Source organism: Notolabrus celidotus, chromosome 6 (genome assembly GCF_009762535.1).
Source record: "Notolabrus celidotus isolate fNotCel1 chromosome 6, fNotCel1.pri, whole genome shotgun sequence".
Classification (NCBI taxonomy): domain Eukaryota; kingdom Metazoa; phylum Chordata; class Actinopteri; order Labriformes; family Labridae; genus Notolabrus; species Notolabrus celidotus.
Genome location: NC_048277.1, coordinates 12,092,916 through 12,165,004, shown reverse-complemented (window position 1 = coordinate 12,165,004; position 72,089 = coordinate 12,092,916). Strand labels below are relative to the sequence as shown.

General features: G+C 38.9%; 1 protein-coding gene across 1 annotated transcript; it reads left to right on the top strand.

The window, feature by feature from the left end:
- The first annotated feature begins 29,856 nt into the window (after positions 1-29,856).
- Positions 29,857-69,390, top strand: il34 (interleukin 34). The gene is made up of 8 exons (XM_034685019.1): positions 29,857-30,055; positions 40,572-40,864; positions 59,351-59,454; positions 59,876-59,953; positions 60,427-60,504; positions 63,398-63,505; positions 64,246-64,429; positions 67,825-69,390. Exons 2-8 carry the CDS (start codon positions 40,819-40,821, stop codon positions 67,881-67,883), a joined length of 657 nt encoding a protein of 218 aa, XP_034540910.1. The 5' UTR covers positions 29,857-30,055; positions 40,572-40,818; the 3' UTR covers positions 67,884-69,390.
- Positions 69,391-72,089: the final 2,699 nt, after the last annotated feature.

Genomic DNA, 72,089 nt, shown 5'->3' with positions numbered 1-72,089 from the left:
TGTCTTTACCAGGGAACGTCTTGCTTATTTTAGCAAGTTAATCTTTCATTTTGTAAATTTTTCTTCAGTTGCACTCAGTTTGTGTCTTTACCTTCCCCTGGTCTTTCTCTGCTTTCTTCTTCTCTTTCTAGTTTTTTAACACCATAACCAAACTGAAATCGAATTGACGTTTTTCTGTGCAATGATAAAATTGAAGTTGGTCTGCCAAAGTTAATATGAGAACGTCATGAGAAAGAGAATTGGCGTGTTCACTCACAACCACTCAAAAATACTGTCAGTGCTGACCCAAAGTAGACGATGTAATTGAAAAATGTCAGCATTTGGGATAAACTTTTACCAAAAACTTTTAATGTCAATTTTGACAGCATAAAGAAAAAGAAACGAACAAGCTTCAGCCCTCGGCTTTAATCAGTGTCCCACCAACTAGGTGGGTGAGTCCAATTTATCAGCGATTGTCGCCAGGTGACATAAAAACATTTTTCATTGAGCGCCTGATTCACACACCTGCTCCTCATTTACACTCGTCAGTAGCTGCTCTGAAACCCGTGTTTCCTTCACATGCTGCCAGAATGTCTCCACTCTTCATGTGGTATTGTTTGCTACTCTAGTGTTTTTTGCTGTATGACCTTTTTCCAGTGCAGTTTTTGTGGCATTTTTAAAATTTGCTTGAGTCTTCTCTTCCCTTTAATGCCTTCCATCTCTGAGCCCCAGTGTCCCAGCCTCATTCCTCAGACTCTACCTCAGCTTCAAGCCACACCACTCAGCCTTCCCTTCTTCCTCTTCGATGTCACCAGCCACAGCCATCTCACAGTCAGTCTGTGCACATCAGTCATTTTTTGTAAATAAATCACCTTTCCCCTGATCCCTATCTGCTGGTGTTGCTTTTGTGACTAAAAGGACTGGTTGGAAACTGTAACACCTGGTTCTTCATAGTATAAGTCTTCTTTCCAGAAATTGCTAACCATAGCTATAATAACCATTGCCACGTAAGGACCAATCAGGATAAAGAACTTCACCCAGCTGTGTAATAGAGCATACTATCATGCCAAAAAAATTGATCCAAGTTAGAACTTCACCTGTCAAATGGCTCGTGTGTACAGCAGCTTTGGTCTGGTTAAGAGAGAAAAGTTTTTATTCTCACATAGAATAACTGGTTGCTGTGTTGGCAAGAAAAAGTCATGGTTTGGGAAAACATTGGCAATGGCTACCATAACACTGACTATTAATTGCAAGTCTAATTGTAGTCTGGAAACTTCATGGCCTGGGGCATTTTGAGGAGGCAATGCACCGATCATCTGGGTTTGAGGTCAGGGACTTTTTTTGGGTTGGTCCCTGCTGTTCTGCTTAAATCGCTACTGACTTGATATATTTTAACTTGACTGCAGTATGTGAAAGCAACAAACAATACAGTTTGTGTAAACTTGATGGAAATACCTTAGCAGGCACTTACTTTATTGCACATTAGTCAAGCTGTTAGTTTCAACTTGTACTTCAGCCAGGAAAAAGGGATAACAGGGGATTGTCTCAGTACTAGTCACTGCTTCATTGGTTCACCTCTATCAAGGGAAATTTCTGAAAGGTGCTAACAGACTGTTGAGTAAATATACCACCTCTTGCCTTTTCCTGGCCCTCTATATTCAATATCAATTCAAAATGTAAAGGCTGTGACGTCATGCCTTCTTTTCTGTTGTAATGATTATTCTTAGGTTCACAAAAATACAATTTCCCTGCTTCCACAGAAAATGTTACTGCCCCTTCTTCTCTATCATGTAGAATCTCAACTTTTTCGCTACGGATGTCAGATCCTACCTCTGCAGACTTTCATTGTGAAGCACCTCAACCGTCAGGACCAAAAATATGCGCAAAAACCCTCAAAATAAAATTGGTTTCCACTTCCAAATTAGTTTATTAATTTACAATAGTCTGATGCTCTAGTCCAGAGAATGCAGCAGAATATTCAAAAACAAAATCGGGAAGTCACTTTCAGATTAGGTGTTTTGGTCATATATCTAGATTGTACTGAATACTCAATGTCATATCTTATTTTCACCCACTGTTGGCCATGTTCTTCTTATAAAAAATGGAATTCTGAGTTCTGGGGAGGTAGAAACTGGAGTCATGGAGCAGGGGTGCAGTGGTTGAGCTCTGCTGGACCGAAGAAGAGGAGCATGAGGTAGATAAGTCCAATGGGACAAGGGTAGATGGTGGCAGACCAGGGTCTGAGGTAGTCTCAACAGCTGAGGTAAAATGGGCTATGTTTCACCATGGCAAGCCACCATGTGTCCTTCCATGTCACTTTTCCTGATGACTGTTTAAGGGCAGAAAGGGCAGTGAAAATGCCCTACAGCCCTACACTCCAGATTGCATATCTTTATATCTAAGAACAACTAAAGCAAAAAAAAAAAGAGATTCCTGACTTCTAATAATAAATATGACATATTGGCCCTCATTTAACAAACCTGTGTACGATTGAAAACACTGTCGATCATTTCCACACAAAGGTTGGCAATAATTAATCTAGACGTGAGCGGAGGATATGCTGAAATCCCGCGCCAGGTCTCAGCTCGTGGACTCAAGTTCTCAAGTCAGTGTGGAGCGTGGTGCAGCAAAGTAAATATGTCTGTGTCAGAGAAGTATTGAAGTGACTAACATTCGGCGTGGTTCATACACTATGTGAAAATGGTTATTTCCTCTTGGATTACCTGGTCAACCCACTGGTGAACCCTCTAGCGGAGCAGGAGTGCCGATACACTGGAGCGCACATACTGAGTCAGGCTGCTTAAGGGGAGGTGGCTCTGCCTCCCATCAGTGGGAGGAACTCTGCTCTACACACCTGTAAAAGTGTGCAACATTATTTTGGCCTGTGGGGTGATACATTACGGCTGGGCGGCTGTGGCTCAGTGGGTAGAGTAGGTTGTCTATCAATCGGAAAGTTGGTGGTTCGATCCCAGCTCTGGCAGTCACATGCCGAAGTGTCCTTGAGCAAGACACTGAACCCCGAATTGCTCCCTCTGTTGTTCAGAGGTGTGTGAATGTGAACGAATGAGATTAGTTAACACTGATGGTCCCTCACTACATAGCAGCCTCTACCATCAGTGAGTGAATGGGTGTGAATGGGTGAATGTGACGAGTAGTGTAAAAGCGCTTTGAGTGGTCAGACAGACTAGAAAAGCGCTATATAAGTATAAGTCCATTTTACCATTTTTTTTTTTTTACCATTACTTTACCCAGGCTAATGGTGTTCAATGCTCCACAGCCGGATGACCCCATGCTGGGTGAGCCATAGCCAGCACAGCCCCACGTGGAGGCTATAAGATGGACTCTCATCCAGCATTTCTAACATGTGAGTATTTTATTCTAATTTTTTGCAAGCAAGATATTCAAATGACGAGAAAAAACTTTACACAACATTTTCGGTCAACCTCCCTGGTTATGGCCTCGATCTCCAGCATAGAAAAGTTTCATTTTTTCATTGTAGAGCGTCCCTCCATGTCATAAATTCTGTAGGCGAGGCCATTTGAGCAGTGAATATAAAGGGGGGTGATATTTAAATGACGATTGTTTTCAGCTACTGCATTTATCAACACTTGATCAGGCATATGCCGTGATTGACAGATACGCTCGTTTCATAAATCACACGGGAACCTTGTCGTATGCCGATATCTGCACCTAAATATGCACTGGTTTTTACACCGGATTGATAAATGAGGGCAATTGTGTGTAAGTGTACACACACCTATTGGCTTAATTAAATCTATTCACATACATACTCACCTTTAAACAAAATTGCATTTCTGGTGGGGATTTCCAGGTGACAGCATCTTATGCAGAATTTGACTACAAGCTTTGTGCCGCATGAAATGACAGAATGATGCATCTATGTATGAAAGAAACACTGTAACAACAATGTCCAATAGGCAGATAAACTTCAGATTAAGCAGGATTCAATACTGTAGCTCTAAAAATCTCTATTCTGTTTTACTGTGAAAACAGCTCTTTTCGGTGAACATTTTAGCCTAACGCCCTCAACGACAAACTATTTCACTAGTTTATAAACTTCTAACCTTTCTGGATCATGGATAGACAACCTGACCCACAAAAACCAATTCACGTCTAATAAAGCCTACTAAAAAAGTAAGCCTACAAAAAACGCTCGTCTTCCGTGAAACATAAACAGCAAACGCTGCTAATGCTAATGCTAGCCGTTATTCTCGTCACTCCCTACAAAACTTCAAATATGTCATGCAAGTGTAGTCACCGACTGTTTGCTCCATGCGCAACAAGAAATTCCACCACCTCTGGTTCAAGTCACAATAAATTCAACAGTTCTGGTCCTGACAGTAGAGGTGCCTCACAGTGGAGGTCTGTCATTTCTCTCATGCCCGAGAACATGATGGTGACGTCAGCACTGTGCTGTCTCAGGTGTTAATACCAAGAGGTTGAGTTACCACCAAGCGGCAACCTCCGGTCTCAAACGATGAAGTCCATGTGGAAGTGCAATAAACTGCAATACATCGAGAATCCGCTTGAGGCTGGCTGCAGAAACACCGGAAACACATAGACATGAATGGGAAAAAGACGATCTTTGCAGCATAAATAAACATGTTTACGGCCTGGTTTTTTCTAACGTGACAGTTCAGAAGATATTAAGATTTCGAGTTTTTGCCCGAATAAGGACATGACTGATGTGCCCCCCCGGTCGGGAACACATAGCTGTTGGCTAAGAGGCTCACACTATGTCACACTCTGCCTGGTTGAGTTCCGCATTTCCAATATGGCTGCTGCCGTCGATTGGCTTCAAAACAGCTCTCAAGAACAGATGGGTGGTGTCACGGATACTACGTCCATATTTTATACAGTCTATGGTTACCACGTGACATGGCACTGGATAGTCATGTGACTTAGCAAACATATTATGCTCTCTCTCTCTCTCTCTCTCTCTCTCTCTCTCTCTCTCTCTCTCTCTCTCTCTCTCACTGTCTTACTCTCTCACTCACTCACTCACTCACAGCACTGAAGTTGGTGCTTGGTGTTAATCCAGCTGGGTCCACTTTGATCCTTTTGAAGGGACCGTCAGCTTTGTATTTTAAGACTTAATAGTAACCATAGCCAAGGAGGTGATGACATACCACAATTCCTCAGTTGTCAAAAATGCTCTGAAAGCAATCCTGGTGAGAATGAACAAGAGGCAGCAGGGTAGTTTTTCCCAAACCACAGAACGATAAAGCCCATGGAGAGGAGAAGCTGTTGCGAGGCTGGTTCATTATGGGTTATGGGCGGAGGAGGGAGAACACTTCAGCAGAATAGTTGGCATGTATTGACGTTGAGAACCCTGGACCAAATGGAGGTGACCAAGTGTCCAGGAACAGAATGTGCAAAACCTGTAATGGCAGACAGAGCCAGACTCTCGTGCATCAAGTTCCTCATCCAAGCAGTATTTGACCCCCCACAACATGCATATTTGGCAAAGAAAGGCAATCACACGTCACCTGTGCCAGAAGAGGAGCACCCTTGAGCTGGCTGAGAGCATTGATGAAAATGAATCACCTTAGCATCATCCCCAAGTCCTATGTCCTTTGGTAGACCCAGTACTGACAGCAAGAACTGGCCTCCCCTGAGGCACAGCACCAGCCTAGTAACTCTGGTGGGCTTCTATTGGTTTAAAGGTTTCTGGAGACATGTGGCTACTCTGCATTGCCCAAGCGTGACGTAAAGATCAGTGTGTTCAAAGCAGGAGTTATTGCTGGAAATTGCTGTTTGCAGGGAAGACAGAATGAAAGGAGCCAACAAAAGGAAAAGGACTTAATAAGCAGAGCCCTCGTCTAAGTGCCAGAGCAACAGCAGGAGGGCTGCTCTGAGCCAGTCAAAGTATAATGCTTGGGATTTGCTGGCAGCTAAATAGACTGAACACTTGAACTACTTGGAATATGTCTACAATGCAGAGAAGCCAGTCAAAACATGCTGGGGAAAGCCTGCTTGTGGCTTTGGATCCGAGGGGGGACTGAGGAGGCGCACCACTTAAATGCAAGTCAGGAGATGATTGAGTAAGGCCCAAGTAAGGGTGACTGATGATTCTGGCCAGGTTCATCACTGAAGACATGATAAATCAGTCCATGAAATTGGTGTTCATGTGAAAAGGTTTCTAAATGTATCTATTATCTTGTAATGTCACGCATTGACTACTGCAACTCTCTACTGGCAGGCCTCCCTGCATTCACAGTTAAACCTCTGCAAATGATCCAGAACGCAGCAGCACGTCTGGTCTTCAACCAGCCTAAGACAGCTCATGTCACTCCCCTGCTCATTTCGCTACACTGGCTTCCAGTTGCAGCTCGCATCAGATACAAAACTCTAATCATGACTTACAAAGCAGTAACCAAAACCGCTCCAGTTTACCTGGAACCCCTCATCCAGGTCTACTGCACTTCTCGCCCGCTACGCTCAGCCTCTGAAAAGCGTCTAGTGCTTCCAGCACACAAAGTCAAAATCACTAGCTCGAGTCTTCTCTTCTGTTGCCCCTAAATGGTGGAATGAATTGTCCAACTCCATTCGATCTGCAGAGTCCCTCTCTACTTTCAAAAGACAGCTAAAGACCCAGCCCTTTAGGAAGCACTATGCACTTAGCTAGACTGTTCTCCACTGTTGTCCCCAGTGGCAGATCATGTCTTCCAGCTACAATTGACTCACACTGTCCTGCTCTACTCTGGGAATCTGTGTTCAGCTCTTGAGGGACCCAGCACTTGGTACTTTGGTCATTATTGTGGTGATGTTAATTGTTGATGATGATAATGGAAGGTCTTAAATTGTTTGGTTGCTTCATTGTAGATGTTCCTTACTTTGACAAAAAAAAAAAAAAATCCTTACTTACTTTTGTGCATTGCCTTTACACTGCTTGGCAGTACCTGCACCCAAATTGACTTGAAGCACATTGTTACTCTTACTGATCTTGTTTCCTCTTGTCTAGATCTTTGCTTTTGTTGTTCTTGTTCTCATATGTACGTCGCTTTGGATAAAAGCGTCTGCTAAATGACATTGTAACATTGTAACATTGTAACATATTACGTCACATCTTTAATGCTTTGTGTCTGATGCATCTGTTCAGGATGCTGTCAGTAGTTTGGGTTTTTGGGTCCAACTACAGCTCTGCCTTTCTTTTCCCATTTGGACTTAAGACGCTACGATGGATTAAGTTAAGATTATATATAATGATTGGGGAAAATGTTATAAATATAAATGATATAAATAAAGTAGTAAAACAGTGAAACTGTGCCAAGATTCAGGGCTTAACACTGAATGTTTTCCTGTTTTCAAAATGACACACGCAAGAAGTTTCCATCATGATGCATCCCTGCTAGGCAGAAATGTTAATCAATTAAACCATGTGTTTTGGAAAGAGAGCATGACCATCTGAAAGAGGTGAATTGAGTCTATTAAACAAACAAACACTGTATTGCTGTCTGAAAATTACAGCAAAATAAAGCCATCAATTATTTTAAATTGTCCAGCAGGGAAAAATTGGTATGATTCTATAAAAAGGTCATCTGCAATCAAAGGAAGAGAAAATAGAGAGGCAAGAAAGAAATAGAAGAAGGAGGAGAAGAGTAAAAGAGTGAAGGGAAGAGGGATGAAAAAGACAGGATATAACAGAAAACGCCTGCTAGAAGGGAAACCTTCTTGTGTTTCACATTAAACTGTATGATGCATGAGGTTTTAAACTTTTCTGACTTTATGAACAGCAGCTGCTGTGGAGCTGTGAGACCTCTGCACAGGATGTCTTTTTTATATTCATGAACAGTGAGAGAGCTCTGTAAAGCACAGAAGGCCACAGAAAGCATCTGTACAGTAGAATCTGCTGTCAGCTCCATACCAGCTCCGCCTCTCTCTGCTGGGCTCTGCTCAGCTCCATACGAGATCCAAGGATCACAGTCATGAACCACTCTGTGCAGTGTGAGAACACATGGCATGAAATGAATGATTCAAACTCATGTCACTCTATGGTTGTGGTTAACTCTTACCTTTTTTACCTCCTGTTTATCGAGCTGTTGCACTCTGTTCTTGTAGGCCTACTGTGTTTTCTCTGCTGTCTTTGGTAAACAGCTGTGCAGTGGACTCGTCCTAACTCATAAGATTACAGCTTGCTGAATCTGGAAATGATACAATTGAAAGGGTTGAGTGTGAACCAAACAATAGAGTTGCAGGCCATCAAACCACAACAGTGAGTTACAAGATGACAAACAAAGGATGAAAATTTTGCAGACAGTCACAATGGTCGGGCTTATTTCACCCGGGAATGCTTAAAGCCTCTTGAAACGGAAATCCACTGTACCCTGAGACAGACTAGTGTTGTGTCATTTAACCCTCCGGGTTGCGGGTCAAATTGGCTGTGATTGTGGTTAAACTTCTGTACCTGATTTTAGGAAATGAATTTGTAATTTGGGATTCACTCTGATCAGTCAAAGGAAAAGTAATTTTTTCCAGAAGAATTTTCATTGTCCACAGCCCAAGCATTGACAGGTGTGTTTGAATATGGAAAGACGATGTCAAATACAGCCTACGATTTTTGACTGGAGGGGTCTGTAGAGCAGGTCAGTGTTCAGACGTTTTGTGTGAGACACAAAACACAAATGAGCATTATTTGAATACTGTTTTATTCATATGATTATAGTAGGGTTGGGGTCAGTTGAAGGAATCATTTCCTGCAGCTTCTATGCCTCTTCAAAATATACGGTCCTGAATATTACAAGAAGTTAAACATTGTGATGTTCTGTACCTTTGTTTGAGAAAATGTCATCTTACTTTGATATTATTATATATTTTTTTGAGTAATGTTTTTTCTCTTTTATTGTGAGGGACAATCTTGCTACTTTTTGAGTTTGGTGGGGGAATCATCATCATCCCAGAGCAGGTGTGTGTGTGGCTGATTGGTTCTGACTGAGACCAGGTGTGGATTGTTATATACCAGTGAGTGTCAATGCTCTGTGCTGACTCACTGTCTCACCTTCAGAAATAGTGAGAGGTTTCCACTGTGTGTTTGAGCAATCCAAGTGTGTCCATCGCACAGTAGTTGGTTTTCGCTGGGCCTATAAAAATTATAAATAAATATCTTAGTGTTTACTGAGGAGTTTTTCCAGGGTCTCTTGAGAGTTTGCTTTCTGGTCAGCTTGGCAGCTGTGTTTTAGTTTGCCTTGCCCCAGTTCTGTTTTGGTTGTTTCTTGCTCATTATTATTGTCTTTTCCCCCTTTCCCTCTTATTGCTTGCGATATTAGTGGTTATTCCTTTGGGATACATTTCAGAACCCCCCTTCCCTCCCAGTCCGGAATTGTGTCCCATTCCCTGCATCCTGACAGTTTATACCTTTTATTTGGAGAGGACAGGACAGTTGACAGAGGAGGAAACTGAGAGAGAGCGGGGGAATGACATGCGAGAAAGCAGGCCGAGGGCTGGATTAGAACCCCTGCTGCAAGCTATATGGACGTGCGACTTACCCATTAGGCCATCCTGAGCCCATTGCTTTGTTATTTTAATTATTAATCTTAAAGAACCGTCCCTTAATGTGGATACATTTAATTTATAGTTTCTACATTGATTTCAAATACCCAGTAGGGTACAAAGTAGCTGAATCTGAGCATCACATTCTCTCTGTCAATCAATGTGCCTTATATTAATTGTTGGTCTGTCGAGCTCTTACACTAAGAATACAGAGAGCAGTGTGGCTTTAACCCAGCTACAGATTGACATCACACACACATTCTTCAGTATCTTACCTTCCGTCCCAGAAATTATTCAGCTGTTTTAGACATCTTAAATAATATTTGTTATCTTAAAAGCCTGATGTTTAACTTAAAGAAAAGTGCAAGAGCCCTATATGTATTTTTACTATTTCGAGCCAAATTTTCAAGAGCCTTCACTCCAAAATGCTAGGTAAAGTTCTACAAAACAAAGGAAGTGTTGGCTTACTCTATGGGATATATGTTGGTCTTAAAATTACTTTTCCAAGAAAGAAATTGTGATTCTTGAAAAAGAACTCAATGTATTAGTTAAATCCTGTGCTGTGTTCATGTTTTCTGGTTGGTTTTTTTTTCATTTTTATGTAGTGCCACCTATTTTTTGTTCTCTCTGGTGATCCCAGTGTTTTTGGGCACTTTCTCCTGGTTATTGTCTCTGGACTTGTGATTATCTGTCAGCCCCATGGCTTTGTTTGCCTGCGTTTTCATTGAGTCCTTTGACTTTCAAATGTCGGCCTTTTGTTTTTGAATTTGGTAACTAAACCAATAGTACAGCCACTCTGTTTTCAATTGCTTTTGGGTCAAATGCCTGGTGTTTGTTTCCCTATTGGCACTGTTTAATCTGGTATTAGCCTTGGGAAAAATTGTTTGTAAAAGAGCAGAATAGTGTAGGGCATGAATCAATTCTGGTGTGGCAAACACAAAATAAAAACAAGACAAAAGAAAACACAAAGCTAACTCAGCTGAGCCTGGGAGACTAACCTGCCAGGACATGAGTTATCGTTCTAGGACAGGGAACACACTTAGAGATGGAGGCCTCAAACAGAATCACATACATCCAGAATTTTTCCTGCACAAAGGGGTGAGGTGTGATTTTGGTTCTGCCTTCAGCCTCAGTCAGCAGTGACAGGTGTTTGCACGAGGAACGCCATTTTCCAAGGACAGCACTTACTCAGTTTGTCAGTTTTAACTGCGATTTCAGCATTACTCTGATGTAGTAGAGGAGAAGAGAAGTGAAAATTATGTCTGATGTTTTTTCACTGTCTGTAATTGTGTCTTAAAATCAAAATGTAATATGCACGTCTTCGCTACTGGTCATATTCACTTCTATTCGTTTGACTCACTCACTCACTCATATTCAGTATTTCTCGATCTGTTTTTTTTAAAAATATTTTTCTCCCAGACTCAGAAATGTAGTCTGTTCTTGAAAAACAAAAAATGTACTTACCATTCTCTCTCTCATCTTGCTCACAAGATGTGTGGCTAAAAAGCTCTGATATGCACAAGCATTGTAGAGGAATACCCATTGATAATAAAAAAATAACAACAAGGTCAAATGTGTAATTGCCATAAATCTTCATTGAGGCAGAGAGACAGACAGAGGTATGAGTTCATAATACTACAACAGTCTGGTCATGTAAACAGCTTGACTTTTCAAAAACAGCTGTTCAGTCAATCATAGGACAGGGCCACCAACAGTGCCCCTACAGGAGTGGGACTTCATCACAACAGAATTGTCTGAATCAATATTAAATTGGGAAAAAATACACTGTAATTCACTGATGAATATATATATCCATATATTTTTTTCAGATCCTGATAAGAACGCAAATGAACTGCTGACAGCACACAAAAAGCAAACCGATGTAAAAGCCACTCTGAATTAGCTAATATCTTGTTTCATCTGGCTCAGGGTCAGTGTGTCTGCGGGGGAAGCTGAAGCTGTTCCGTGGCCGGGACAGCAGGAGCTATGAGCAGGAGTTATCTTTTTGTCATGTTGTCACAGATGGTGAGGCCAGTCAACCTGCAGAGAAGTTTGTTTTTAATTCACTAAAATAACATTGACATTAAGAGCAGAGAAAAAACATGGAGATGTACCCTCAAATAGGCTAAAATAGCAGTGATATGAGAACAAGGGAAATCACATGTGTAGCTCATGCAATCACTTGTCTGTGTTGAGTTATACTACAATGTAAACTGCAATAAACTAAAACACATTTCAAAGTAGTAGCTTCAGAACCACAGCTGACAAGTGTATCCCTTTACTAAGTTATTACTGAACACATGAATTAAGCATTATACTTTTAACCTCCCAACTGATAAGTATTTAATAACTAATTAGTCACTGCTGCAATATGAAGTACACAAAGGCAAAATAAACACATTAACCTTACATTACAAGTAAATAAATGCAACCACTAGCTTCAGCAGTCATGATCAAATGCTAAATCACTGAAGACAGCAGTGTGGCCCAACTGCTTACAAAACCCTTTCAAATATTGGAGAATACTCCTGCCAGGATTAAGAACCCTGAAAAGAAGGATACAGTGTGTTAAATTTGAGCCAGGTGTGATGGCGGAGATCTTTGATTTCCTAAAATTGAAGGTAGATGGTTTGGCAGAGCATGAAAGGGAGTGTGTGCTTACCTTTCATAAATTGATAATCACACCAACTGTGGAGCTGCATTATGCTGATACGCAAACTGTACCATGATGTGACTTTTCAGGTCACACACATGTAGCAACACATGATTGTGTGTTGGTGTTGGTGGGAAATGCAACACAGCTGAGCTGCAACAACATATAGAGTGGTAATAGTTGACAGGATCACAAAGTTAAAACACTCTGCCCATATGTAGCATTTTTGTGTGGTGTTCTCATATGCACACTAAATCGCTATCAAGAGTGATGTACAGTATGTCCTTACTGATGTGTAAGGTTTGATATACTAGCTTGTAATGCAAAATGGTTATCCCTATTTCACCAACTCCCCTTACCCCTGACAAAATATCTTTGAGAGCTCTTACTCCAAACCGTGAAGGATTAGCATTAAAGATCTAATTTTGCAAATCGATACTCATTAACTATTATCCTAGCAATATCTGCTATCTATTAATGTCCCCTATGTACTGCTTTAGGGGATAATCCATTAACATGCTTTAATCATAGACTGTACAAAATAGGGACGTAAAGAGGCAGGCTTTGAGCCTCCTAGCCAACAGCTACAGTGTTCCCGCCTGCCAATCAAGTCAGCTGTGCCTCTCATGATGGAAAACTCATACTCTCAATATCTTTGAAATTGCCACGTGAGAAAAAATGTCACCCCCCCTACAGTGTGTGCCGATCGAGAAATGAGCTATCCAGGCTACACTCGTCTTTTGTACCAGGCTGTAAACAAGTTTATTTCTGCTGTAAAGATCAGCTTTTCTGATTTGGTGTGTATGTGGTTTCTTCTGGAGCCAGCCTCAAGCGGATCCTCGATGAACTGCAGTTTTTAGCACTTCCACATTGGACTTGTGTTTTTAGACTGGAGGTTGCCGCTTGGCTTTAATGAACCTGTTAATTTGATTCAGATGTGCTGATAATATACGGACAGATTTTTAATCTTGCCTTTGTAGAAGAGCATCTTTCATGCTTCATTCCAATGCAACTCTATTGTGCTATTACAGCTTCATGCTAACTTCTGGGAGCTATTGAGGGGCTCCATGATCTACCATTGCATTAAAAAAAATGGTCATTTCACTGATTTCCCTTACCTCTAAAATTACAATAGCACACAACAACTTTTCTTAACAGCAGGTATATTTCTTGAAAGAAACTCAGTGTTCCACAGAGAACATTTTATAAACAGAATCTACCAACTTGCATCTACTCGTAGTTGTTAAAGCAACATCACACTTGGTTATGCCTCAGCACTTCATCATGTGATCATAGTGGAGAAAAGACTTAGTTGATACACAGGTTACAAGTCATTTGAAACATGAAACACATTAGCTACAATTGCCTTTTTTTTAATGCATCAAGCCAAAACTAAAAACCTCTCCTTTAACATTGTGATTAATTTTATTTGATCTAACCACATATTGAACTCAGCACAATAATGCCTTCCCCAGAAATCTTGAAATCAATGCTATGTATCATCGCCACCTCTCCATGTCTGCACGCAGAACATTTTTAATATGTATTTACCAGATTACCTTAATCATACACTTAGATCTGTATGTCAGATTTTCCATGTAACAAAAATAATAATTGTGCCATCCAGCTTTTGTTGGAGGTTTGCAGTCTATCCATTTCCGCATTATATTTTCTCCTGCACAGAAATATTGGACGCATAAAGGTCTTTTGGCGACCCAAACAGTAGACATAAGGGATCCTTGTTCATCCTCTTGTCAAGAATAATTTGTATTCTATCCACCATTAGCTTTGACATTACCATCCTTCATCAGCAGCCATTCATTTAGTTTCACACCTCTTAAGGTCTAATCTGGTTATGTCACTTTTTCCAGCTTGTTGTGTGGCTGCATAACAACTTGTTCTTTCTGACAGCATGAGCAGATAATCAGGAGGAGGTTTTCACAGACACAGAGCTGCAGGCAGGGGCACCGTGTGGGAGAGAAAAGTTAAGATGATTTTAAGGGCCATGGCTGACAGGGGCCCTAAAAGAATAAGAACAATTGTGGAAGAGGTGGGGCCAAATCATTTTTTTTACTTCATGGAGCTCAAAATTCCAGATGCCACCCTTGGCTGTAGGTCAGGAATTCTATAAACCTCAAATTGATTGGGTAGACAAATTAAATCCTTTGACATGCTCAAGGTTTAATTGAAGTCCATAACGCCCACAACAACAGGAGTTGTGAGGGAGGCTAGCATTGTTGAAATGATACCCTTAAATTTAGACTTAGTTTATGGAAAGTTTTGTATTCCAAAAATAACAAAAGGTTTCTTTGAGGCTCTGTATCTCAACTTGTATTGACAGAGCATGTCTTGTAAACAGGATGCAGGGAGGACAGTTGAAGACATGAAGAACTCTGTCTCAGAGAACATTTCTGCTATTTTTAGACCCCTCATTGGATTTTCCTCTTAGCTTTCAAGGGTCTCTGCTGCAGTTATTGGATCAGTCCCTTTCATGCCGGTCTATACATAAGCCCACTGTCTGACTTCATTATAGATTCCAGCCATGTGTGGTAGAACCCACAAAACTAGTGCATGTGAAGTCAATAACATGCTTGTACATTTGACTTTAGGTTGACAAAGACAGGGACACAAATCATCATTATCCTGACTGTTTTTATTATTTAATGTTTAAACTGAAGGAGAGGTGTTATTATTTTGCCATTCAACTTTTTTATGGATGTATTTGATCTGTTTTACATTAAAAAAAACACAGCTCTCGAAGAGTTGGAGCAGCTCACAAGAAAAATGTTAGTCAAGGTAAGACAAGTTTATTTATGAAGCACATTTCGACAACAAGGCAATTCAAAAGACACAACATTAAAAAAAAAACATTACCATGGTCAACAATCATTTACAGTATCATTAAAAAAAATTAAAAAAGCCAATTAAAAAGCAAAGTCAAAATAAAAACAGCAAAAACAGATGGTTAAAATAAAAAAGATAGATTTAAAACATAATCATAAAAGCTACAGTGCAAAGTTTTTGCATAAAAATAGTCATTATAATACATTTATTGAATAATTTAATTAGAGGCAGCTATAAACATGTGAGCTTTCAACCTGGATTTAAAAGAACAGACTCTCAGCACAGTTTGTTCCAGATATTTGGAGCATATAAACTGAACACTGCTGCTCCATGATTGGCTCCGACTCTGAGCACTGAAAGCAGACTTGTACCAGACAAGCAGAGCGGTCTTGATGGTTCAAAGATTACTAATGTATTTAGGCCCTAAACCATTCAAGCTTTATAAACCAGCAGCAGTATCTTAAAATCTGTTCTCCAACAGACAGGGAGCCAGTGTAATGACCTCAGAACTTCCCTTATGTGATGCACTTTCTTGGAGTTGACTCAAGGACTCGAGCAGCAGTGTTCGGAATCAGCTGCAGCTGTCTGATTGATTTTAAGAGAGATCTGTTAAGACGCTCGTACAGTCATCAAGCTGATTGAAGATAAATTAATGGACCAGTTTTTCCAGGTCCTGCTGGGACATGGGCTCTTAAATCCTTGATATATTCTTCAGGTGAATGTAACTTTGCAATGCCGGACTTCCATTCAGATCTGTGTCTGGTCCATCTCCGCTGCAGTTCGGCCCCGTTTTCTCTTGTAGCTGGAGTCACGAGACAGAGATTTTCACCACAGGAATGACTGAATCAATGATTTTCTGCCTCCATGTGATCATCTTCTCATCCATTGACTAGAATTGAAACCAATCAGCTCAGGAGTCGTGATGGCCTGTGATGGACTGCACACAGATCTGGTGGAATCAGGCTGTAATTGCCTTAATGTTGTTTTTAAAATGTAGGTCTAAGTCCATGACCACACCCAGATTTCAGGCTTGGTACGTCGTTTTCAACTGTGATGTCTAAAGCTGCTCATTGAATTTGAATCCATCCTCTTTGGCTCGAAAAACGACTACCTCAGTATCTTTGTTTAACTGGAGAAAATTATCATTGACTCTGATGTGAAGTTACCTATAGACATAAAGTAGTTTTGGTCCTTTAGGTAAGATTTAAACCAGCTGAGTACTGTGCCAGAAAGTCCCATCCATTTTTTCTTCAGTTAAGTATTATATTATGGTCCACTATATCCAAAGCAGCACTGAGGATCCAGTAGTACTAAGACTGAAACTCTACCACTGTCAGTGTTTCAGCAGATGTCATTAAACACCTGAACTAGAGTAGTGTCAATGCTGTGATAAGGTGGAAAACCTAACTGGAAGTTATCAAAACAGCTGTTCATTGTCAGGAAGTTGGAAAACTGCTTTTTCATTAAAATTAATTAAAAGTGGTAAATCCGATATAGGCTTATCATTTTCAAATGTATCTTGTCTAGATTTTTCTGACTTGATGATGGCAGTTTTGTGGGCCTGTGGGAGTACCAGAGTGAAGAAACAAGTTAACAATCTGTATCAGATCTGATGACATGACTTGTGAGTATCTTTTTTAAAAACCCATTAGCACAACATCTAGGCAGCAGGAGGAGGAATTAAAGTGATGTAAATTATTATCCTCCAGGTTTTTATGGTATATTGGATAGAATTGGGTTTGAATTGTGGTGTTTAAATTGGTTTTAAGTGGACACATCACATACCTTGAGCCTGATATTGAACCTGACTGCTTGTATAATTTTCAGATGTTCTTCTGTAAAGAATGAGGCACTCATCGCAGGCCTCTGTAGAATTAAGTTCTGACAAAGGAGAGTTTGTTCACCTGTGGACAGTTGCAAAGCTGTATAATTATTGTTCATGGTGAATTTTTCAGAGAAAAAAAGATTCCCTTGCATCCCTTAGTTATAAACCATAAATGTGAAGTATGTATCTTTGTAGAGGTCATAATGAATCTGGAGATTTTCTTTGTTCGCCATCTGCGTTTAGCTTTTCAATGCTCTCTCTTTTTCCTTTCCAACAAGTGTAGCATTTCTCCATAAATACATTTTTCTGACAGAGATAACCCTTCCTTTAGTGGGAATAATGGAATCCATAACACTTGAGATTTTAGAAATCATTGACTGAGCCACAGGACAGGGCAGTTGAGGAAGAGAAACCTGGTTAAAGATTTCCCATTGAGTTTTAACTAATACGCCTTTTTAATTTTATTTCTGTCTGAATATTTGTGTGCACTAGGATAGTTCTCTCAAAGAAAACTCAGAAATGATCAGAAAGGGCAACATCAGTCACAACAACCATGGACCAGACCCCTGGAGGTAGTAAGTCCAGGGTGTGGCCCTTAGTGTGTGTGGTTGTCAACATGGATGTTAAAATCCCAACAATAATTACATCATCATTATCATTACAGATCAGAAACAGCAGTTCATCAAAAAAGTTCACACAGTACTTACATGGCCAGGAAAAAATGCAAGAACATGGCTCGAGAGGAGGACTTCAGCTGAAGAGCCACATAATAAAAAGAACCAAAATTTCCAGAAGTTATTTGTATGGATTTGAGAGACTCATTCAACCAAACTGCAACTCCACCTCCTCTCCTTCAAGCTGGGAGGGGTTGACTCACTAAGGACAGCTGCACTGGTATTTTCATCCAACAAAGTTTCAGCTATGAACATGAAATCAAGTTTTTTTGCTTAATAATAAAACTATTGATCAGAAATGTTTAGCCTGATGAAGCTCTGATGTTCAATAGAGCCTTTAACAGCGTCTTTGAAACCAATAACATTTTTTGGGGGGACAGGCTGTGACACTTGACACATTAGCAGAACTGCTTAAGTTCTTCCTGTTTCTTAGCACCTGACAAACAGGGCCCTGACTTATCCAAACAGTCATGATAGCCGTTATCCTGGCATCCTGGATCCGCCACCTATCAGTTTGAGCTTGGGACAATCTGAACGTTCTGGTGAGGTCATTAAAAATTAAAAACCCTAATTTTGATTTTTTTATTTACCTTTTACATTATACACATATACACCATAACAAACAAACAAACAAACAAACAAATGAAACAAAAACAGACAAATAAGTAAACATTTAAACAAAAGAAAACAGAACAAACAACACAAAAAACAAACCCTCTTTAATTAAAAGTAAGCTGATAAAAAATAAGAGTAACATTTATTCTTTGTTCACAACTCAAATGATGCATCACTGCAAAAATCATTTCATCAACCAATATGTGTATTTTAATATTTGATGATGTCTTAGTAATTTTTCAGGAAGAACTGCATCAAAACTTATAATTTAGGCCCCTTTAATACAGATATTCATTTTTTTACCTTCCTTAATTTTTCTTAAGTGAGGCAGCCCATGCATAGACCCTATATGTCCACAGACAAATGCATATCTATATACCATATCCATGTCCACCATTATATGTTTCCTCTACCACTATATATTCTGACAGTCACAGTCTGCATTGTATAGATTTATAGGTAACACTACAATAACGGTACACTTTTTTTAGCGAATTGATGCATACTATATTTTGAGGTACTGCATGCCTCATGATTAATTTTTCTTCAAATTCATTAGTTCTTATAACTCATCATGAACTAATAATCAAGTTACTATGACTTCAGGTAATGACTACATGTGTAAGATAGTGACTAAGATTAAATGTGTAGTCATTACCTGAAGTCATAGTAACTTGATCATTAGTTCATGATGTGCAACAGTTAATGGTGCATCCTATATGAATTTAAGCAGAAATGCATCATGAGTCATGCATTACTTCAACATGAAGTAAGCATTAATTCACAAAAAATGTGTACCATTACTGTAAAGTGTTACCAATATATGCAAAACAGAGGAGAAACCAATATTTATATATTTTAAGACTGATCTACAAGCTACCAAGGACAGTGCAAACTGTGTGTGTTATAAAAATCCCAACTTGTGTCAGATCAGACTTAACCAATAATGTTAACAAATAGAAGTTTGTCTATTTTATAGGGTGTTTTTGAGCTCATAAAACATGTTCAGGAGTCTGGACTTAATAATTGTGGGGATAACCTTGTAAAACTCTGCCCTGGAAAATAACCTTTTTTTTTATTTCTAAACAGATTTTCTAATTTTCTGATTTGACTTCAAAATTGCAACTAAACAGCTTAAGATGAGAGCAACGTTAAATTTATCAAAAAGTGTAAACGGTGATTAACTTTAGGTCATCTTTATCATCTTTCACACTTGTGTTCCTCAAAGTTTCTTGTAAATTCCAGATTTATGTTAGATTTTTTTATATATTTCAAGTTCACTGGCAAATGCGCTCGCCTACAGGTACATTCACATGCCGTGTAGATCAGCTTCAGATACTGCTAGAATGAAGAGACGCTACAAATTGTGCATTTTGCATTGAACGATTTCACAGTAATTGCAAGCAAGGGTAGAACAATATGTTGGCTATGAAAAACTTTAACAAACATCTTCCAGAAAAGTAAGTGAGATGCTAAAGTTACTTGGCACTGTTGATTATTAGCATGCTAACACAGGTCAAAAATTTTTGGTTGGGTAAAACTCTGATTAAAAGCGTGTGGGCTGCAGGTACTTTTGAGTTTATTGGACACCTGCAATGATTCCACTGCAGCAGAATTGATGAGTGCGTCCCCTAATTAACAGAAGTGCAGGGCACATTTATGCGTCGTACAACTTCATTGATTTTTTAAGTCTCCAGACACACCGACAGGATTTGGTTAGAATCTTATGTTAATACAATAAATGTGTTTTCCACACACCTAAAAGGTCTTGCACAATCAGCTCAGAATCAGACAGTTTGGAGTGAAACAGCCGTCTCCCTTGTATAAATAATGATATCGATAATGAGGAGTCGGCTGGAACTCGGACTCAGGTGATGGAGACATGGCACAGAATTGACCGGGATTCTTCTCTGGTGACTCGGACTCGACTCAGACTTTAACACTGAGGACTCAAGACTCGAAGGTGTAGTGACTCAATGACAACACTGCAGAGGAGGGCCATGGTCTGTATATAACATGTAAGAGCAATGACGTCACCCTTTGATTTCTGAAATGGAGTTTTGTAGCTCAACAATGACGGTCACCATATTAGAAATGACTCAACCTCACTTTCCATCAACCTCACAAGAGGCAAAGAGGCAGACCATTAGACATTAGGCCAACAGCTACAATGTCAGCTCTCAGTCTAGTCAACTAATATGCTGCATAAAACTTGTATCTTTAATATCTTCGAAACCAATAAGTTACAAAATAATAATAATAATAATAATAATAATAATAATAATAATAATAATAATAATAATAATAATAATGATGACAACCCCCCCTCCACTACCGAGTGCTTGAATATAGAAATGGGCAACTCAGACCATAACCAATTTTTTGTACCAGGTTGTAAACATGTTTATTTCTGCTTTTAAGGCATTTTAACATGGATGCTTAAGAGGATTTCTTGGCTTTTGGAGCCAGCCTCAAGAAGAATCTAAAGACACTGCCGTTTTAGCACTTGTGCACTGGCACACAGTGACAGCCACAGTGTAATGTTTACAACAGCAACAAAAAATAAATACGTTTGTTTGTGTTTACACATGTAGCCCATCTTGAAAAGTTTGGGGTTTTGTGTATATCTGAATACAGCTAAAGCAATGGCTTTGCAGTCCAGTGGACTTTCACTTTCAATAGTAAGTCGCAGTGATTTGCTCTCAGAAAAAAAATACATGCAAATATAATAAACATTTTACGTGGTTTTGTATATTTCCTGCAACCTAAAAATACATTTAGACAACTCTCAAGTTTTGAAAATTTTGAAAAGGGAAAATAATAACTTTTTGAATCAATAAAAGTAATAACTTTTGTAGTCCATATTGTATTATTGAGCCTCTAAAATATTTGACCAATTAATATTGATAGTTTAACCCTTCTGTTATGTTCGTTTCTCTGGAACAGCAATAATGTTTCTTGGTCAATTTGACCCGGTGCATATTCAATTATCCAAAATTGTTAGAACCCCAAAAAATCCCACTCAGATTTTTTAAAATCTAATTTTTAACTCCATTACTAACTATTTAAATCAAGATTTAGTCCATTGGTGTTCTTTAATTCTCATAGATCATGGTTCAATGAGGATAACTCATTCGTTTTTAATTAAAATTAATGCTAAAACTTTTTTTAATGTACATTGGGAAGCCCCAAATATAAATTCAATAATTTTACATGACATAGATTTTTGTTCATTTTATTTTACTTTTTTTTTTTTTATTTCATGAAGTGATGTTGATAAATTAACAGGACACCTCTTCTGTCACATGCTGCCCAGCTTTTTATGCTGCATTTAGCTGGTTTGGAAGGCATATATTGCCTAAAATAGACTTTTAAAAGGGTCAATTTGACCCGCAACATAACAGCAGGGTTAATATCATACTTTGACAGTTTGTTGATTTAGACATCATTAATTGTGGCAGATGCTTTTCAGGACCTGAAAGTGAGAGTTATTTTCTCTCAGTTGTAAAAGATTCCCTGCATTAGGACATAAAGTGGTAGGGCTTCTTTGTATGAAGTTTCGGTTTTCCAACATGTTACAATTTAAGAATCTTAAAGCAGAACAATACCATCTGGAGGCCACAGTGTTGCTGAGCAGATGGTTTCCTCAAGCCTCCTCGTCCAGGACTCCAGGAGTATTTGATCTTTTAGGTCTATAAACACTAAAAGGCCTTTTGTGGACTCTCTCTCAACCTTTTCCATTGTTCCAAGAGAAGATCCACCACCAGGAGTTCCTCTTTTCAGAATTCAACTGATGTGGACCTTCCAGTCCCATTTTACAAGAAAAGTATCGACACCTGTCGGCCTTAAGAAATCAGCACCTCCAGCTTCTCACTCAGCCCCTGCTCCTTACCTCTATTATTAACCCAGTTTAAAGTACCCGAGACCTCTGACTCACTCTCGGCAGAGGGCACAGAGCACAAGCCCAGAACTCTTTTAGACTTCATTCACCTGTCAAAGGATCGTACTCCCACTATCTTATTCATCTGATTCTTCAAAGTCTTTGGAGGCCAGGTTAACATCTTTATTTGGGGTTCTTCCTGAATTCCCACTAGTAAGATTTTGAATGCCGCAGTTCTTCAGCACAGGTCTATGTCATCAGTTTTTGGTTTTCCCAGGCATCAGGCTGTCTGCTACGAACATCTGACTTTACAATGGAGGAAAATGTATTGAATTATAAGGTTTTAAAATGGATTAAATTCAGACGCTGGGCATGCATGTGTCCAAATGAGGAATAGATGGGATGAGGGATCTGTAGCTGGTATGTTTCTAAAATAAGCGTTCCTTTGAATCACATGAGTCTGTCTATTATAATACATTGGACAGCTAACTTAATCCATACGATTAGGAATAATTCAAATCTTTAGATCACTCATAAAGACAAGATAGTTGTTTTCCCTTCAGCTTTACTTTGATGAGTGAGCAGCTTCGTTTTTGGATGCCTCACACATGGTCTTTTTGTATAGCCCCTTTAATTCAAACTATTTAACCATTTTATGTAATTGACAGTGTTTTCTTTCAGCACATTTTTGGTCCTGTGACTGAAGTAATAAAATGTGTGTTGTGGGTACCGTGTAAAATTGACAGCACAATGACTGAGTGTGTGTGCAATATGGCCTTTTTCATTAAAAAACACAAGAAGGACATAAAGTTTTCAAATAAAATAAAACAGAATACACTGTCTGTCATGTTGGATCCAATAATTTAACACATGACCTTTTTTTCCAAGGCAGCAAATCTCCAGAGAGAACAAGCAGGGAATTCAGACCTGGCATTTCCCTGCTCGTCTCATGTCAACCAGCAATATGTTACATCTTTATCTGTACAGTTTTATGACCCAGGTAATTGAATTGTCTAATACTGTGCAGACAATAATTTAATAATTGTTTGTTTTTAGTTATTTACTGAAGTAGATTAGGGACTTACACTACTATTTAATATTCTAGCCATAAATCACATGCTTTTGCCCCAAGATATGCCAAACCCCTATTACATTTTCTGAAGAAGGCCCTTTTGTCTTATTGATAAAAAAAAGAGTCAAGAATAAACACATCAAACTGTGTCTATGCCCTGTGGGCTACAAAACTCATAACAAGCGGGTTTGAGCATCAGAGCATTTGGCCCTTGTTTTCAATCCTTTTGCTTAGGAAAATTATTCAAAATGATTATATTGATAAAATCTGAAATCATATCAGAAGACACACATCACAGCCTTCATGGTTGTTTGCTCAAAAGATGTGAAGGCACACGGATGGGTAGATTTCAATGAAATCTGCCACAGATTTTACATTTTTAAAGGTCTGCTTGATGTCCTCAGTTACCCAGGTGCTACCATGTGGAAGGGAGGACAGAAAAGCAAGGCAAAGTGCAACTTGAACTAAATCTAAAACAGACAGCAAAACTCACTGGTAGTCAATCTGTCCCAGTCACACATATCTTAAGAAAATGGTCATTAAAGTGACACTGATCGAACAAATTTACAACATTGGAATGTGTTAAGAGCACGCAGACGGATTAGATCTGATAAGAAAGGTGCTTTCAGACACACTTGTTTAGTTATGTTGGTGCTAAAGATTCCTCTGGGCCTCTTTAAAAATGTGGAATAAAGATTCAGAGATTACCGACTGTTCTCAACACTCTGCTCGACAGCAAGATATTGAACACAATAACTATATGTAACCATGCTAGGGCTGGAAAGGGATTTCTGGGTTTAGAAGATAAAATACCAACAACGCCACCTTAGGACTTTCACCCAAAGAGTTTTAACAATATACTTATTTTTTAGTTACTGCCCCTTTAACAGAGGGTTTCCCCTTTAACAATACACAGGTTAGTCCACAAATGAATACAAAGGCATGGTTTAGAAAAATATATACACAATCTTTATTTAATTGGCAGACAAATAGTTTTAAAACACAATAATTATTATTATTTCAACCATGAACAGACATACTAGAAATCAGTGTTAGGACACCACCAACTGCAGCCAGGTTATCTGAATCAGGCCTATAAACACGGCACACTCACTACAATAACACACATCTAGTTAATAAATTAGACGATGCAAAGAACATGAAAAAGCCTGACACAATAAACTGTAGCTACAGCCACGGCTGCTTACACAGCCTGGACGGGGATACTTTAACACTGTTACTGAGTCTTTAAATCACACTGTTACTGAGCAGAGTCTTTAAATCACACTGTTACTGAGCAGAGTCTTTAAATCACACTGTTACTGAGCAGAGTCTTTAAATCACACTGTTACTGAGCAGTCTTTAAATCACACTGTTACTGAGCAGTCTTTAAATCACACTGTTACTGAGCAGAGTCTTTAAATCACACTGTTACTGAGCAGAGTCTTTAAATCACACTGTTGCTGAGCAGAGTCTTTAAATCACACTGTTACTGAGCAGAGTCTTTAAATCACCCTGTTACTGAGCAGAGTCTTTAAATCACCCTGTTACTGAGCAGAGTCTTTAAATCACACTGTTACTGAGCAGTCTTTCAATCACACGGTTACTGAGCAGAGTCTTTAAATCACACGGTTACTGAGTAGAGTCTTTAAATCACCCTGTTGCTGAGCAGAGTCTGTAACTCAAGACAAAAAGACACCAAAAAGGCAAGACAAAAGTGTCAATCTCGGCCGTCCGCAACCCTATCACGTCACTACCCTACGCTCGTACCGCGTACTATATGCGTTGCCGGCAAACAACGATCCGCCAACCCGAAAGGAACACCGTCCTGCTCTCAAACCGGAGCTCTGCAGAGACTGAAGGGAGCTCCGTCACTCAATTTTATCCCCGCAAACAACCAGGTAACCGCAGGTGATTGGTTCCCACCCAGCTGTGGGGCATGAGCGCTAATCAGCCGGTTACATATACAAGCACAATACAAGCACTTGGAGGGTGGTTTTGTCTGTGCAATAGTACATTTTTTTTTATAAAAAAATCAATACTTTATCACTGACTTTATTTGCTGTCTGCTTGTACATTTATTTTGAACAAGAGATTAAGGTGTCACACCATCTGTTTAGTGATCTCAGATGAGTAATGCAGGGTTTTTTCCTTTCCACAAGGATCTAATAATTGTTTTAGGTGCTTGTTTACAGGTTGTGCACATTCAGAATATGCACAAATAATCCTGATAACACTCATCTTTAGGCTTTACCTGTTAATGATCTTTTTTTTTTTTTTTTTTACAGAGACTGAACATGAATCCATCATCGAGACAGCTGTAGGGTTAGGGTAAATACATCAGCCACAAAAATCCACAGGAGCCTGCGAAACAAAGGAGCATGAAAATCCCCAGGAGATATAAACTTGTGTGCAGGAATAGGACATGAATATATAGAGATAAAGAAGGAGAGAAGAGAAGGGCTTCATGGGTCCTTCAAGTCCCTCTGCAGTTCAGGCCTACAGCAGCACAACTAGGGACGAGACAAGCCTTAAACAGTCATCACCCCAGCTTTGTCAAAAAGAAAAGTTTTAGGTCTGATCTTTAAGGAAGGTGGCTTGTACCTCCCAAATCCTGACTGGTAGATGATTCCAAAGGAGAAGGGCTTGATAACTGAAGCCTCTACTTTTGGAGAGTTTTGGTACAATAAGCAGCCCTGCATTCAGCTTGGTGAAATTCCAGAGGGGTAACAGGTCGCAGTGAGATTTTTAAAACATGAGGTTCTGCATGGTCTCCTGAACGTATGTGCCTGATTTTAGCTGTAGTATCTGAATGAAAAAAGTTGATTCATGTTTGACGAAGAAGTTCAAGGACGTATCCTAATCAGGGATGACTTTCAGATTGACCATGCTGGTCCTGGTAGACAAGATGATGCCATAAATTAAAGTGTCTCTCAGGTGCTGAGGTCAAACACAATAACTTCAGTTTCGAGAGTCAAGTGGCAGAAAGTTGCTGATGATTTAGGTCTTAATGCCCTAAAGGCATCCTTCCAGGTTGATGAACTCATTGGTGTCATTTGGAGACATTGATATGAATAATAAGGTATCCTCTGCACAACAAGGAAAATGTATTGCATGCTTTCTGATATTATTAAGAGGAATTGTTTGAAGCAAAAGGGGACTCCATAGAGCTTTTACTGTAGTGGTAAAGTAAAGAGGGTAATATTTGGGTTTTAATAAGTGAGGGGTGTAGATGTTGGATTATCAAAACCTGTATTAAGCAATCTTTTTAGCTTATCAGTGCAGCTACTCTGTGCTGCTTTGATCATCTTTGTCAGTGTTACCAGTCTGTTTGTAAATTTATCTCCTGGCATCCCCCCGGGATGGACAAAGCTGGCTGAATTTAGCTGAAAGATAATTTTGTTTTGTTTTGTGATTCATACAAAGCATTTGTTCGGCCCACACGTCTTCACCAGAGCTGATATTGAGGTCAGAGTGTCTGTGGGTTCATGTAGGTCAGTTACTGTAGCTTCCTTAAAAACACTCCTTTCAGTGCAGTCAAAGCTGGCTTCTATTTCTAGCGTTTCCTCATTGAACCATCTCCTCCCAGTTTTGACCACTTGCTTAGCATTCTGCATCTGAGTCAAAGAAGATGCACGGTACAGTGAGTCCAAAAGCTGCACTGGGGACAGATTGATGGGCATCCTTTAATGTGGTGTAGAACTGTCCAGTGTGTTTTTATCCTTGGTAAGAATCTAAATGTGCTTCTTGTATTTTGTCACATCATGACTGAGGTTTGTTCATGGCCTGAGGTTGGGTGTAAACACCAACCAGTATAGTGGAGGAAAACTCCCGCAGTGAGTAATATCTTGTAACTTTTCAGGTTGAGGTCATATCCTTGTTTTGTTTTTTAAGGAATTTGTTTTTTTTTATGATGAAATGGGAGTTACATTTGAGAAAGATATTTCTGAACTTAGGGATATATATTTTTATTTAGTTAATGTATTTAAAAAACTTAAGGATATTGGGAATAAAATAATATTTTCACTGTTTACAATGTTAAGTGCTTTAATGCAGCATTTTGACATCAAACATATAGACAGCACAGCACAGTTCTAAAACAAATAATAAATACACGAAACTATAACATAAGAAAAACCAGAATTATAGTTTAGAACTTGTGCAGGTGTCATATTTGGAGAGACAGTGGGACTGCATATCATAGGCCCTGAAGGAGGAAAGTGCACTTTGAAAGGCAATACTTAAAAACACAATGTTTCTTTTATGTGCAATGATCCACTTCAGAACAATTTTCAGTGTTAAAAAATGAATCAAAAAAGAATACTCATACTGTGTAGCAGCCTGTGGTTGCTACATGTCTGTTCTCTTCAATTTGATCAATCTCTTGATCAATTTCTTCAATCAGCTCCTTGTGTGTTCTGACAACCTTCACCAATTTCTGCACTGTTTTACCATTCTTTTTTCTTTTCTCTGCTGGCGAATGGTCAACCATTAACCACTAGTTGTAAGTTCTCCTGTCTAAATAAAGTAAGAATAGAATGAAACCATTAACTCCAAGTTGTCTACCCATGCTATCTGAAAGTAGCATTTTGTCAGATTGTCAACAGGAAGAAGTGAAATCATGAACAGTTCACTAGATGTGCCGTAAATCCTTTCCACAGATTGATTTGTGTGACGTGTGGGACCAGGTTGTCTCTAGCATTGTCTTTACTGTTCAAAATTTAAAACCATTATTGATATTGACCAATGAGAATCAAGAAGTTAAAACAGCTGGATGATTAGTAGGAATGCCGGATTATAAGTGAGCGATACTGTATAATGAGTGGGTCATAATGCAAAACAGAATCTCAAGAAACTTTCTGGGGATAAAAATAAACTTTTTTAAGATCTCACAAACATTTTTCAGTCAGCTATATTTCTACTTTAGGTCACAAGTACTGGAAATATTCACAGAATCAGCATTCCCTGGTTAATAAATCACCAGGCTGCATGCATGTAAACATGAAGTAATTCAAAGAGATTCCCTGTGCAGTCGCAGCCGTCTGTGCTGAGCAGCCACTTTAAGCAGCTCAGGTCAGAGAACTGCTTGTATACTGATGAAAAATAAGGTTGTACTTTGCTGTATACCTCACTAAGGTGTCACATTTGAAAAGCCTGTTAAACTAAGGATGCTGAATCTGTAAATGTACTTTTGATAATTTGACCTAAATTAGGAATTCACCTTAGAATAGCTTCTCAGAACCTCACAGAGTTTCTTGGGATCAAATAAAGCATTATCCTTTATGTTCCAAGGGGGGCTCCAATTGAGAAAATTTCAGATTTGATAAATAAATAAATAAATAAAAATTATATATTAATAGATGACACAAGTGTATTAAGCTAAAAACAAATATTTTAACCATTAGAAATACCTTTTATTAGGGCGTATACACTAAAGTGTCCAGATGGTTGGGTGGCACTGACCACTGCGTTAACTATAGCCACTATAGGCTTTTAGGAACTAGGTCAAATATTTATTCTTAGAGCAACTCCTTCTTCTAAATAAATAGGCTAAATAAATAAAAGCAATAAAAATATATCAAACTATTTCAGCTTTAAAGGGGACATCATGACTAAATGGAAACAGTCGTGAAAATCCCTGCCGAGCTCAGCGTGTGTCCCTCCCGCCGCTCTCCCGTGGGCTTTCCCCCTCTGAGCTCAGCAATCAGTCTGGAGCGACACATGCGGTTGTGGTGGAGGTTTGGCTCTGGGTGATTTGGTGTGTGATCATCTGGCCCTGGTCTGTAATGATGCGCAATGGTTGTGAACGGATGCGCGCTAAAGAAGCACGACAGGCTGCAGAGAGTGAATGAAAAAAAAAGCTGTCCTCTCAGCGGCGTATGATCCACAGGGGTCCGACCATCACGTGTTCTCTGTTAACATCGTTTCGCTTTCCAGCCAGACTACAGACTGTAGACAGTTCCGGTTAAAACTCCACTTTCAAAGTAAAATTCTAACTGACATGTCGGTTTTCAATGGCTAAAAAAAGCCAATACTTTAACGGAAATATGAAAAGACAGAAGCGTGTTAAATAAAGGCACATAAAGAGTTAATTTGCAAAAACAGATAACTCATTTTTAAATTTTTAAAAAATGTTTTCAAAAAATCATTTTTTCTATTACTAGCTTTAGGTATTATCAATCAATTGAAGTTGGGTGGCTTTTACTAAGTCACAATGACATTACTAATAAGCAATATCTTAAAAATGTAACTTAAAAGGAAATGTGTTTTTTGAAAATGTATAAAAACGGAGATATCTGTTTTTGCAAATGAACTCTTCACATAGTCTGCCATGTAGATCTTCAGTTAGGAACCGTGTGAAACCTGGCGATGGACAGCCTCACAAAAGACAGGTTACCCTGTTCACTGCCAAGTTTAATCCTCCTGCTCTAATGACAAAACAGGATTGTCAGGGTAAGAAGTTTATGGCTAAGGTTGGTTGAATAAACACTGACTGCAGCTTTAGGGTTGTTGCAAAACATGCCGACAAGTGACCTGCTATGACTTAGAGCATCATTGATATCAAAGGGTTATGGTAAAAAATTAGGTTTTCCAAATGCAGACAGATCACTTGCTTTGAGATGTCCTACATAAACTGTTAAACTGTGTCTATTCGTGTAGTTCAAGTTGTCTTGTCAGGAGGTGGACACGCAGACAGGCTCTATGGTGCGCGCACTTTTATTTTGAAAGCAGGCTGTACTTGCGGCGTGTCTGCGGTGTGGAGTGAAGTGGGGGAGCTGCAGGTCAGCCTGTTGCGCACTTGGGGGCACGCACAGCGGACAGAGCGCAACAACACGGCGTGAATGGACAGTGCTAGACATGGACTTTTGCAAATTACTTTTATGATTGGACCCACATCACGCGGACCACTCTTTTAATTTAAAGAGGACTCATTGCAACTTGCCACCTTTTGAACGGATACAGCCTTTGCGCATACCAGAACAGGTCAAAGGGGACCATCGAGGTGCGTATGTCTTCGTTTGTCTAAGATGTTGATTTTCACTTTCCAACTTTTCCTTTCGGAAACACAGGTGATCTGATATGAGTGCTTGTGTGTTCCAACTTTTACCTGTGCGAGAAGTAGGTGGCCTATACATGTCCAGCAATACTTTCACTTTCGCCAGGTGCACCTATTTATGCCCCGATTGACACCTCATCTCTGGCAGATAACAGTGAAAACATGCGTCAAATCAGGTTTTCAAGGCAAATGCACTTTCCAGCAGAACTTATGTGGAGTTACGCAACAGGTCGCTGAAATTGTTCTAATCAGCAAGGTGAGATCTTATTGAGCCCGAGGGTGAACTTGGACTCACAGCAAGGCAATTTAAACAAACGCATCGGATTACTTCAACACCATGGGGACTGAACTAAAGAGAGAGGGATGGATGAAGGGTTGACGAAAATGCAGTCAGTCTGGTTGAACCCCACTGAGACAAGACTTCGAAGCGCAGCATGAAAAAATGAAAAACAGGCACGGATGGTTTATCTGATGCGGTTTTCCCATCTAATTCAATTTGGTGGAAAATGAAAATAAAGAGAGGAAAAGTGGCTATAACCGAGGTTTAATCAAATCTCTCATTAACTGTCATTCGTGACAGTATGGTGAGGAGATTTCATGCAGTTCATGATGCTCCTTTGAGCTCGAATTCCCTTTTTGGATGCATTTGAATGAACATTTTTGTTACATTTATAATTCTGTAATGCATCAGGTATTTCTACGTTATTTGATCTTGGTGTAATATAAAGTTGACTGTGAAATTCATTCATTCGGGTTGTACGGTCTCTGCTGTAGATTCTGCAGGGAAAGCATACGTTGCTGCGAAATTGAATAAATCCAGTAAGTGTCGGCCCCTCTAAAGGCAACAGTTAATTAATGATTTTTTCCTGCACTGGTGAAGTGGTGGATGATTTCACGGGAAATCCAAAGATTGAGCCAAAAGGGATCATAGAGCTGCTGTGTGTCAGCGCAGCGGGAGTATATTTGAGTGTGCGCTCGTGTTGTTCGCGCTTTCCTCCACTTCTATCCTTGTGAGGTCCAGTCTGAGGTTAGAACCTCCAGTGATGACTCTTTGGGGATATTTTGGCCAAGTCTCGCGTCATCCCGGGCTGTGTGAGGTCTGTTTGGTTTCAGCATTTGGTTGAACAATTAAGAGGAAGATTTGTCATGCTGTGCTGCTGGATCAGGTCAAGGAGAGTGAGAAACGGAATGAATTGAGATTGTTGAGGCACAGGAATATAATCAACAAAAATAGCCGGTCCTTAAGCGTGTGCCTAAATATAGGCCTGTATAATCTTAAATTTGTGCATATACTTTTTAGAATACACATTTTCTGTAGAGGGGAATACATCACAGACCCTATAATTTTCTCAGTGCTCTCTCAGAGAAATTAATGTATGCAGCCTTTATGCATCCTTTTCTGTGTGGGTGCAAAAAGTTTGTCCAAGAGTAAACATGTTGTAACTTACTGGTTTTGTCACGCATGCATAGCAGGTCCTATTGTTCTAGTTTTGTTGCTGTGCTCGGCATACTGTGGAGCATTTGACTGAAACCTTTTTGCTCTGTTTCATGTTACATGTTCACAGCTGAGATGAGGTCAACATTTTTAAGGGTGGAACAGGCTTATATAATAAAAACCAATGTGCTACCTGCATCAGCTTCAGGGGTGAGATATGAGCAGTGAGCAGAGCTGTTCACTCAGCGTGTGAACAGCTGGGGTGGGGCAAGACAACATCCTAATGAAGTGGATTTAATTGGTTTTAACAAAAAAATATTATCTGTATCTAAAATCTAAAAACAGTTGTTTCAACCCAGCATCAGAAATATTAAATTAAGTTTGCTAAATCCTCAGAATACACTCCTCTGAATAACCCCAAATGATCCCAAGTTTCTCCTTTTCCTTGAATTTGTTCATTTCTTTCCCACACTTAGTTTATGTGTCCATGGTTACTCCTAAGAAGTCCTTTTTCCTTGCATCCCTTCCGACTTAAAAGGGCAGATCTGTTCTTTGAAGTGGGCATTTATGAGGTAATTGTCAATAGTAAGAGTATTACCCACAGAGAATCCTGGTCAGCTCAGCCCTTTTGTCAAAGCTAAGCTATTTGAGTTAAGACTTTCTTAACAAAATTACATGGTAAGATTGACCCCGTTTGCAGATTTATTGTTCTCCAGCTGCTTTCTCAACATGGGGTTGAACTGAAAGACATCCCGTGTGGGTGATACACTTACTATTGATAAGTTACTCATACAACCACAATTCAAGAAACCAAACCAAAATAAAACAAATATCAACAATCCCTTTTATTAAAAGTCTATTTTACATTCTGTTCAGACTTTTTAGACTGCTTCAGGTTGATTACCTCCCTGCAAGCCCTCCCGCTGTCCCAGAGTGTAGAGTGGTAACTTTTTATATTCCAATAAAATGGCTTTATTTCTTTTCATAAAAAACAAAGTCATGAGAGAGCAGTGAGGAGATCTTTTATATTTTCTTTGAACACAAATTAAATGTAAAGAAAATGTAATCACTCATGTATTTGCTGCAGTTAAGAGTAGTCTGACTGAAATGATATACAACTCTTAAACTAGCTAGTTTTAAGAACACCCTAAACAATGTGCTGCAATTACAACCTATAGAGCTATGCTTTTTAACTTTACTTTGCACTGATGTAAGTTGAATGAATGTATGTCAGGGTCAGTATCAGTGTAAGTTCCCAGGTTATGGTGCTGGCGCCAAGGGCACATTTAAGTGGAAATCATTCTTGTAAGTAAGTTTAGGTCCTGATGGACCGGCCAACTGTTTCAAAAAGTTTGTCATTCCTGCTACATCAGGGTCCTAAGAGTGAACAAGTCCAGGATGGGTGTCTGATGGCAGCCAATCACCTCTCAGCCGAGTGAAGCACACACTGCACACTGCTCTTGTTCTTGGCAATGGCTCCAGTGTTGATGGAGGAGGTTAGGATTGAGTCAGTGATGGCAATGTAAGAGAAAACCACAAAGGTTGAGCTTTAATCTCTTGTACTGCAGCACGAAGCATATTCTCTGCTGGGCTTTCTTGATGAGCTGATGTTCAGCATCCACTTTTGGCCCTGGTGATGATAGTGCCCAGGGAGCTTTTCAACTCTACCCAATGTGCAATGATGAATCACACTGGGTGAGGCGGTGCTTGGCACTTTCTGCAGATTTCACCATCTCCAAAGTCTTCAAAACACTCAGCTCTAAACTGTCTTGACAAAAAAAACATCCAATGATCCATTTTCTAACTGTGTAGGCAGACTTTGTCTAATCAGAGATGAGCCAATTGTGGGTGGTATCATTAGCGACCTTCAGGAGGTAATCTGACTGACAACTGGAGAAAGGACTGTTGGGATCAAAAAGTGTATGATCCACCTGCAAGTTCAGTTAAGCACACTCTGCTGGTAAAGTGTGCCCTGCATCAGAGCTTATATACTGAAACTGAGCCTGTTTGACTGGACATGGGGGATGCTCCTTTTTGTCATTCAGTTTGTTTGCAAAGTGCAAATATTTTAAAAAATTGTGGTTTTGTTTCGAAAACACTGAGACTGTAGATTGCCTTTCTTTTAGTGAAGAGTCAAAGCTACACAGTCATGGTTTATAACAGCAGAGTTAGCCCTCTAAGTCCAAAGCTCAATTCAGTACTCAATCTGACATAATTTGTAAATTTAGTATGTTATTACATTCAAGAAGATCACATTGCCAAAGAAAAAATGACAACAGTGCCCTGTGTCCTGACAAGCAAATCTTAACCAGAGCTATCTGTTTTACACTAATACTGTCCAGCTGTTGAATTGCTCTGTAGATCTGTCCCTGTTCCCTCTCCGAATACCCCTTTCATGGCAACCTTAACCATCTGTGGTTTTTATTATAACCAGCCTGGTACATGATGGCACAAAACACTGTGATCGCATCAAGACTGTTGGTAGCAGTCCTCAAAATATCCCAGAGAGTATTGATATTATAGTATTGATCCATGCATGCTTCATGATTCTAAATAGCTCCATTTTTGCAACTCTTTGAAGATTTAATTTATGACCATGTGTGTGAGGAAGGTCAGTATATGGTCAGTGAGGCCCAGTGGACATCAGGTGACATTATAAGGGAAATGTTTAATTTTTGATAGTGATCAAAAACTTTCACCTTTTCTGTTATGAATGTTTCATTTTTTTCTGACAGGGAATAAGGGCGATTTACTCTTAAAATTTGTTGCCTGCCAGCTGCAGATAAGAAACCAGCGTCCATCCTATAACTTGTGTAGCTGAGATTCATCCAGTTTAAGCCTTCATAAGCATCCCAGACTGGACTTAATGGCACCATGAACATATTACATTAACCTTTAATCAAAAATGTTCTCACGCCTTTCCTTTTGTTTCTGAGTTGAATTTAAAAAAAATGTTGCATAATTTTTCAGCAGGTGTGAGATTCCCCTCATGTTCGATTTAGAGGTCATTATTCTGTTTTGCTTACAGATAATGGTACATGAGATACTATTGCGCATTGACTATTGCAGTGTGGAAGATAAGTTGGGATCTGTTTGATGCCATCTCCTGCAGTTTGAGGTCTTTTTGAATCTCTTTCTTACCATGGAATTTCTAAACATTATGTGAGGACAACAGAGTAACAAAAGGACACTGAGTCAGCTTTGTGTATTTTTATATTACAAAAGTGTTTGAAGTTCAAGATCATAAGTACATGTGCAAGCAATGGAGCCTGAAAGTCAATATTTGGTGCAGGGTGATAGATGAAAAAAGCAATTTTTTTTAACAAAAACTTGCATCAATCACAATATATTGTCTATTCATATGGCAAGAACCAAGCAGCAACCTCCGGTCTTGAAATATGATGCCCCTGCGGAAATGCTAAAAAAATTGCAGTTCATCAAGTGTCCGCTTGAGGCTGGCTGCAGAAACATTGGATAACACATACACAACAATTCAAAAAGAATGATCTTTGCAGCAGAAATAAACATGTTTACAGCCTGGTTCAAAAAACGGTTTAGATCTGAAGAGCTAATTTCTCAATCGGCACATCGGGGGTGAATTTTTTCACAAGTCTGTATTTTCAAAGATATTTAACTTAAGAGTTTTGCCCAAATAAGAATTTTTAGTCTTGGCTGACTTGATTGACAGGCGGGCACCCTGTAGCTGACAGGCTTAAGGCCCACCGCTTTACCTCACACACCAGCTCAGACGAAGTTAGGTTGTGTTCAGCATTTCCAATATGGCAACCGCCGATGATTGGCTTCAAAACTATGTCCATTTTAAACAGTCTATGGTCATGACACATTCTCACAGCACTGCTAATGAACATGCAAATGTAAAGTGTCAGGAAAACTTTTGATAAAAGATAAATCTTTGGATTAAAAATATTTAGAAGAAATCAGTTTAAATGTAGTTGCATATACATTCAACAAAAAAGTCAAGAGACAGATGTTTCGTGATGCAGCATAATTTTAAAGTTTTGACCTGAAGTGCATACACTTTGTGTCCGTCAGATGCACACGTATCCCGGAGATTATGTGGAGTATCGGATGTTTTAAATCAGACATTGATCATCATATAGACATATTTATACAGATTATTATCTTGTAACCATATAACAAACATTAGAGCTGGTGTGTGGTTTGAGCTGCTGCCTCCACAATGACAGGTCTCTACCAAAAATACAGTCAAAACAAACACATTGAAGGAGGACATATAAAGTAAGCATTACAAACAGTAGCTAACTGAGCACTCTTACACTTCACCCACCTTCGTAGCTGCACCTGTAACTCTGAGAATGACCTGCATAACCTAAACTCTTACCAATACCAATTGATGATGCTAATGTAGCTGTGGCTAATCATCAGACTCATACCAAAAATGTTGCTTGAAAGCAAGATATTATGCCAGATTCTTAATCTTATCTAATTTTGATGTAAGATCAGTGTTGAATTGCCTCATGTGGCGTCATCTTCGTTGTATGGCCTCCGTCTGTTTCTGACATGCCTTCTGCTGGTCTAGTGGTGTAGCACATTTACTTTTATTGCTACTCCATACGTCACAAGCCTGATTTGCTTCATTTCCAAGGGACTTCAGCTGTAGTGGAAACAGACAGAGCTGGGCCACAGGAACCATTGAGTTCCTTGAAGAGAAGTCCCTGGAACTTAAAGTTCTTGGTACTTGGGGTCAAAAAGCACCTTTAGTGTGGTTTTCCCAAAGCTTACAATCCACTGTGTTAATGAGTTGGAGCGTTTATCGCTCCAAAAGTTCCTTGACTTAGAATTAATTTACAACTGGAGTCAAATTGTAGAGATTTATTTGGGCCTTAAAAGTCGTTAAATGTGTCTTGTGTTTTTCATTCGCTGTGATTCAAAGTTGTCTAACATCAAATAACATATACAACTTAAATGGGCTGAAGAGCATCATTTTTTTTCACATGCCCCCATTCAAAGGATACATTTGACAAATACTGTTATTGTCAGGATATATAACTGTTTTTATGATAAGGCAAACCACATGTTGGCAATATTGAGAAGAATACTCGCACTATGCCAGAGAGGCTTTAATACAGAAGCAGGAAATTGGGAATACTATCAATTTTGGTTTGACAGTTTAGGTCATCAGGAAACATTACTGGTAGAATATCTTCATTAAGTACTGACATCATTGTAAGAACTATTTGAGAAGCATTTTTATTCAGTGTCCATTTGACCCTAAGTGAGCCATATTTGCAAAGTAATCACACTTAGATAGAAAAATAAATCCAGACTCTGGTAGAATCTCAATTCAACAGGCAGACTGTTTGTTCCCAATACCAATCATTAATCACATTTATCAATTACACATGACATATCCTCCTACAACAACCAGGGAGTAGAATATGAGCATTTATTTAGAAAAAATTGGATGATTAAATTAACATTTAAACAATTTATCAATCAGACATTTTAAATTTCTTCTGATTATACCAATGGTCTGTTGTGATGTTCACTTTTCACTGTTCATAGATCACACTATCAATACGAGCAGTCGGCTGCCATGCAAGTGGCCAGGAAACTTTGGAATGGAAAAGATGAACGAAACCCGAAACATCGCTATGAAACACGTTAAGACACAAAAGTCTGAACAAACTGAAAGGACTTCATTCTAGTGGGACCATAGTTATATATTATTGTGTTACCAGTTTGCTGAATTTGATGTTATTCCTGTCCAGTTTGGAAACTTACTGAATCATGAACAACTGTTTGTTTTTTATGACTGTCACATTTAAAAAAAATCTTTATTATTTGTTAAATAATAGTTATCAATTGCTACTCATCACATTTTTATTCACGTTTAAAATGTCATTCTTTTGTGTTGAAGAACTGTTTTTATTTTTGACATTTTACATATTCTGTCCCAGTGTCTTCCACAAACTTGACTGGCCTGCAGTCAGTTGCCACCCAGTTAGAAAAGCTTTGTAGTTAACTTTTAAAATTTAGTTTCATCCACATGTCTGTGGCGACTCGCACACTCCCAAACAGTGCTCATCAATCAATCAATCAATCTTTATTTGTATAGCGCCAAATCACAACAAACGTTATCTCAAGACGCTTTTACAAACATAGGAGGTCTAGACCACTCTATGTCAAATTATTAACAGAGACCCAACACCAAGACAGGATAAGACTCAGTGACTCATGAGCATTGCACATCGCAGTATTTAGCTAGTTACAGTGGCGATGAAAAACTTCCTTTCAACAGGCAGAAACCTCAGGCAGAACCAGACTCATGTTAGACAGCCATCATGCCTCAACTGAGTTGGGTCTGGAAAGACAGATAGAGGGGAGTAAGAGAGAGAGGTGATAGTGATGAGACGAGTAGTAGAAGCTGTTGCCGCTGGAGTCCAGCACGTGCTCTGCTATGTTTTGTAATTCGGTTGCTCGCCAACATCAGTCAGATTAGCTGCACCTGCGTGCTAAGCTTGTAGTTGGTAGCTTTAAATTGAAGCACTTTGATGATGTTTAAATATAATTTCACATAGTGCAAATTACTTTGGACTTGTCAACTGAGCCGTCTGTCAGTTTTTCAAAGTAAAATGCGCCATTCAAAAGCCCAGTGGTGGCCTTATTTTGCTGTAGGTTGCAGAAAGACGCTACAGTGGCTTATCTGATAAACCAAAAGGATCAAAATAGCATACAAGTAAAAAAGAAGCATACATTTCAGACCTTGATTGCATAGATATGGACAACTTTGAGCTGAGAGCCAAGATTTGATTATATATTAAACTTAAATTACTTCAGTATCTGTCGATCCCTTAACTAATACTCAGGTCTGAACTTAGGCCTTTTTTTTGTCACACCCGATTGTAACTTCTATACCATCGGCCTATTTAAGGGAATAAAGACAGAAAAGTAATGGTAACAGAATTTAAAAGACGCATCGGCAGCACATCTCTCAGGTCTTATGTAATTGAAGCTTTCAGCTCTGAGCTGTCTGTACCATCCACTCCTGTGAAAGTGTTAGAATTTTCTCTAAATAAATTATCAATGACTAAGCTGCTTTATAATGACTGTTTTGGTTACAGACCTTCCCAGTTTCCCTTTTGAAAGCGTTTTGTGTGTGTGTGTGTGTGTGTGTGTGTGTGTGTGTGTGTGTGTGTGTGTGTGTGTGTGTGTGTGTGTGTGTGTGTGTGTGTGTGTGTGTGTGTGTGTGTATGTGTGTGTATGTGTTGGTGTTTGCTCCTGAGGATTAACATTGGGGATATGGTATTGTTGTAATTAATTAGAATTTGAAGGATGAGTAAACAGACAACAAGAACAGGTTGTCAGAAAGAAACAGCCCTCTGAGTGGAAGATAATTTCTCTCTCTCTCTCTCTCTCTCTCTCTCTCTCTCTCTCTCTCTCTCTCTCTTTCTCTCTCTCTCTCTCTCTCTCTGTATTTCCTTCTTCCTATCCCACCTTTCTCACCCTTCCCAGATGTATGTTCACTAAAGAGTCTGGATCTGCCAAGGTCTCTACCTGTTAAATGAAAGATATTGGTCCCTGTCATGTTGAGTAGGGTGTCTGTAAGTGACATTAGATAAAGTGTTGAGGTTAATCCAACCTTCATTGTTTAGCCACTTGATGTTAGTAGAGGAGTAACCAACACACGCTTTGCAAAAAGCACGCACCGAGATGTCGGCTGCAAAGTGATTTATTCAGCGCAAATTCTGGTTGACTATTCCAGCACGAAACACAAAAAGCAGGCAAACGTGATAGTTAAACTTAATGATGAAAGATGTGGTGGGAAAACTGTTCCTCTCCACTATCTAATCCAAAAGAACAGAACAAATCAGAGCACATTTAAAGGCTACTTATCAGTGCTCTCATAGTCAGACTCCGCGGCCTCTGCGACGGGGACTATAGCCCCTGTATGTGGGGCACTTAGACTGCTAGGCCACCAGTGCCCCACTAATTTCTGTTCTAAACACAACCTTTAAATCTGGCTCCAACATACAGTGTGCTCCATGAAGAAACTCCTGTTTTGATTTGACTCCATAAAAAAAAGAAAAAAGAATTGATTGGTTGATTTATGCAGAGATAAAACATATTCAAAGAGGAATGGTTTCCCCACTAACAAGAAAAAGGACACCATTGTTTTACTTCTGAAAAGAGGATTATTAGTGGTGGCTTCTCTGGGATATCTGTCAAATGTATGACGTCAGAAAGAGTTTTCTTTTTGCTTTTGGTAGCCGTACTTTGTGTCCAAGTTGCCTTACGCTGCTCATCTTTAGAGAGACAGGAATTGTGATCACACCACCACTTCTTGACATGTTGCTATACATATCAAGGTTTCATTAGCTTTGCATGTAGAAATATTCTATTCAACTTAAATGTTTTGAAAAGTCCAGACAAACAGTACCCTGAAGAAGAAGAGTATTTTCATGTATATTTTAATGCCTATAACCACTGACACAGATGCTTTTAACATTGCACATTGTGAAGTGTCTGCATCCTACTGTTTGTTTTTTAATCCTGTTTTTATTCTTACTGCCCTTTTATTATGCCCTGTAGCACTTTGAGATTTTCTCCAAATGTAAAGTGCGTGATACATTATTATTATTATTATTATTATTATTATTATTATTATTATTATTATTATTATTATTATTATTATTATTATTATTATTATTATTACATTCTCAGTGACAATGAGTGATATATATTTGACTTTATTTTTAAGACAGCAGGACAAGAGTATATGTTAAAAAATTCCACTCACTCATTTTCTGGAGAAAGGGATAAAGACACACAAACCCCTTTGACAGAGGGGTGGCCAATAGTTACACAAACTAAGTTCCGCTCAGGAGCTGTACACAGCCATGAAGTTTTCATAGACTTTTCAGGCTACAGCTTTTCATTCACTCAAGGATTTATTACCAACATTTCATGAGTGTGTTATTGTGCTTCAGTGTTTTGTCTGTGCCCCTGACTCTTTGTTGTCTATTACTTTCAAACTGTCTGCAGGAGGAGGAAACAGTAAAACAAGAGTCTGTCTGCCAGCATGTGTAAGAAATGCTCAGCGAGGAGATGAGGACCTGAAGACACATGAACTCGTCAACACATGTCCTGCTGAACACACACACTGAAGAGTTGCAGACAACAGTGGCATAAGACTTTGTGAGTGTGCGGTCGGCCCTGTGTGTTTGTGTGTGTGTGTGTGTGTTCTTACATACTTTGCTGTGGTTCAAGCAAAGGACAAAAGCTGAAGATTATGGTACAACCGTCCACCTCAGCCTACCTGCTGGGAGGCCTTTTGGGTAAGAGAATCCTCATGTTTGTGTGTGTGTGTGTGTGTGTGTGTGTGTGTGTGTGTGTGTGTGTGTGTGTGTGTGTGTGTGTGTGAGAGATGGGATACGTACTGATTTTAATGGTCCTCTGCTGGCCTTTGCCTATGTGAAATAGTGTGAAAAATGCTTGCCCTTGAGGAAAGATAGAAGGGCAAAATGTGTGTAAAAGATCTGGCTATGACGTCTGTCTCTGTGTGAAGCCTTGTTTACAATCAACAATTTGAGTGAAGTTAGAGTTCAGAAATCTGTCTTTTCCTGTTGTGTTGATTCTAGGGACTTCTTTGAAAAAAATCTGTAGTATTTTTTCCGTGATAAAGCCTGCATTTCCCATGAGAGCCATCTCCAATTGTAGCATAAATGTGGCTATTGCAGATCTTCTTTTCAGCTGCTTTTTTTTGTTCAAGACACATTTTTGCAGGATGCAGTGATGAAGTAATGTAATGATTTGTAGCTACATTGAATTATTTACTGTAACGTAACAACAGAACTTTGTGAACCCTGATATATTACGGTTAGCTTACAAAAGGAGAGCACACATTATTGTCACAGCGCCAGTGTTCTGATGTGTGCTGTCTCCATAAATGTCCCAATAACCTAAATATGCACCAGTTTAACTCTTTTTTCCTCAAAGAGCAGTGAAGCATTTACAACCAGAATGTTAAATTCTGCTCCATTTGCTCTTGTTCTTAATAAAACCTTAGTAATAGAGTTTTCCATCTAAAACAATACTTAAACGTTGACACCAAAATTCAGTATAAAGAAATAGCCAATCTTGCCACTGATAATCTCACTTTATCATGTTGGTCATGAAGAGGCATCAGAATAAGAGTGAGAGTATTTCAAAATCAGTTAATACTCCTCTCAGTGGCTTTAAACCTAAATGGTTGCTAGATGACCACCATTGGGTTTTTAGTTTGTGTGACCAGCTTGTCTCTTACATTTTCATTATATTTTTCAACCAATCAACATCTAGAGACACTGAAAGATCATCCTATGGATAGGTATACAGTTTTTCAGGTGTGTCTTATAACATTACTCACATGTCCTTATGTACAAGTCGAACAAAAATAGTAACTAAAGCAACATATTAACTAGAACTACTTTAAACGCTTACATGAGAATGTGACCAAACATTTTCAGCATTATAGACATACAACAACAGAATGCATTTTCACACTTTAGAAGCCCTGAAAGCACATCCTGGTGCTTTACAGTATATCCATGTTTAACTGACCTGCATCCAGGTGTCATGAATCTGCTGTCATGATATCAAGAGGCAAACATCCTCCCATTCGCTCTCCTGTAACCTCAGTCTCTGTGTTGATTGGGTCTGTTTGTGCAGAATGTTGGTTGTGAATTGGTCTCTTTGTAAAGCATTGATGACGGTGTAAGTGACTTTTTGGTGCAGCCTAGAAATCATAAATTCCAATATTTCCATCTCCAAAGTTACCTGTGTTATTCAATTATGCAACTGTTGGTATTAAAGACTGGATGGGTTTCATTAAAAGTCATGAGACTGGAATTAGTGGATTTAAAGATAATGACAAGGTTATGACCTATGTCATTGCTAATTGTTGATTTAGACAAGTGTGAACATATTTTCACAGTTATCTGCTTAAAGAGATAGTTCAGGGTTTTTTAGGTTAGGTTGTATAAGTGGATTGTTATTAGTAATTGTTTTAGCCACAGGGGATCCTGGCCAGCTCGGCCCCTTTGTTGGGAATGTGGATGCAGACCTGTAACAGAAACTAGGCTCAATCTCTGTAGACGTGGTCAGCTCTACTTGGGAATTTATCTAATTTTAATAAACCCTGACCCTAACATTTGTATCGGTGTTACTGTACGCTGTATTTAGTAAATGTTCTGCACTTTATTTTGCTGTCAGAAAGCCCAGCTTTTGGTGCACTATTCTCAGATGCCACAGTCTTCCTCCTCGGGTCTATGAGTCACTGACATATCGTGAGTTTTGATATTTTTGTATCCCAGTTTTATATGATTTTAAGCACAGATGCTGAACATTATCCATCTGACATATTTTGTGATTTCAGCTCAGTCTTCCTCTTCGACAGCTAACAGTGTATTTTAATAAGGTACAAATACTGTGGGCCATGAGTTGGGTCATTTTGCATTTAAAACAGTGGGAGTCGAAAACTAACGTTGAAGGTTCAAGTTTCAAGGTTCACTTTATTCTCATTCAGTCACACTTAAAAACACGAAGGAACAAAGCATGTTACTCAGGTCCAGCAGCGTACAGAATAGACAACAAGCCAAAGATAGAAAGTGCAGTAATGTGGGCATGCAGTCACAGCAGAGAACAGACCTAAAGAGAGTTCACAAGTCTCACAGCTTCTTGAAAGAAGCTACACCTTAGCCTCATTGTTCTGGCTTTTAGGCTGCGCAGTCTTCTGCCTGAGTGGAGAGGGGTGAACAGTCCATGTGCTGGATGGGTGGGGTCCTCCATGATGTGCGACGCCCTGCCTCTGCACCTGCTGACATATATATCCTCCAGTGAAGGGAGACTGCTGTTTGTAGCTTTCACTCGCTGCAGCGCCTTCCTGTCAGCCACAGAGCAATTACCATACCAGACAGTGATGGATTCTGTCAGTGTGCTCTCCACCCCGCACTGGTAGAAAGATGTCAGGACAGCAGGGCTGAGGCCAGCCCGCTTCAGCCTTCTCACTACTTGAGATTTATTTTATCCTGTTACGGGTCGCTCTTCTAGATTCACACCGGTGTTCTATCCAATAGTGCTTCCTATCCAAAAGTAATGAACAGTGGAAACTTGACATTTACAAATTACTGAGACTGCAGTTTGTGCTTGACAAAGAAGGTCTTCTGCCATTTTTTTTACTTTTCATGACCTCACCAGCACATACCTGCTGCAGCACTTGGAAACTTGCAGCAAGAAGATGCCTCCTGAGTCCACACACGACAACCACAAACTGCTACAGAAGATTGCAGTTACTACCAACAAACAGGTTCTATGCTGTGTGATAAATCGACTAGTGTTTGTCCTCTCTGGAACCATCTCGGAGCAAAGCCGAATAGTAAATCAGGTTCATGGTAAAAGGGAGGTAGAGGGCATAGTGCGTTGAGATACGTGATGAGACCAGCTGATCTGGACCAGACTGAGCACCTCTTCAACCCCGGTATTGGGTAGGACACAGCTGTGAATAGCTGCGAAAGGGAGGATTAGCAAAAAAAACTCCCCAACAACTGAATGTGAAGCTGCAGAACCGAATTGGCTTCACTGTTGCAGGACCCAGGATCTCCATCTAATCAGGACTACCCTTCATCCTCTGGCAGCAGGGTAAGGACTGAAAGCATGTCAAATGGTAAGGCTACATGGAAAGCTACAGCCTGGGCCTCAAACTCTGATTGTGGGTGATGTTTGTGTAAAAGGTGTGCTAAGGATTTGCAGTAAAAACACAAATGCACTCTGTTGTCCCAAGGATATTAACTCTGGCTTTGCAGAAAGAATCCTGCGTGTTGTTGCTGAAAACCTGACTGTAAAGAATATCATACTGCAAATGATGGGTCAAATGAAAACAGCAACCTGAAGTTTTGAAATAGGACTTCACCAGTCTGCAGCAGCCCTATACCACCGGTCAGAAAAGCAGCTGAGAGATTCCACAGGTTGTGGACACTGCATAAGTGGCTTTGAAATGCCTCCGATGCTAGTTCAGTTTTCTGGGAAAGGAGACATCTTTTGAAGGCAGACAGACTTTGCTTGAACAAGTCAACAGTGAAATTGTTTACCTCCAACTCCTGCTTCACCCATCAGTCCCCTCTACCAAGGCCAAGAGACACCAGATATCAGCACTAAGGGAAGACATGATTCACTGTCAGAATCACTAATGCGTTAGTTTGGTTGTGTTTTTGTCTTTTATGAAGCCTGCAGCCACAAACATCTAATCAGTGCACTGCAGGTAAATTACTGTGTATAGATGGAAGAATACGTATGTGCCGCGTCTGAAAATAGTGCAAAAACAAGTGGTCTTTCTGACAGAAAAACTGTACATTTTCACAAACATCATTGTTAGGGTCAAGGTTCTTTTTAATTGTGTGGTAGAGCTGACCCCATCTGCAGCTGTTGATAACTTATAGCTTCTAGTGGTTCTCCAGCTGATTTTCCAACAAATGGGCCCTCATACAACCCCACTTGTTAAAAAAAACCTATACCTATAAGGCCGTGTGAGGTAAAGATCTTACAATGCAAAGTTCACAGCATTCAAAAGTCAGTCCTGCATAATGGCCATAAACTTTGTGTCTTTTGTGTCAGCCAGATGTTCTCTGTATTTACACACACCACAAACTGCATTTCCCTTTAAACAGCCATCCCACCCGTTACGTTACACCTTAAAAATAGTTATGGTCCAAACCCCCTGGTCTTGTGTCCTTGCACTGGACAATGTCTTTTAGAGAAAATTGAGTTTAAACAGTATTCAGTATGTAACCTGATCATTGAGGCACAAACACTGTTAACACACCAGTTGTTCTTCAAATGGATCATCAGTTTGCATATGATCCGCAATCGCACACAGAAGTAATACAGTACCATTTTGTACAGCTGTATAGACTGTGCTTTTCTCACAATGTTAACCCATATCATCCTTGTGTCTTTGCAGCAACAGTGTCTGCTTAATGTGTGAGAAGAATTACACTTCTCTGACTGACTCTTACGTTTGTAAAAGCGTCCATATTTTATTTAGGTTAAAGCGCAGAACGCACTAGGATTGGTTTAAAATATTTTGTTGAGGTTAAACCAATCCAACAGTCAGACCATATAAGTTGCGTACTCTTATAACTTTACCGTCCATCCATTTGTATTGGTGATATTCAGGCATGTTGCACAAAATTCTTGGAGTACTTTTTTCCATGAGCCCCTAACTAAATCCACAGCAATTCAAAGTTATTCTTTGTGGGTCCTTCCTGCAAATAGGTCCTGTTTACCCCAGTTCATTGTTTGTGTGATCCTTCATTTGCCCTACCCCCCCAAACACACTTTGTTGTCACCTGACGTTCTAAATGATTTGTGTGTCCATAAAAATGTCCCCGTTTGGCTTTCAATTTGTACTGTTTAAGTGGTCCTGGCACATCATTTCAACACATCAGGTGTAAACCCAGCATGGTCATTTCACTTTCTCTATTAAGACCTTGTTGCACTAATGACAGTTACAATTTGCTATCACCAATTATTTTCTCTGACTATCTTACCATCAAGAGTCCACATGCAAGTGTTGATCTGAATGATCAGAGAATTTAAATAAATCTATGGAAACAAGGCAGCAAATAAAACACCAGCAACACCTGGTAGGAATGCACTGCACAGCAAAATGTGTTAAAAAAGTTAATTCAAGATATTTTCCATTATGCGGGGACTTTTAACTAAACTGTTAAAATCTCAGAAGATTAAACTTTTTCTGTCTTTTTTTTAAGCATTTCTTAACAGGCTCGTAATTCTATTTTCTAAGTAGCTCCACCATCAGACCACCCATACGCTTTGACAGTGAACCACAGAGTGCCATCATGTTCTTGTCCCAGCGTGTAAATTTACACAGTGCTATGGCATTTTGATAGTTGAAGAGGCTCAATGTGTAAACAAAGGAACACATTCTGTCCTGCCACTCCCCCTTTTACACAGACTGTGGTTCAACTCTGCCGCCACCTCAGTGGCCAACAAACTCACTCACCATTCTGCCTCCGCAATTTACATGAACTGTACAGCTTGAAATAAGCTCTCTGCTCCCGTCTGGAGCAGGCTGTTTACAATGTGCTATAGAGAGCTGGATTACGGTCTGCAATACTTGCAATGTTTTTCACAATCAGTGATGTTAAAATATTTCTAAATAGCACATGTATTGCGGCACTATGGACCCAAACAGAAACAGCTGATTACTGTCATCGGCCTATGCAAAGAAAAGCACTCATTACTTTAAACCAGGTTCTTCTTGCATGTTTACCGTTCTTTTTAGGGCTTCTACATCCATCTTTATAGACTTTTCCCCTTAGAGGTAGCTTCATTTGTTCCTATATAGGGCTGTCAAAGTCAACATGATAATGTGTTAATTCAATTCCCTTTTACGCCACTGATGACCTGTGATCAAAACATATACATATTATGATTATGATCCTTGGCCTGCCCTGTGGGAAAATAGGAGGCTGATCTGCAGTAACATTGTGGAGGGCAAGTAGAAACCTCACTGAGCAGAAATCAATGAAGTTAATGGCGTTGTAGAAAATGTATCTATTTCATTCTTATGTTTCAGAATCTAAGGATATTTTCTTACCTGGCTGTGTTAAATACTACAATTCTGTTTGGTGAAAAACCCACAACAATGGCGATTAGTTCTCAACAAAAGCAGCACCTCAGACAACCTGGTCACACATATCATATCAGATCAATTTACATCAGGGTCTCGCTCGCCCTGCTGGCATTCTACTTTGGATTATACCAGCTCACCATACATTATCTCTTACACGTAACAGGACAGAAAAATGCAGACACACTTTAATCCAATCAAAAGAGCAGACAGTTTAACATAATCATGTTGGGACATCTGTTTCGTGTTTGTGTCAGATGTCCCTGTAGTAACATCAGAACACTGTTCAGTACAAAGGAGGACCGCCATGTTTCCAGATGACAGTTATAAACCCCAAGCACCTTTTGTAGAACTGTTGAAGCATATCTGGCTAATTTAGCACACATAAGCCATGAGCTCTGTCCTGGTCGATTTTATACTCATCTGAATGAAAGACCAGTTGCTTTATATCACAAATCAGATGCTACGTGCAGCAGAATGAGAAAGATAGAAACAGATTGTTTGTGCAGGGTTGTTTGGCACTTCTTGACATCTGAAATTCTACCCCCAGGGCCTGTGGTATTCTACTCTGTAATATGAAAGGGCAGTCCACTGGCTTGTGTCTTCTCTGCACAGTCCCATGTGGTTTGGTAAACAAAGAGCGTGCTCATTGTCTGTCAAATTGTTCTGAGTCCAGAAAAGCAGAAACCTGAATCAGTGAACTAACACTGATACCCAAGCAGAGGTTCAGCTTTAACAACACTGACCCCACTTTCAGACCTCAGGAGTGACACAACTTAACTCATCTGTTCCTCTTCCTCATTCAGACTCTTACTAATGTATCGCCCACATCCTCATGTGGTCACTTCATATGGGCCACAAAGAATGGTTGATGTTTTGGCACAGAGGTCAGGTGACACATCAGTGTATGATGCTGTCCATTCATGTTGTCCACTAAGTATCCACAGCAAGAGGGGATTGCATAATACTGGAACTACAACTGACGTCATTTACAGAATCCAAAAAATTTTTTACTTCTTAATTACTGGTACTCTGAAAATGGCAGCACTCAACCACACCACATGGTTTTTCTTAAAGTCTTATTTTGATTGTTAAGAGCTTAAATTTCCAAAATAGGATAAACATTTTACTGACTCTTGATTGTGCCTTTTAACCCTTTTTACACCTGGTTTCAACATTCCTCCTGTATGTTGGGATCACAAGTGGACAGCCACATCTTCAAGTATCACTGAGGAGGGCTTGCGATCCAGGCACTTAGGCCACATGTGGGGGAGATCAGCGACACATTTTTCCACATTGGTCTGTCACATTAAAGCAGACCTACTGATTCGTATTGTAATACATGCATAAAATGTTACAGTGGGGAAGCGGCTAGCCCCAGACGTTTTCTGCAGAGGCATAACTTTCAGGTTGTTTTATAAATGTCCCAGACTGACATAATGAAAGCAATACTAGAAATGTTGCAGAAATTACCACACTACCAAGCTGACCAATCACAGGGCTAGTGTGATGAGGAGGTGTGAAGTATGAGGAAGTGTATGACATGTTACGGACATAGAATTGTGCACAAGTTGGGTATATACTATTGCATAGACTAAACTCCGAAGTATAAATCAGGCTTAACTCATGATATTATCTAAGATATGGCAGTGCTGTTGTTGATTAAATGTTGTGTTTACAGAAGATGCCACTTATGATCAGAACCTCAGTCCCTAGAGAGATTATGACATCTAAAATTCCATGCATGTATTTAATCCTCCCGTTAAACCAGTTGTTTCACTGAATAAGAGGATAGATTTTCCTACATATTAGATTTTCAACAACATTACCAACATTAGGTTTAAACCACAAAATATTTTTTAGGAAAACAAAAAAAAAATGAAAGAAGCTGCTTTTGCAGAAGAATTGTATTAGTTTCACATTGGCAAACCACAACCTCAATGAGAAACACAATTCAACCCTCAGGAGCAAACAAATCATATCAATCTATTGCAGGGTTGAGGATGAAGAATCACACACGGAACTATTGATGACAATCAGACAAAGAATTCTTTTCGCACTCAATAAACGATGAATAATCTGATAATGAATAAAGCAATGATGTAAATGAGTTGAAGACAGAATTGGGCAGAAAGCATGCTTGATAACAGATGGCATTACACTCCTGTTAAGCCACTGTGGATCCCACTGCAATGACTGGTGGCAAAGCAGAGGCTGCCTTGGCCCTTTCTCACCTGTCTTGTTCCTCTCTCTCTTTTTGTCCTCTCTTCTTTCTTTACACACAAACAGATTGTGTTCAACTAGAAAACTGCACACAGTATGATGCAAAAGCAAACAGAGTAATTGTCATGACACTATGAGTAAGAGGGGGTTGGAGAGAATCCATATTTGATGATAGATGATAGATGATTTGGTTACGTCAAATCAGTGCAGATTTTACTGCAATGGATGTGAAGCTGTCATTGTATTATTTATTACAATTCTGCAATTCTGTAATCTTGAACACATGTCCACTTTCTCACCTGGTTCTTGCTGTCTCTCTCTCCTGATTGCATCCGTCTCCTTCTCTTCGTCTCTATACTTTGCTCTCCTTCTTTGTGCTTTCAAACCAAAAGGCAGACCCATCATCCCAACAACACTGAATTTATTATCTAACAAGTAGTAGAAGCAGTATAATTTGGTCGTACTCATGTCTATATGTTTTTTGTATTTCGTCCCTCACTGTATAAATGGTGCAGCCCATTTTGTATGGTTTATTCTTTATTTCTGTACATACCAAATATGATACATGATAAGTGTCTTTACATGCTTAAAGGACATGATTGGGAGATGACACTGGTGAGCGGTTCATCATCTTTTACTAGCAGCATAGTGAAGATACGTACATTTGATTACATGGATCTGTGTGGTATTCAAATGTTTTCACTGTAAACAGAAAATCTAGTCTGCAGTGGAGTTCTTATATTTCACGGATAATCCATTATACTACCACCAGGCTTCATGGCCGAAGTTTTACATACATTGTCCCAACTAACGGAAGCATCCTTCAATAGACCCAGCCTAGAACCTGGCCCTTGTAATGTGTGTTGACTGCTCAACCAAACAGAAATAAAACAGTCTGGTTCACCATAGAGTTCCTGTTATTATTTTATTATTTTAAAGTTAGTTAAAGTTTCAAAGCCCTGTATTTTTTTCCATATCTGTTCCATTGGGTTGACACCAATTACTTGCATCTAAAAGTATATTACTTGGCAGCATAGAGAGTCTGCCAGGCATGTAATATATCTTGGGATGTGCCTGGTCATGAAAAGCCCTGGGTGGACCCGTCATTGCCCGGAAAGATGCACCAAGTTGTCTCCATTTGTAAGAGCCTTTGAAATTTGAGAGCCTTTGATGAGCTGCTGGGACACAACCAATGTTAAGATGTGCCCTTTAAAGGGTGTAGTCCAGGGGTGTCCAAACATTTTTCAAAGAGGGCCACATTTGATGTTGTCAGAATACCTCAGGGCCAGTGGCTCCTACTGAGACTTAGGAATCATAAAAGTTATATATGAAATCTCTATTTAATAACAAATATCTTACTACTCAATAAATCAGTAACTAGGTAGTCCTCAGTTCTCCACAAGCCATGTAAACATTAGCAAACTTTATCTTCTTCTGGAGGAAAATGTTTTTCATTTGGGTCGGGCAATTTGGGAAAAATATTGTCTTATTATTTTTCTATGGCAGGATCACAATCTGGATTTCATAACACTTCTTTTTCATGTTGTTTTTAGGACTTTTCTGACCAGCAGACAACATTTTAAAAACACAATCATTCTTTTCCTGTGTTCTAAACAATTTGTATGCACCAATTTAGCCTTTTTTGGAAAATTTCCTAATTTTGATCTTGTCTTGTGTCCTCTTTTGTGTCTTCTGAACTTGTATTGACATTTTCACATCATGATAAAAACATTAATTTGAAAACCTGTCAGCTTTAAGAGTTCTTGTGTTTCTTCTTTACTGCTGTCTTGCAGAATTCCCAGAGCTTTGGCTTTTATACGAGTCGTCCATGAAGCTTTTTGAGACATTTCTGGATGGACTTTAGTTTTGTTTGTGTGCTTGAAAGAAACTGCAAATGTACAGATGATACAGAATGTGATTAATTTCTGTGCTATACATAACACATTTTAAGATGGAAGCTTGGGGCCATAAATAAATGGACCTTGGGCCGCGATTGGCCCCCGGGCCGCACTTTGGACACCCCTGGTGTAGTCCCTGAATTGGGACACAGCTCTATTACTTTTAGAAGGTTGGGAAATGATTGGGTCTCTGTGTTTATTTGCATATAAAGCTGGGAGTGAGATCCATCTCAAGTGGTCACTAGAGATGCATTTGGAGATGCATATTAGTACTTTGTACTGTCACATTACAATCCAACCACCTTGGAGGCATGTTGTAGGAAGCAGATGTAAACCACCCCTTTAATGTCTCACACTCCAATACATTGAGTATATGCAAGTATGCAAAATCACCTCAAACCCAAAGTGAGGAGTTTTGGCTGTTTAACAAATTGACTGACATTAATACTTATTCCTCTGTGACCCATAAAAGCAAATGAGGCTATCAGAGATAAGACTGATTATTTTATAACAGATCAATGTTGAAGCTAGTCACAGCTCCTGTACTGCCTTCAGGATCCCTTCTTATGATCAGTCTAGTTTGTAATGAATGCTGGAAACTGGCCGTAACAGATCGTATGCAGACTGGAATTGCAATCACAATGGGTTCAGGACCCTTTGCCCATTTCCTATATATTTTTAAGCCTTATGTGAAAATATTTTTAAAATAAAATAAGCATGTAATGAAATCCAAAACGTGACATCAGAAATGTTTGCTAAATTATGTAAAAAATAAAAAGAAATCTGGCTTTGATTCAAATATTCTGGTCCCTAACAACAGCCTTAGTAGTGACACCAGTAGATTTGCACATCTGGAGTTAAAGACTGTCTGAATCCTTCCTCTACAGAAGCTGTGAAGCCCCATCAGGTTGGAAGTTGACCTTTGGTGGACAGCCAATTTCAGATCTCTCCAGAGATTTTGGATCTAGTTAAAGACAGAGCTCTGAGTCAGCGTCTCTCAAACATTCACAGTGTCTCTCAGGCATCTCTGCTTTGTCTTGGATATGTGCTGAGGGTTATTGTCCTGTTGGGCGGTAACCTTTGCCCAGTCTAAGGTCTTGAACCCTCTGGACGAGGTTTTCATTGAAGAAATCTATAATTTGCTTCATTCTGTCTTCTGCTTCCCCTTGAGCTGGACTTTCCCTTCAAATTCCTGCAGCTCTTTTACCACACACAGTAATCATCTAATCTTAAACTCGGCCTGAGGCATAGATGAACTGCCTTTATTTTTTGTCTGGAGGAAAGTATCCAAGCTACTCCCACCTGGTAGAAACTAACACCCACACCTCAGAAAAGATAAAATAAGATAAAATAGGTTCTGACATGATGAGATATGACATAAGATAAGATAAGATAAAATAAGATAAGATAAGATTGAACTAACATCCTCCAGGAATTACCTATTTTTGCTGAGAAACATGAAAAGTTGAACTCACATTTCTGGCAGATGGCTGTGTGTTTCTGCTGTTTTTTATTACAAATAGTTGAAGTAAAAATGTAAAAGTGTACTACCACTGACTGAGCCACAACAGCCACCATATACTACTTAGCCCCCTCACTCACCGTCCTCTGGTTCAAAGTAAGTAGTCCTATTCAGTACTCAGTGTTCACATCCATTTTAAATAGAGTATTTACTTTTACTTGCGTAGATTACTGGACTAGTATTTGATTCTACTTAAGTAAAGTTGAATGTACACCACTGTACTATTACTTGAGTGGAATACTTTGGTACTCTTTCCACCCCTGCTCAGTGGTATAATGGATGAATCCATGGATGAATAAAAACCCTAGAGGTTGAGGAGGGAGTCATTTAAAAGATGTGAAAAGAGAAGATGTCGGCACATATGTCGGCGTAGGCCTCTGTTCTTTGTCTGCCATCATGTTGTAAACATTACACTGTGGCTTTTGCAGTGTGCCATCAGGGAAGACCTCACGCTGTGAGGGAAATGTGTGAAGAAGCAGCTCAGTAAAATTGTCGGGGCAGAGAATCATTGTGGCAGTTTGAGCTGGAAGTGAATGGTTGGTTGGTAACCTCTTTGCCCTGTCATGGTCCCATGCCCCATATCATCTTAAAACAGGGCTGTTTTCTACACTCCTTTGTGGTTTGCTCCTGTGAAAATTGACCGTCCTCTACTCAAGTGAAAGATATTGTGATACTGGGAACAAGCTTAACTAGTTTTTAAGTGCAGCAGAAGTTCATAAGTCAGCTTTTTGATGATGATTAGAGGTCACAGAGGTCATTACCTGCAGGAGACTCCTCACTGCTTAGGTCATGTTGCGTAATCAGTGCTTGATTCCTATCTATTTAGGGAAAACCTGTTTGAATAATGACGCTTCACTGGCTGTGTGGAAGTGTTTTGTGTATTCTCATCTAACAGATTCAAACACACTCTGAAAAGTTTAATTCATATGAATACAGAACCCACAGAGCACACGATTTTGAACTCAGAGGTGAGAGGTGTGAACTAAACTTAAAATGTGATATCAGAATCAATAATCTACACTAGAATGACAGTTTGGCTTTCTACCATTTTTTCGCAGTAATTTGCATACATATGTCCAACCCTATTTCACCCCCAAATGTATGTTTTCCCTTTTCTTTTAAACGTTAAATTTCAGCTCCTAAATATTTCACACCCCCACACCATCACAGAGGCTGGTCTTTGAAATGTGTGCTGATAGAAAGCAAGGTGGTGCCTGTCCTCTTTACATCAGAGTACACAGCATCCATGATTTCCAAAAAGAATGTCAAATTTTGGTTCTTCAGACCACAGGGCAGGTTTCCTTATCAACTCAGTCCATCTTGAATGAGCTTGGGTGCATTAAAGTTGGTGGTGTTACAGGAGCTTGTCTTTATAAGGTTTCCTTTGTGGTAGAGTTGAACCTGCATTTGTAGATGCAGTGATGACGTGAGTTCACATATAATGGTTTATGGCAGTGTTCCTGAACCCATAGTACACTACACCAAAAACAAAATCGTCCCAAATATCACAGCCATCCATTTGTTTTTGACCTTGTCCTTTGCAAACATAGATTTCTTTAGAACTTCTGAATCTTTTAATGATATTTTAAACTGTAGGCAATATCATTTCCAGATTCTTTGCAATTTTAAGTCGAGAAACATTATTCTGAAGTTGTTGCTGTCACAGTTATCACCTGCCACACCTGCTCAGCCTCTCAGCCCACTACATTTCCACTCCCCTTCGTTTACCTGAACCACACTCTCCTCATTAAGCCAACACAAATCACCTGTTTCTCATTACCTGCTGCCAGTATTTAAGTCCCGGTTTCAGCTCACTCAGTGCCAGATTGTTCTCTCTGCAAATGCAAGACTCTCCAGCCCTTTTCCTCAGACTGATCTTCCGGTTTCGACCCTGCCTGTCCCCGACCTTCCTTCCTCGTTTATGCCCTGGTAACTACCTCAGCCTTCTGTTCCCGACCAAGAGATTTGCCTGCTCCTCTTCTGTTTCCAGCCTGATCCTCCACATAGCGAAACCAGCTTCTCAACAGACATTGTGTGACCTGGTTAGTAAAGACTGTTACCTGCTGTTTCCTCTGGGCTCCAGTGTGCTGCTTTTGGGTTCACCCTCACACCCGTTACAGTTGCATTATTTGCCAATGGGGTCTTTATAATGTTGTAAACCCCTCCCCTTCTTTCCTGCTGAAAGACTCAACCTCTCCATGTTGCTCTTTTTACACCCCATCATGGTACCAACCTGTTTCCACTTGACCTCATCAATCATGAGATGTTCCACTTAATATTTTTACATTTTACAGCTCTTCTGCTATTTTGTTGGATCAGCCGCACTTTTTGAAACATGTTGCTGAAATAAAATTCTAAATCGACATTGTTCTTCAAAAACAAGACAATGTCTCAATGTTATGTTGTCTTTGTGTAATTTTTAATTTGATATGCTGTTTCAACACTTTGCAAATTCTTCTTTTATTAACATTTCACACAGTGTCACAGGCGAATAGGAAACAGGGTTGCAAACATTTACTGTATGTGGATGTCAATTCAATTCTGACATCTTAAAATGCAACACAGAAAAAGAACCACTTGTTTGTAATTAGGATATCATCTGGCTAAACTGCTATAGGCTTGTTTCCAAGAGGTTTTGTAGGTATAATGTATAATAAATCCACTCATGTGATGAGGTTCTGCAGGTTCAGATACAGAAATAAATCACGTGAAGTATTTAAACCATACCTGAATCTTTTCTCCTGAATAGTAAAGTTGTGTGTTTTCAGCCAGCTTGATGGACTGCACAAGCTTATATATAAAAGCAGTTTGGTTTAGCACAGACTTATCAAACTACAGAGGGAATGTGCCAATTCATCATCCCCATCACTAAAGGAAGGGGCAGTCCAATCTTTTCATTCTGGCCGTAATTTAATATGACTTTTTAACGTCTTAAAGGACTTGAACATATATATTTTTTAGATACCTGAATCCTCCTGTTATCAAACAGCTGAGCGCAGCCAGGCATACTTAGGCTAAAGTATTAGATGTTCTGCCATGTGTTGCACTCATATGTTTCATCTTAAAGTGATGAGTGTTTCCACAGTCCTCTTCGCACACAAAGACTTCCAGATGGTGCAGCAGCACTTTCATCTCAATACCTGTGAAGACACTCAATCCGTACACACACACGCACACGCACACGCACACGCACACGCACACGTTGTTGAAAATGTCTTTAATAACATTTTAAGTCAACTGACTGGAAAATGACCTCAGAAACGTGTGACATCTGAATCTTGCAGATTATTCGTTGAATTGTCTCTTTCTCATGTGTACACATATCAGGACTTAAAAAAGTTGCATTTGTAGCTTAATAACTGTGAAATAACAAGAAAAGTATATATTGAGTCCACTGTTGAGTTGTTTGTGAGGTGGTTTCCTTGTTCTTAATTCTTCCATCTCCAGAGCACAAAGTCAACTTTCTTTTTTCAGAGGTTATCATCTTTCTCAATCTCTGAGCAGTTTCTCTTTCAAACCATCATGCTTGCACAGAGCCTATGTCATGCTCAAGATGAGAACTGTACATTTCTTGCTTTGTGCCAAGTGCCTCTCTGGGTCTTTGTTGTTCTTGTCTGTGACACAAGAGATAAGACAGAGGCATGAATAACATGAGAGGGGCAGTATAAGTGATGTGTGTTTAACAATGGCAAAATGTGCCAACTTGGTGTCCTCCTTACATTTTTTCAGAGGCTGAAATAATGATGGATATTGATTTATTTACCATATTCACATTTCTACTATTATCTTTGAAGTCTTCTTCTGGGTGGACAACTTTATTGTTATTTCGTTGCCCTACAAAGGATTGAAATCTTATAAACAAAGGACATCTGGCTAGCTTTTGCTTTACTGCTTCATCAGCAACCTATTAACTAAAACTTGTGATAAATTAGGATGTTTCAAGATAACATATTTAACTCAGCTACCAACTGCTGAGTCATGCCAGCAACATCATTTGATCAATCATTTGAAACTGACACCACTGTTAGCAAGCTAACTACCATAAATTAGCTAGCTAGCTAACATTGCTGTTTGTGAGAAATGTACGCCTTTTCTGTTGTAAGCAGGAAAAACATTAAATCTTCCTGTTAATGAAGAACTGGTTTAATGCCATGTTTGCTTTTTAGCTAATCAGACAAAAAACGTATCACTTAAAAAAGTCAATCACGCCTTCAGGTTTTTGTCTTTTCAGTGGTTTCAGTGATAATCATGAAACGACTGCTGTTTCCAGATTCCCTCTGCTAACATGGAAGTAACAGTAAACTTCATGACAGCATTCAAGCTTCTGGGGAATTGAGTTTTGGGGAAGATAGCTGACATGTTATTATGGTCATGCTGGTTTGAGTCTATGATCTACGTTTTTTGTACTTCTCCAGTCAAACTTTTGAATGAGATTTACTTTAATCAGGAAGATTTAACCTTAGTGATAGAGGCCCTTGGTAACTCTACTTAGCCTAACCTATTTTATGTATCCATCTGTTCTCCCTTTGTTGACCTTCATATCTAAAACCCTCCTGATATGGGACTGCCTTCTGAGAATTGTGAGCTGTAGATCAGGTTATGGGCTCTCAAAGTGTGTAGGGATGTGTAACCCCAGGGGTTAGAGGTACATTCTTTCTCAAGTCACAGGTTGAGATGACAGAAGGATCACTCTTTCAAAATACTATCTTCAAGTCTTGATCAAGCCTTTTTGGTCATGATTTGGTGATCAAACCCACATCTTTAGTTTGGAAAGAGTCACCGTATTTATGAACCTATTGCTGGAATCACTGGATTGCTGGTCCATGACCTGGTTAAGTTTCCAAAGGGGCACAAAGGACTTGACCTATATTGTACTGAAACACTGTCTGTGGAGAATGTCTAGGAAATGCTGAGATGATAGATGGATGGATGGACAGCCAGATGGGAGCAGAGTGAAGAATGAGTGGAGGGGGTGTCTGGGGTCAAGTATTAAGGTGTGTGCTCTGCGTGGGATGTTGAGGTCAGACAGGTTGCGCGTTGGGAAGCCAATAATTGTTTTTATTGGAGGCAGTTAACATGTTAACAGTTATAGTAACAGGGGGAAGATTAGAGGAGAACGGGTTGGATAATACTCTTGTAAAATAACAGCAGGAGGCTGATAGCTGTCTTTTATTGGCAGCGTTTATGGATGTCATTGTTCAGAATTGTGTTTATTGTCCAAGGTGAGTCCAAAATATTTACTCCACCATCTTAACATTTTCACTGGTGATGTGGACAGGGTTTTGGGTGGGGTTGTGGGTGCTGGAGGAGTTTTTCTCTTGTTTTTGATACATTAAACTGAAGGTAATTGTCCGTGTAACATTGTGTGAAGTGGGATATGGAGTCCAGATAACTTAAAACAGCGTTACTGTCAGGAAAGAGAGAAAGTATGGCAGTGTCATCGGTGAATTTGAAGTATGTTGTGTGTGTGATGACAATGATTGATTAGCACAGGTCAGGGTGAAGAAGATAAAAATTAGCCGGTACATGAAGAAAGCATGCATTAGTAGCTGACCTTAGTGCAGCTCTGTGATATGCAGCTTTTTGTGTGAAACTATCACCGGCACTGGACTTTTGCAACGGTTCTTTTCTTCGTTTGTTTCTTTATTTGCTTTTGGCCCTCTGGGATCTGAGAAATTAGAAGAGTCCTTAAAAACTTTCAAACAGAAAGCACTGGTCATTTGTTCAAATACAGAAAGCAAGCTGTTAGAGATTTCCTGTTGAGCCGATAGTGTTATGACTAACAAGATTTTGTTTGGTTCACCTTGACTGACACAACTGTTGGAACATATGTTTGAATCAGTATTTTAGTAAAAGACTACAGATCCGGTGTTCATGAAATCAGAATTGTATTCCATATATTCAGACTTCTATTCAATATATACAGATTTTCATTCCATATTATGGCATGCTGTTACGGAAATGATATACATTGAATGGATGTATATTATATATTGTTTATATTGAATTAAAGGAAATTTGATCATTATAAATTCCTAAATGAAATGCCATACAGTATATAAATTTAAGATTCATGCATTCTTTATTGCATGAATCCCTTAATGTGTTTTCATGTTGTTGAACCAATTCAAGATGATGAAAATGAGAAACAGCCATCCTGTTGTGAAACATGTCTTTTCCGACTGTTAAAAGTAATATCCATGGTGGATCTTTGTCGGGTCAAAAAAGCTTTCATGGAGAGAATTCTCTGTGGATATACTTTGGCACGCTAGCCATAACTCAAAGTGATTATAAATCCTAGAGATGTACAGCCAACATTTAAAGGCTATTCACAGAAACACACATATATCATTACACAAATATATTGCTGACCTATTGCTGACCTGAACCTGTGTATCAGGTTTTTTCAGACTGTTGAAATAAGTCATCCCTACTGAACATTTGAAAGTTTGTGAAAAATTACTGTTATTCTGTGTCTCTGTTCCTGTAGGCCTGTTTCTGTTGGTACCGGTTCAGATGACCCAGACACCTGCCAGCATGTGCAACCCGCTGAAGACACTCAACGAAAGCCTCAGCCACAGGCGACGATACATGGTGAGACCATGACAGCATGTTGGAAACCATGTGTGCAACTGTCTTAGCAGCGACTTCCACAAACATTTGAAACAATGTCTTCAGAACTTAGAACATTTAAAGATGCAAACTTCATATAGTATTTCATTGTAATGAAGTTGGTACACTTTTAAGAGACAGAAATTAGAGGTTGCTGTGATATCCTCACTGTAAGTTAATGGTTTCAGACTTGCACTGTACAACTCACTAGTTGATTTGTTAGATTTTCTCTGCCAGGTAAATGCTTACACATAGAACAGAGTTGATTTCTTTGATTGTACTAAAATATATAACCCTATTTCACAACCTTTTGTTATGACCAGTTTCTCACAAGAATGACTGTAATGGCTTCCTTATTAATTAAATACATGTGTTTTTCCTCTTTTTTTTCTTTGTGTTACAGAAGCACAACTTTCCCATCAACTACTCCATCAGGGTTCATCATAATGAAATCTTTAAAGTGTCCAGCATTGGCAAAATGGTAAAAGTCAAAACATAGCCTCTTATACTGTATGTAACTGTATGATTTTGGTAGCGTGTTTTTAAGTCTCAAAATGTAAGACTTCAAGTCTCCGACTTTCTGCTAGGGTTGAACATTATGTTTTAAATGTGTGATTTTTTTTCAAACAGAGCAAACCTTTTAAGGATGGGTCAAGTGTTATCAAAGTTATTTCATTTTTCTGAGGTTTTCATAAGTGCTGGCTTTGGGCTGGTGGCCTGACATATAAACACTTTTACTGGATTCCATTCGTAATGATTAAAGTGAAGTATCAATATAGGAGAGAGCATTTTTCTTCAATTTTTCCGAGCCCTATTATTGATACAATTTAGGGGTAATTTGTTGGGAAGCACTTAAACATACACAGGGATAAAATATCAAAATGAGTAAGTCAAACTTTGGTTTTAGTCAAAATGTAAGATGTCTCTTTTTTTCTTCAATCTCAAACAAATCAGAAGTTACTTGTGGAGGGGTTAGACGAGCTGGTTCTCCAGAGACTGTGGTTCCAGGTCAACCAAGGCGTGTTAAAAAAGGTAGGAATATTATCATCTTTATGCTGATTCTGTATTATCATAATTCTCCTCTATGAACAGTTTGAAGTCTTTTTTTAAAATCTACTTTTTCTTTTTCTGCCTTTTTTTATTTCCTCTGATCTGCCTGTACGTCTGTGAACTGTCAAAATCAATGCAACATCACAGCAACAAGAATCAAACTCCTGGTGATGATTTCCAACCTGAACACAGTGCCGATACAGTAATAGTCACTGAAGACGGACCTACACTTGACATAATGTTAGTTGTACTAAAAGGCAAAATAAATGAAATTTTTCCTAAAAATAATCTAAAAATGCACCAATCATTGGATATTTCCTCTATAATATTATTCATGGTGCATAGGAGTATGCTGTTCGTCTGTCTGCAGTTTATAATTTTCTTACTGAATTGGTCATTTGATTGGCATCAGCCATTGTGCAGCAACTCTAAGGTGACATACTATGCTCTTTTTCATCAAAATATATTGGTCTAAGAGGTCCCCAAAACATGTCTTTAAAGTTTATTGCTAAAAAAACCCACTTTGAAATCAGATTTTGGCATGTCTGTAAACCCCTCTTTTTCAGCCCTGCTCAGAACAGGCTGTTTTCTGCATCTGTGCCTTTAAATGAGAATAAGCTCTCTGACCACGCCCCCTCAGGAAGTGGATGTGCCCTCGGCTGTCCAGCATGTTGATATAATGTTAACATGTTGGCTGAATATACACGGCTGCTCACAGACCCGCGTTACTTCAACCCTCTGAATCTGATCCAGAATCTGATCCTGACGGAGAGGCGCCTGCAGCAGGACCTTTCTGAACGATTGGTCACAGATTTAGTGTTTCTTGTTGTTTTATTTGTCAGTATGTCAACTTGTGTCTTGGTACACAGTGACGAACATGTAGCTATGTGGCTATGCTAACTAGCGCTCGCACTTTTCCATGAAAAATAAAAATCATCCACTAGATCTTCAAATCTGCAGACGTGGGGAGTAAAACCGACCTTTGTGTTTATTAAGACAGCCTACAACTAGCATGCCTCCCTCCTAAGCTCCTTGTTAGCACACGTGTGCAGGTAATGAAAAACAGAGGAGGAGTTGAGTTGTATTTTATACAGTCTATGGGCTGAACAAGCTCCAAGCTCTGACTTCCGTTACAGACCGGATGGTGTTATGACGTATGAAAAACACGGAAGTCTGAAACGGCACGTTTCAGCACACATTTACAGAAAGGTGGAGAAATCAAAACAGGGGCAGAATGGATTTTTTTCATTTTTGGGAGTTTGTAGACATGCCAGGGAAACATATATCAGGTAGAGAACCATTAAAAAGTCGATTTTGCATGGTATGTCACCTTTAAGTTCCTTGCCAACCGTTTGCAGGTCAGGACTCATAAAAAAAAATGGGCACCAGGTGATTGCATTGTCTTTCTCTGTTGCTCTCTGTCTGCAACAGACACATTGCAATGTGCATGCAATGTAAATTGGATACAATAAAGGACCTCATAAAATGTTAGTATTAGTTCACCAATGCATGAGGGTAGTTAGCATTGTTGTGGCTTTGACAGATGGCAGAGCAGAGACACACATGGCTGCAGCAGAAGAAAGCTTGTCTTCAGCAGCAAATTCTCAAAATCCAGCAAATTCTTCACATTTGTGCAGCGTTTTGAATGTATTTATAAGTTCCTTAGAGCGTAACTGCTGTTAAAGATCTGAAAATAACTTATTTTGTAAGTTTGGCCACTTAGTAGACTTTATAGGCACTCTCTCATTGTTGAATGAGAATGATTCCATAACCTGCAGAAAAACGCCCTGTTTTAACAATATCAGAGGCAGTTCTGAAATAACCCATGTCCTAATGTTCCTAATATCAGTGAAATGGATTTGAGTTCATAATTTCCTTCCTTCATCCACTGTTTGCATACAAATATTTATCATTCTTCAAACAGTGAATGCATCTTTGATGGTCTTGTCTCACAAATGAGTAGGTTTTTAACAAACAGTCTCCTTCTGCTTTCTTTCCACAGTCACTTACAAAGAATTATTGCTGTGTAAATATAAGAAGGCTGTCTCTTTGTCAGAAACTTTCCCTGCAGCCGTTTCAGATATAAAAAATTACTACATAGTAAATGTTTGCAGATGGTCTCAGTTACTTTTGTAGCTTACAAAGAGACATCAGTATTAATTTTAGTCTTTTTCATAACCAGCTAAAATCCGCTCAGCTTTAACAAAAATTGTAGGAATTATGGGACGCATAATACTGGACTTCCTTTTATACAACTACCACTGTGCCATTTTAAGACAATTCCTGCCCTGCAAAACTCAGCTCTTAGCAGTTTATTTGACAATTTCTACTCAAACAATTTTAGTAGACCATATATAAGCTGAACTGATAAATCCAGAAAATAACTGTTTAAAGATATTATAAGCCTCTACTCGGGCCGTGATTTGCATGAAATGACTAAAAGAAACTGCCAACAGAACAAGTCAAATGTTCTCTAAGTTTCACAAAATAATATAATAAACTTATTGCAAGAAACTAATAAGGCAAATTTTACCTGCTGTGTCGTTAGCCATTCTTACACAGTCCAAGCAACTTTGTTTTGTGCCTCTCATGTCTTGAAACATTTTTTTGTCTGGACTTTTCAGGTCAATGTGTGTCAGGTCAAAGTCAAATATGATAGTTGGACTAGAAAACAGACAAACATACTTGTTAAGATTTGAGGTTTTTGCAGTGTATGCACAGATTCTGAATTTCAACCCTTTGTTTCAATAACCTACGTTTTTCCCCCCAACATATTTAGCCTTTACCATGGATTAAAGAAATCAATTGTTTAAACTGAGAACACACACATGGCTGTTATTTTTTCTCTCAAGCTAAAAATAGATTTAACTTTCAGATCATCCGGGTTTTACCTGAGAGACATCCTTCGCGCCCGTACACTGCTCAGCTGGAGAGTCGCTTCAGAGATTTAGAGGGCGTCTTTGTACATTCACATCCTGCTGAGGTAAGAGAGCTCTAAAATCTGTTGTAATGAAGCTAATCAGATGGTTAGGGAATGTGTGCAGACTGTCTGATTCAGAGGATACATGACATGGGACGGATGTCCAATTGATCCGATTTATCAATATTGGGAATAAATTTCCTGATTATCAGAAAATGTAAAATCATTCATTTAAAATCCAGCATGAGTTAAGTGACAGTAAATTCAGTACACTCATTAATCATTTAGTGCAGTGCATATGGGGGATTTCTTACTGTAATGAGTGGCAGTCCCAGTCCACTGCTTAATTTGGTTGTTCTGTGATGATTTCTTATCTATGTTGGTATTTCATCTCAAATCAATATTTCTTGCCCAGTCCATTCATTTTGAACATGAGTCACCATTGATCTCTGTGCTGCTGCGTGTTGACTCAGTGATACTAGCTTTAGTTTAATAAACATGAAAAATGAGGAATATTCTACTGTTGAGTTTTCCACTTAAACTGCTTGAACCTCTGTTAAGTTTCAAAAAAGTCAGTGGATAGATGATGAAAGAGGTGAGTTATTGATCTGGTGAAATATTCAAAGGGAATGTGTTTCTGATATTATATCACACTGCTGCTGATTTATATTTTTCTGAAAATGTTGGATGCAAAACACCTCATGCATCTACTGTATGTCAATTCACTTTCTCACATGTAGCCAACTTATCTGCCTCTCATTCTCACATGTGTTTCTGTGTACTGTGTGTTTGGGCTTGTGCAGGTGTTCCAGCAGGAGCTTCCAGAAACCATCCAGGACACTTGGGATCACTTAACAGAAGAGCCTGACAGAGTGCCACCATCCAGCTGGAGATACGCTTCTCCAAAAACCCTCCTGGATAATCTGTCTCATACAATGCATTGCCTGTTCAGGGAGTGCTTTGCCAGCACAGAAGAACAGCAGGACTGTGAGTATAACAGCAGGACACATGTTTAACCCCACAGTCATATTACAGGCTCTGACTCAAAACAATATATTTTCCCTTTGTAGTTATAGTATCACAATAAAAAGAGTCAATGGTGCAGGCAGTGTAAGGCCAATAAACAAAATGCATAAAAGCAAACATTAAAAAATAAGTTCAAATAATGTGGTGTATTGGTTTTATAACTCTAAGTTGGAGGCAAGTAGTCTGAACTCCCAAGGCAGGGCATGTCATTGTGCAGGATTTCAAAGGATTCATCAACCTTTCGTTTTTAATTTTCACGTTAGATAAAGTAAGACAATAATGTCCTGCTCTGCCCCATATGAGGTTCAAGGTTCGGTGAAGCAAACATTTCGCATTGCATATGACTGTAGACATGAAACTTTGTTGAAAAGAAATCCAAATGTATGTGTTACGACTGGACAGAGACGGTATTAAGTCAACAGTTTTTTGGTGGTTTGCCTTAATCTGAAGGATGGTGTTTGGATAAGAATTCTTACTTGCAAAAATCTTGCAAAACACACAGCCTCACAAATTTCTTATAAAAGCAAAAAAAAAAGAAAATACCAAAACTGGTAAATTCTGGAACTTGGGCAAACCACGATTGTTTCAATCTGATATTGAACCCCTGTTTGAGTTTAAAGTCATGAAAGCATATTATTTTCCTATTCTGTCATTATTGTCATGACAACTAATTTTCATTGTCTTGTGTTTTTGTCTGTTACATAATTCGCTGACCAACACAGCTGGTCTGACAGTGCACTGCATGGGCAGTGACATAGATGTTTTACTGTTAGAAACCATAGTGCCAAAGAATAGAAATCATGAAGCCATAAAAAGTCTTTCTAGCTCAAGATTAAACATTGGTACACAACAATGTCTATTCATTTTAAGTAAAAGCCTGCTGTCATTTACAATATTGTGCATGAAACATGATAGCAGTATCAATCATCTAGCTAGGCCATGACTTAGCAGAGACACGTGGATTGTAAAGACATTAAAGCCCCATTTTGATGTTGAAAAGCCTTATTGATAATTTAAAGATACTTTTCAGGGGAAGAGATTCAGTTTCAGGAATATATATTCCCTGAAATATTTGTAACTAAGCCTTATGAGCCCTGTGTTTTAACAGACTACAACCCCAATTCTAAAGAATTTGGGGAGCAGTGTGAAATGTTTATGAAAGCAGGATTTGACAGTTTGAAGATCTTTTAAAGCCTATGTTAAATTGAAAATAGAAAAAGACAACATTTCAAGTGTTGAAACAAACAAAAAATATAGTACTATACAAAATACAGCATATGCTCATTTCAATAGTTTGATGCCAGCAACATATTTTTTTAACCATTGTGCTACATAACCTGTTGTTCTGTATTGGTTGTTCAGCATTAATGGTACCTTGACGGTCCCAGATGAGTAAGGTACCCATTCTGCTGGCCTATGAATTGTGCACCAATAACAAGCTGGGTGGTCCCTCTCCTCACTAGAGCATAGGACCCTATGTCCATGATCTCCAAAAAGAATATCAAATGTTGATCAGAATGTTGTCAGACCACAGGACAGTTTTCCACTTCATGTTATAGTTATATCATGTAGTGTCACAGCTAATAAGTAGTTTCCTCTTTGCATGGTTTATGATTGCCAAGCGCTGGTTAATATAAAACTATGCTGATATGAAGTGGATTAGATTGGTCCCATTTTAACCTGCATTTGTGGATGCAGCAACAAGCTGAGTTCACAGACAAAAGTTTTTGGAAATTATTTTGAGCTTATGCAGTGACTTCAACTACAGAGTCAAGTCGCCAGGGTCACCTGAGAACCTAAAGATCATGTCCATCCAATTATAGTTGTCATTTTACAGCCTTTGGTACAGAAAATCCTCCAGATTATCTTATCTTCCCATTATATTATTTACTGTAGATGATGAAATCCCCAATTTATTTGAGAAACTGAGAAGCTGAGAAACATGATTATGAAATTGTTGAACTTGTGGCTCATGCAGTCTCTTTCAGAATGGTGCAAATTGATTTAATTAGTTTGAGGTTGGATCTCTAATTGTTTTTTGTTTTTTTAGCATTGCAACATTTTTTTCAGTGTTTCGTTGTTCCTGTCCCAACCTTTCTGTAACACGTTGCTGGCTTGAAATTTGAAATGAGCATATTTTTCATTCAACATCATAGTTGGTGTATCAAAGTAGGATATGTTGTCTTTGCATCTGTTTTCAGTTAAATGGAGGGTTTAAATGATTTCCAAGCCATCAAATTCATCCATCAAACATTTTTTTAATCAATATTTCACACAGTGTCCGTACTTTTTAGGAATTTGGGTTGTAGAAGCTTAATAAATGAGAAAAACCTGCTTGATCAAAGTCCTAAACAGCACTGTCAGCACACCAGTGAAGAAAGCTGTGGCACACATGCAGTATGTTAAAAAAAAAAGTATTCCTTCAGTGTAAAAGTGTGACAGCAGATAACACTGGAAACAACATTGCTGAAGTAATAGGCTTCTTTTTTTTTAGTGTGTTTTGCGCATCAAACACTTCACTGGGTGGGGGCCAGAAAGATCTTGAAAACTTTCTACTGTCCTACTTTTGTCAAGACAAATATTAGTACAACATATGTATTTCTACCCTGAAAGGATTTAAGAAAATGGAATAAACATGTCATAGAGATAGTTTATGAAAAGTATATTTTTGAGTGACATGCAGTAATTAAATTTCAATGGAAATTCACAGCAACAAACAATTCAGAGAAAATTATAAGCCAACGACTAAGCCCCAGTACAACAATCTATCACTGGAGTGATATCAGTCTTTCTTTTCTATGATGCAAAGAAAAAAAAAAAAGTAACTCCCAAAATGTGAAACTATTTAATCCAAGCATGTCTGTGCTGAATAAATAAAAAAGTTGACATGTTCAGTGAATACCTTTTATTCCATGCGGAACCCTGAATGGTAAAATATACAGCTTGTTTGCAGATGATGAACATTGGTTTTGTGATAAAATATATTCCCTGCCATTTCAGGAAGTGTTTGTCTGGTTAAGAAAAATAAGTTTGACACTATAGTTTAAACACGCTGTCAAAGTATGCCAAGTCTGTGGTTTGGCTACAGTCTTATATCCAACTCATACAATGCATAGTTACACAAGCACAGCTGTAACCACTTTCTACATCAAAAAGGTGAAACTTGAGAGTGAAGTTGTCCCTTAGTTGAGTTTTTCTGGTTGGACTCGTAAGGTGGATCCATATGGAGAGTGACAAAGAAGAGTTCCAGTTTCATGATGTGTCAGTAACAGATGTGGTGACAGACATCCACCCTCGGTGGTTGATAAATGAAGGTTTAATGTTTGATGGATTTTCTCTTCTGGTCTTCTCTGCAGACTGTGGTGTTTCCCGTCGGAGGAAACGCAGGAAGAAAGACCTCAAGCTCAAAAGCTGAGAAGAAGCCAGCGGGGTGAAGTTGTCCCTGTTGATACTGATAAGGGATTGGTATCATTACCTCCCCTTAGCTATTGGGAGAGGAGTGAAAGGACAATCCACACTGAAACGAGAAAGTTCTGCCCTGATTTGTGAACATTAATAAGTCTCTCCCCAAACAAATCTAAAGTGCCTCAATTGTCTTTACGTGATGGTAAAGACACAAACCCTGTTGCAGCTTCATCAAACAAAGCAGGCTGAAACTGTAAGAAAAAAAGCAGCATTACTGTGAATTAATTCTAAAATGAACTTCATTACACCTCGGCTCATTAAAACAGATGTCCAAAGTAAGATTCATGAAGGTAATTCATGTAGAGGATGAGAAACTTTGGGTTCATATTAAGGAGAGATTTGTTCATGTTCACATATATGGACTAAATAGGTGTGGGATCAAGAGACTGGGTAAAGGTGAATACTTAAAGAAGGAGAGTGTAGTATGAACTACTTATTCCTCGTCAGCAGGGAGTTAACTTGGAGTGAAGACATTACTGCGGCTTTGCTAAATTTCTGCCCAAGAAGCCTGTGAAGTTCTCTGGTTGACCTTCATGGTTGAGGGACCAACAAGACGGAAACATGAGAGACAATACATCGGACCTTCATTATTTTCAGAAAATCAGCTAACTTTGTATCTAAGCCAGACTTCTCTTCCAAGAACAGCTCTTTTAAACTGCAATGAAGAGTAAGAGCAATGACCTACATGACCTGAACTTCAAACCATAAGGCAAACTGATAACTACTGTTTTCTCTCCTCTTCTCAGTTGTTGACTTTGTTTTTTGTTTCCACAGCCTACATTTAACATCTTATTTTTACAATCCCATTTCCAACAAGGTTGGTAAGCAGTTTAAGATGTTTATGAAAGCCAGATTTGATGGTTAGAAAATCCTTTAAAGCCTTTACGAAATTGAAAATAGTGCAAAGACAAAATTTTAAAAATTTTAACTGAAAAAGAGTACTGTTAAATGCAAATTACAGTATGAACTCATTTTAAATTTGACACCAGCAATACATTTGGAAACAGTTTGGACGGGGGCATATTTACCATTGTGTTGCATAACCTCTTCTTTTTCTGGAAACATTTGGGAACAAGGAGACCAGTTTCTGGAATTTTTCAAGGGAAATATTCTTGCCTGATACAGGATTTTAACTTATCTACAGTGCAGAGTCGCCTTTGTTGTTTTTTCGTTTCCTGATGTGCCAAATATTTTCCATGGGTGACAAGTCAGGATCGTAGGCAGGCCAGCTTAACACCGGCACTCTTCTACTACCGAGCCATGCTGTTGTAATTCGTGCCAAATGCGGTTTGGCATTGTCTTGTTGAAATATGTGAGGTCTTCCCTGAAAAATACGTTAGATGCCAGCATATATTGCCTCAAAATGTAATATATACACTACCAGTCAAATGTTTGGAAACACCTTCTCATTCAACGCTTTTTATTTCTTTAAATGAATTTAAACACTGTAGATTAATACTGAAGACATCACAATTATGAAAGAACATATATGGAAATGTTTGATTAACAAAAAGTGTTAAACAAACCAGAATATGTTTTATATTTTACATTCTTTAAAGTAGCCCTCTTTTGCCTTAATGACAGCTTTGCACACTCTTGGTATTCTCTCAATCTGCTTCATGAGGTCGTGTCCCGGAATGGTTTCTAATTAACAGGTAGGCCTTGTCAAGAGTTAATTAGTGGAATGACTTGCCTTCTTAATGTGTTTGAGACCATCAGTTGTGTTGTTCAGATGTAGGGTTAGTACACAATGGATAACTCTATTTGATCTCTATTGTAATCCATATTATGGCAAAAACAGATTATTTCATAGTTTTGATGGCTTCAGTATTAATCTACAATGTTGAAAATTATTAAAAGAAATGAAACCCATTGAATGAGAAGGTGTGTCCAAACTTTTCACTAGTAGTATATATTGTTCAGCAATACTGGTGCCTTCCCAGATGTGTAAGTTACCTCTGCCATGAGCACTTACAGACGGTCCCTCCACTGAGAGCAGAGGATGCAGTGTCCGTTATTTCCAATGGGTCTGCCAAATTTTGGTTGGTTAGACCACAAAACAATTTTCCAAAATTCCATGAATCTTTTATTGATATCATGCACTGTTGGTGATGAAATCCCCAGCTTATGAGCAGCATTATGCTGAGGAACATTATTCTGGATTTTTTTTCAACACTTGGTAATGAAGTCTCTCTCAAAGCAGTGAATGTTTTTTCATCTTAACCTCCCTGTCATGTCCTTTTTTACCCCAGAACATTACCAACCCGTTCAAATGAACTCCATTAGTTCAGGGGTCATCCTCCATGTGTTTTTTTGTAGCATTGCAGAACTTTTTTAATTTTTCGTTGTCCCTGTTGTCCTAAACTTTTGGAGACAAATTTTAAATACAAATATATCATTAATATATACATTTTTAAATTCTCAACATGGGATATTTGGTCTTTGCACTATTTCCAAATAAATGTAGGGTTAAATTATTTGCAAACAATCATTACCTGTTTTTTTCAACGCTCTATTGTGTCCAAATGTATTTGGAAATAGGGTTGAAGACCTGGGCTAAGCGCCCAAATGCAGCTTGAGATCGTCAAAACAATGTTGTTCATTTGTTCCCCATTCCATGTATTTCATTTTGTATGTTTATGATGCACAGAGAGTGAAAAATGTTCTCAAAACAATACATATATTCAACTGTACAGATCTGGTTATAATTACCCCACCTTCAGAAGACTGTTGAATATTTCCATGGGAGTGAACAAATTTGGCATACAGGGCTGGGTTCCCACTCCAGAATTGAAGGGCATACAAAAAAGTCTTTGCATTAAAGCTATGATAATAGAATCTAAATGTTAACTCAATGCAGTTGCAGACATGGAAAGTTTGGAATAATTACATCCATAATGTAGATCTTTTGACTCATTGAACTCCAGCAAATTCAGACCATGATTGTACCTTTTCAATTTATATATGTGATTGTCTTTCAGGTTGTGTTAGCCAACTTTCATTTGTTTCCATTTGCAATTCTGCCCGGGCTATCAAGAGACTGTTGAACGAAAGGTACTAATATTTCAGGTTTTGTGGAATTCAGCATTTGGAAACGACTTTGGTTTTTATGTGCCATGGTTGCAAGGCTCAATGTATGAAGGATAATGCAAAATCAAGGGAAAAAATGAAGGCATGTCAACATGATTTGTCACTGAAATCATATGCAATGCAGGGTTCAGCAGGTTCTCCACAGAATAACTAGCTTAAACCCTAAACAATGTGCATGGGAGTAATATTGGGAAAGATTTTTTAAATTCCACACTGAATTGATTTAAAGTAATTGGATGTCTTGTGCTAGCTTATAATGAAATAGTCTGAAGGGTGGTTGTTTGGTATGGTAGTTTGAAAAAAACAACTTTACTGACCAAACTAAGTATTTTCTTTGAATTAGTAGACGTGTTGTACATAACACTGAAATCTTGCTCACAGGGTACCACAACAAAATTAAAGCCACTTGGAGCTACATGTCATGGGGCCATGAGAAAACCAACCCCTTACACATAAAAATGTTCCTTTTCCAACTATCTGACAAATTACGGCAAGAGTGTTTACTTTGTGCTGTTGAGTTGGCTTAATTGCAAAGCTGGTAAATACAGTCAACAAATTGCAATGCTGTTGTCAAAAACTCAGGATTTCCAACATGGCTGCTGAGGGGTACACCAGATCACCTGAATGCCCTGAAAATTGTCATGGTTGGAAGCATACTTCATTTGTTTTGGCTCCTTGAATGAATCTCCCAATTGTCCATATTTATCTAATGGAATTGTTTCAATCTCACAATCTGATGTATGGTTTTTCTAAGTTTTCAAGTATTTATGTGATATATTTTGAGACAATCAAAGGATTGCATGAAGAATATTTATCAAACTTTGCTGTATGAATGAATGAATGTTACAGTTTACATATGACCCATGTTCAAGCCTCAAGCTTTTTATCACCCTTCTTGATGATGTTCAATAACTTGTAATATATGCGATGGGTTGAGCCTGAGTCTGAGGTAATACGTTTTTTCTTGGGCTAAACTTTGTTTTCATGAAAAGCTCTTAAAAGATTGAAGGAAGATGATTATTGTCGTAATGCGACAAATGCAGTAAAGGTATTTTTGTTAATCAGT

What these genes read in the sequence shown, in the direction of transcription:
- il34 (XM_034685019.1), top strand. Translation starts at nt 40,819, where the DNA reads ATGGTACAACCGTCCACCTCAGCCTACCTGCTGGGAGGCCTTTTGG. An exon ending in ACCAAGGCGTGTTAAAAAAG is followed by an intron (nt 60,505 to 63,397) that starts GTAGGAATATTA and finishes TTTAACTTTCAG; the next exon opens with ATCATCCGGGTTTTACCTGA. An exon ending in TACATTCACATCCTGCTGAG is followed by an intron (nt 63,506 to 64,245) that starts GTAAGAGAGCTC and finishes GGGCTTGTGCAG; the next exon opens with GTGTTCCAGCAGGAGCTTCC.